The sequence below is a fragment of the Gallinula chloropus genome (assembly GCF_964237585.1).
Source record: "Gallinula chloropus genome assembly, chromosome: 19".
Taxonomy (NCBI): domain Eukaryota; kingdom Metazoa; phylum Chordata; class Aves; order Gruiformes; family Rallidae; genus Gallinula; species Gallinula chloropus.
Genome location: NC_140104.1, coordinates 1,443,977 through 1,495,119, shown reverse-complemented (window position 1 = coordinate 1,495,119; position 51,143 = coordinate 1,443,977). Strand labels below are relative to the sequence as shown.

Sequence of the window (51,143 nt, the reverse complement as noted above, 5' to 3'; positions counted from 1 at the left end):
ACAGGAGGACTCAACCTTTCCACCTCCCCAGCGTAGCTATGGGTTGGAGAGATGCTCTCTTCCCCTCACTGGCATAACTGGATGAAGAATCAGTTTTCTTGGAACAAACCATAGACATAGCACAGCAAATTTTGGTGGCTTAAGCTTGTAGGCTGTTAATTAGAGACAGTCTGGGAAGGCAGGAGGAACGATGAATCACTCACATATCTGCTATCATGTGAAATAATGCAGCTGCATATATAATTGTCTATCAATACAGGTAGAAATTATCATATGTTAATACAAAGAGAATTCGATAATCTGGAGGACATCAAAGTGATGAAGTCAACAAGATGACAGGCTTAATAAGCTTTACCCCCTTCATTCAATAAAACAAGGGGCAGGTGCTCACCTTTGGAAAGCCACAGAGCAAAATTCCAGGGTTGATAATAAACGATTCACAGATTCTTTTCCCTCAGTGATACAGAACATATTGAACAGCAATGCTGGAATTTTAGAACAATTCTCACTCCCAAAGAACCAAGAATAACAGAGGGCAGGTTATTTTGAAAGGGCAGAGTCACTTCTTAACCAGACAATTCCTGTATGGATCTAATTCCCACAGACCCAAGAAAATTCCCCAGTTTTGTTCACAGAATGGAATCTCACTGTCATGAAAATTTGCAAATACTTGTTTAATTCAGCAGTTTCACAGGGAGACAACGTATCGTTTCTAAGATCTCATGGCAAAGCTGCTCCTAAGGCTATCACAGAGATGATTTAGTTGGCGCCAACCAGCACAAAATTATAATACATGGCTGGAACTGCCATGCAATCCTTGCAAGCAGAAGTAATCTCTCCTTACATCATCAGCTCTACCAAGCAGGAGGTCATGTGATGGGCGCCCCAGACAACATGGGGGAGGACAGAACTAGGGAGGATGTTTTTCATTTATGCACTTACCATACCTGTAATGGGCACCTGAGAACTGAAGCCACAGCATAACCTTTCCACAGCCTCTGGGAAAAGCTCTTTGGGGAGTTGGCTGGCAGAGGGGATGCAGAGGAAAGAAACAGGGCACCTATCACAGGAAACCTATCACAGCCACCCACGAACACTGGGTTGATAATTTTTAATATCCCCAGAGCATGCAGAAAAACATCTCACTGGGAGGAACTCACCCATGGCCACTTTACTCATCACTCAAGATTTGGTCATGTTCTCCCACCACTCCAGCATCCCAAACACCTAGGAAATAATGAGCACTGTCCCTGCAAACCCCTGCGTGGCAGGGAAGCACAGGCTGTTCCTGCTGTGCAGAGTGGGACACAGGGTGCACAGGCTAAGCATCTTCCCTCAGATTTCCCCAGTAGGAGTGTGGCAGCCTTCCAGCACGTAGCGCTTTCACAGCAGGATCAGCTTTCCATGCTGAAGATCTGGAGTGGGGAACTCCATGGGCTGTACGTCAAAGCTTCCTCCTAGGGCTTTCCCACAAGCAGATGGCAAACTGACTCCCAGTTAGCAACTCATCACAAAATGAGAAACAGCTTCCCCTTCCCTTCTCATTCAGGGCAGGCTCATGTGTTAACTGTTTAGCTTTGTTCACAGGCTTCTTGGGGTCGGGCCTTTGGTTTTTTGCAGATTCTTGTGCTCATACAATAGCAGACACCAAGAAAAAAGAATAATAATGATATAAACTCATCAGTCCAACACTGAAATTCATGAACATCACTTGGGTTTTCAGAAACCCAAGTGTTTTGGCTTTGTTGGGATTCCTCAGTAATTCACAGCTGCTTCTTCCCTCTCCCTGTGCTGCCCCAGGATCCCGGGCACTCAGCCTCACCACAGCTTAAGGACGTAACAGACCAGGAGGGGTCCTGTGCCTCACAGCAGCAAGACCCTCCAAGAAGTGGTTTCCTCAGAAGTATGAGATTAAAACCTAAGGGGGGGAGGGTCATTAGCATTTATTTGAAAGGGAGAAAAACAGCCAGGGTAGCAAATCTAACAACTTTGTCCCAGAGTTAAACCCCAAGTTGCTCCATAGCAAGAGCAAATGGTTGCTTCTTCCTTCCAAGGCTGGGGAACACCATTACTGTCCTGCTCCATCTGCCCCATGTCAACACAAACCCAATCCAGCCACCAGACTCATTCTTTTCTCCTCCTACTCAGTAGCACATTTCAAGGCCACTAAATTGAAAGGAATGTTCTTTAATTCTTCAGCTTTCAACGCTCCCCTTCCCAAGCACTGCTGCTTTATAGATTCCAAACCAGTCTGACAATGTATGGTTATTTGGTCTACGTGTGGATTTTGGAGAGACATTTAGCAACTAAATTAGATGTGTGTGTAAAATATACACAAGAGTGGCTCGATATTAGGTGGGGTGTTATTACATAAAGGCAAGAACAAAGACCACATCTATTACAGGATACAGATTTGCGCACGGGCGTGCTTGCTGTAAGTGAACTAACAGCTCAGGCATTTTATGCAGCATTATTCATGACTTTCATATTAAGCCATCCATATTCTTCTAAATTCCACTTTATGTTACCTATATTCTTTTTAATCCAGGCCCTTTACGAGGCCTTAGTGGAACAGGTCTGCTGTTAGGCTGTGGTGAAGCCTCTGCAGCGTGGCCACAGCCGCATGTGGCGCAGGGCTGCTCCGTTCTGCTGAGCACTCAGCCGTGAGCGGATGCTCCACCAACGAGATCATCATTGCTTCAGACAAAGCACACTGTAGCCTTAGCTCAGTGTCCTCATTGTTTGTCTGTGTTCCTTGCAAGTAAGAAGTAGCTCACTGGCCAGAGGCCAGCACTCTTCAAACCAATCTGCAAATGGCCTAATCAGAGCTGTGATCTGTTCTGTATACTCAATTTGTTGAGTCACATCAATTTGTTGAGTTTCCTCTCCCATTAGAAATACATGCAAGTGCCATTTTCTAAACATATTAACTCTCTTCAGGCTATTTTGTTGTGTAAACAGAGAGACAAGTGACTGGGCGCCGCAGTGAGAAACTGATGTTCACAGTGGCCTATATTCTTCTTTGTTACACTAATTTTATGTATCTCCCGTTTCGCGATACCGTTTGGAGAATTATGCTGTGCCCTGTTTCCCAGAGAACTCCAGCTTAATTGCAGTCAGAAAATAAGACAATACACTCTGCAGGGAAAGGCCACTCTGCAGGTAAACAGAAACAGTCGCACATTTTCCAGCCGTGCTCAAACACCCCCTCAATACCCAGAACACCAACGCGATTAACCTGCAGGTTGCCAAAGCTACACTTTACCAGCGGTCCCACCACAATCCTGGGACCTTTTGCTCAATTACAGATCAGAGATCTTCCCACCACTGCCAGTCCTCCAACCCTGTGCTCTCCTGAACCATGTCTGGAGCCAGCACAGGCTCTGGGCACAGAAGCCAACCCACAACAATCCCACCATTCCCACTTCTCACGACTCTTCCCCAGCTCTGCTTCTCTCTACTGCCCATGGGGAAAGGTAAGCTGGCCTCAAAACAAGTCCTAGGAGGGCCCAACTTGCAAATTAGGAGGGCAATATAACTGGCTTTGCTGCAGGCTGCCAGAAACAACAGAGACTGGTTAAGGTAACTTCAAGGTCAACATCAAGTATCACTGTAGACATACCTTTTCTCTTGAATTTTCCACCAGCATCTTGTCAGCCTCTCCCCATCACTTCTGTGAAGTCCAGTCATCATCTTGATTGCTGTTGTCTATCCCAGAATGGCTCGTTTTGGACAGGGCTCTGTACACTGTGAAGCAAGCCATAAAACAGGATTATTCATAGACTGCTGCTTCACAGGAGGTTTTCCATGCCACCATGCACGGCTTGTACAAAGGCAAAGATTTTCAGCTTTCTTCCCTCTGTACAGTAAAAACTTAAGACCAATATTTGTTCCTTTTTGTGTTACAAGATCACAACCGAGCTGCCAATCATCTGGCCAAGAGGGTTACGCAAGAGTCAGGTTTACAGTAAAGTTGTACAAATTTTATAGCACCACAAACACTTTAACTACCACGATGCTTAAAACTCAAGAGCATTTGGAGAACAAGGAGAGTTATTCAAGCTCCACACCATTTTGGCTGCATGTTTTCCAGGTGTATGATTTCACCACATGGAAAAACACAGCCATTGCCAAAGTGAACTCATAAAAACCTTTGATGAGTAAAGTTTGGATAAGCACAAATCATTTGAACCGACAGTTGGTCCAATTCTCAAAGGGGTTTGGCAGACATAATATAATTCGTGGTTTCACACACAGGCCATTTTTCCCCTCCCTCCCTTCTCCCCTAGCCCCCCCCAGCCTTCACAGATTCGGAAGATGTTGTTCTAGAAGGTGCACTGGGTTGGGTTTGCTGTGTTTTTCTTTTCCCCTGAAGGGTTAGGCACCACACTATTGCAACTCAAAGCCATTTGGGGCTGTGAGTAAGCTAGCAAACAGGTTTTCCAGAGCTGTGTTTAGATAGTTGCATGATCTGCCTAATAGACATTTCAAAAAAAAAAAAAAAAAAGAGAAGAAAAAAATTAAACTCCAGGTCTCTCACCACCCATTTGCTAGCAGGCAGGTAACATAAGGCAAACGCTTTAACAAGCTCTTCCTCTGACACATTTGGACATGTTATTTCAAGATGTGTGGCGTCATTTAAGGCTGTGCCATGAGATAACACAGTATTTACATCTCTGGGCTGGGAGCAATATTGCTACAGCTTTTAGACATTATTGACATAATATTTTCTTTGATAAACCATCTATCAGGAAACTGTCAAAATCACAACTGAGGTAATGCCAGGGACTAAGCCATCCTACACAGACCAGGAGGCAACTAGAAATAACATTGGAGAGCACAAGCACAATGAAGACTACTCCTGTCCCAAAGGGCTTTTGATAAGCTCTGCTAAAGAGAAAAAGGTTCATTTACAGCTCACAGGGTCTCCCCTCTCTCTCTCCAAGACTGGACAGACAGTGAAGGTATTCCCAGTTAACCTCTCCACAAGCAAGAGCAAAACTTGCTTGGTCCTCCAGAACTGGAGTGAAACTCTCGTCCCTTTCAACAGAAGATTTGGCATTTACCAGGAATTAGTAAGTGTTGGATATTCAGATGTATTTGAGCAGTAAGAATTCTGCGTTTTGCATTCCACAATGCAAATGAGGAGCAGGTAGAGATCAGACATTTAAATTCTATATCGTTAATTACAGTTCTCAGCAGACTTTATGCACCTCATATTCAACAAGTCGCTGTGTCATCTGACACCTATGTGAACAGACTTACACAAGCAAGTAGGGCTTTCCCCCCAGTTTTAATTTGATTAATTTTTCCACAGCTTCATTTCAGAATGATTGGCAAACTGGTACTTGCCATTCGTAACTTCCCAACACACACACCAACTCTAAAATAGTCAAACTAAGAAAAAACATTGAGTGGTCACATGAGGTGCCACTGTCCCACTGCTCAGACACAGCAATGAGAATCAGCTGCAGCACCACAGCCCATGTTTCTGAAATTCAGTCGCCTTGCAAGCTTTTCTGTGTTTACTTATGAGCTTTTCCAGTGAATACTCCTGAAAATTCATGCCTGGACATTCACTGGATGGAATAATCAGGGTCAGTGCATGCAAAGTGAGGAGCAAACTGAATCAGCAAACTGAATCACCTTTCTGTTTTGCTTTCTTTGTATTTTTTTGTATTTGCACAATTTGTCATGATCCTCCCCTTTACCCTCATAAATAAATAGCGTTTCCTCCTTCAGGAGCTCCATGGATGTAATAGAAGTTGCCCTCATGCAAGTCAAAGGCAAAGAAAGGAACCAGGAGTATGTTCAATCTCACATCACCATCTCCTACAGCAACATCCAGCTTTCCAAAGCGACCACGTGTAACAATCGCCCTTCTATTTCCAAACCTCCACGTTGCTTGGACAGTTTGGGGCTTCAAATGTGCCTCTTCATTGTGTACATTAACCTCCAGGCCACAACTGGTGAGATGGGAAACGACCTGGGCCTTCCACTCCTTTCCACAGGACCCAAGACTGACATACCCCCCTTGACTTCAGTCAAGCCCCTAAGTCGTAACCCGCTTCCATGTTCAGCTTCTTGGTGTGTTTTGAAGTGATCAAGCTCACACAAGCCTAACGATTCCCTTCAGTTTTACAAGCATATTCATGTTTGCTGTCAAACGCATGAGTTAGTTTTCTGCAGGCTATTGCAAGAGAGCAACCATTAATTACTGCAACAGCCCAAAATGCCTTTTATTTAGAAATGGATTTCAAAATGCTTTTGGTGATTATACCACCACTCTCCCAAACTAGATAGTCAGTCATAAACAGTTTACCTACTCTGAATTTTTAGAAGGTTGGAGTATTTTGCCTTCCAACAGAGGAATATTTCCTCTGCCCTCCCCTTTCCCTTGTGTGTGAACTCATTTTTACCCTTTTTTCTTTAATAATTATTATTCTTTGCCTTTAGGGGCTCCACAGAAGACTTCCAAACACAAGGAAGTGTCTTAAAGGGTAACAGAAATGCACATTTACCTCACAAGCTTTACACCACAATTTATTTCAGTGGAAAGAAGCTCAAAAATATGGCTTCTTGCACCAAGAGCCCTTGGGAAAGGCGCTTCCTTTCACGTACTCAGGATGGCACCAGAGCCGATAGCTCAGGAGGTTAGTTTGCAGTCTGATATCTCACAACTGCAGCTTCATTATGAAACGCTGCTTAGCATGATGCCTGGTTTGGATAACCCAGTATTTATTTAGCTGAGGCCTGAACTCCTTCCAAAGAAAAAGTTCTACCTCTTCTGAGAGAGACCCCAAACTTCCAGCTTCCTAACTAAATGGGTCAGGAAAGAGAAATGCAAGTTTTGGTTCATTTGTTTCCTTTACGATGTTAAACATATATCATTATACGTAGTATTTATATTCTTGCATTCAAATATATTAATATACTATACATTTTATATAAATATACTAGAGGCACTGTATACATTTTGAATATCTATTGGAAATAAATTGAGCAGCCCACCAGTAAGTTATCCTTTCCAATGAGACCCATGTTTGCACTCATCCCAGTTACTTCTTTGGACCTCAGTGAGAACTACCAATGTGACTTTCCCAACATGGTAAGTCATCACAGGCTCCATCCCTGAGTGACACCAGATTTCACAGATTTAGAAACTACACAAAAATCACATTTCTCTAATTAGCTATTAATCAAGCACCAGAGAGCAAACATTTAAACAGCTGAGACCAGATCCCCCTTTTAGAAAATTGCTTCCATTGACAATTAGCACTGTAAACTTTTCCTACTGTCCTTTCACAAGAAGAAAATACTGTTGTTGTTGACAACAACTGAAGAAAACTTCACCTTTGCATCCCTGGTTCTACACAGGCAATAAAGGACTCTTTGTTTTAGCAAAAAGATGAGGCTCAAAGCTCTTCTGTTTCAAGTTTGAAGACTGGTTACTGGGCAACTGAGACATCATTCTCACTGATGCTTAGAAGGTGAAAGAGGAAGCCAAAGTGGAAAAGGTTGGTGTTGAGATGTCAGGTCTCCTCTTTGCTCTGCTGCCCCATGCACATGATTTTATTTATACAAATCTCTAGCTCAGGTAACTAGATCACCACTTTTACTGACACTTCAGAGATGTAAGAGTCATGGTAACACCTTACACAGCAACAGGCTAAGGAAAACAGCAAACTGTCCAACACATAATGACTTCTAACAAAACAAATCCTGTGCTTCGGGCTGGCCAAAAGGTTCTCAGCAACACCACACTGTCCCTGTTGCTTTCAATTTCACTTTTTGTTGGTTTGCCTGAAATGCTCAACCCTGACAGTGTGTGCAGCTTCCCAGGTTTCATTTCCACCCAGTTATTTGTCTTTTTATTTATGAATGAAAGTATCCTTGGGCAGAAGGTGTTGTCCAGATTAGAAGCAGGCAGAGTTTCTCAGCTGAAGCTTTCATCCCTGCCCAAAGAAAACAGGCATATTTGGGTCAACAAAAACATTGCAAATTTATGTTGGATTTGTCACTTCAGCTGCAAAAATAAGAGCCATCAGCCTGGAAGCACTTACACGTTTTCAAACTGAAATTAATAAATTCATTTCAATTAACAAGAAAATATTACAGGCTCTTTAATGAAAGGAAGCATTATGTATCAAATGAAACAAAATCATTTTATTCAACCTGAACTCATTCCCTCTTTGGGTCCTTTCACTAGTATCACCACCTTCTCCTGAACCTGGGGAGCTTTTCTGTCTTTCAAGAAACCTTTTCCCCACAGCCTTTTTGAGCAAACGGCTCAGGTTGTTCTGTTCCCTGCAGCATTCCAACTCCTTCCAGCCCCTGCCAGGACACCTCATACCTACCAGTATCCAGACTACTGTTACTGAGAAACCAGAGGAATTCTTGCTGGAAAGAAAACCCTTCCTTTTTCTGTTGAGATCAGGGACAATCCAACAGGTTATAAGTCAGGGGAACCCAACGCTGTTCTGGAAGGCAGTTTTTGCCCATGCCCAGCCTGCCAGGACAGGAGCCTGTGAACACACACCCTCCTTAGCCAGGAACTTTTTGACTCATTCCACCCAAGCAAATGTTCCTCACCATTATAAAAATAAAAAAGGGTCAGAACCCCTTTGGCCAGCGTCACCCCAGGGGCAGAAACTACTTAAAAATATATAGATGGATCTGAAGGAGCTTAATGGTCTGTAATGACAGATCCAGAGACCCTCCAGCTGGATGTCACAAAAATTAGAGGGAGCACTTTACAAGGAGATGTGGGATCCCTTCACCAATTCTTCAACTAGAGATCCAGCTAATTACCCACCAGATGAATGCTCACATGCTCAGAGGGGCTGTTGCACTGAGAGAGGGTATTTGACACATACTCCCCACATACCCAGGACTCATTAGTTGCTGTCCCCTGCTAGTGCTTCACCTCTGATTTCACATGAATGCTTAAAGATGCCCATCTCCCAGCTGGGACACAATGTGGATCCATTAGCCATTTCAGCAATGCTCAGGGACATTTCTACTCAATGATTTGCTGGCTTAGCAGCAAGGAACTGGCCAGTGTGCTCAGCTAGGCTACCTGGCTTCATCAGGGCATCCTCACAACTGCAGTCCTTGAATACTGAACTTTCCCTTAGAAGCCCCATTCTTCTGCACAACCACAAAACACAGCTTCTTGTTGTTGGCACAAACTCCAGACTTGGATAGACAACAGAGGGACATGTGTTTGAGGAGCACTGACCCACAATGAGTCAAGAAAGGGGAGGATAGAGTGCTCATGTCCATTCACCATCCTTTTTGGCTTGTAAGCCATGAGAAAAACTCAAGGCATTATTTGCCTTCCAATGCTCCTCAGTACCTGTCCACCCAGCTACAGCCTCTCCAGCAGAACTGGTTGGGATTGCTCTCCTGGAAAGCACCAAGAGATGCATGTCCCCTTTCTGCATAGTGCAGCAGCCCTCACTTCTGAAACACTAAATACAGGGACTGTTATAGATGCTCACACAAGTGGCTGTGTGACACTATAGGAGTATTCCCCAGAAAAGGGGACTACTATAGAGCCTTTGCAGCATGGCAGGTGTGACCAGACCAGCCATGGAGTAACCACCCTGGCAGGAGCACAGAGGAACGTTTGCATGTCAAGCACAGTTCAGCACAAGATTACTTGCAAATCTGATCTGCATAGTCCTACTCATTGCTTCTCATTCTCTTCATCAGAGGGGAAAAACAAGAGAGAGAGACATTCATATACAAGAAATCTCTCTGGTACTCATTCTTCCCACTTCCTTCTCTCCTCCTCATAACCAGCCCGTATCTCACAGCCGCTGCTGTCGTGCAAAGCTGCATCACACCCTGGCTTGTGGGATTACAAGAGACCACGTGTGAGTGTGAAAAAAAACACTCCCAATCTTAATAAGCACCTCACCCTCTCACCAAGGCACGGTTTGAACTGGCAAATTTTGTCCTCTTAAACCAAGCAACATCACAAATTACAGTGTGCAAACATTACTGGGGACCACACCCCGGGGAGAGCGAAGGGAATTGATGTGCAGCAGCATGACAGAGCTGGACAGCGGCAACAACACAACAATTTCTATCACATAAAAGCACCAAATCAGAGTTTAACTTGTCTAACCAGCCCCCCTACATCACATCAAGGACAGAAATCTACTACCACCCTGGAATTTGTGCTCTCAGATCTGCGTTCCTGGGCTGGAGGCATTCACAGAATCACAGAATCACAGAATTTAACGGCAGGTGGAGCCTGAACAAGCCCTTGTGAAGTGGATCCCTGGCCTGCACAGAGACCTAAGGTGGCAATTCCCCTGGGCAGTTTGCAAGTGGGAGGTTGGAGGACTGGCACGGTGGAATGAAGCTAGCTTCATCAGAACCTGCAGGTGATCAGAGTCAGAGCCCTGTGCACAGCCCTGCACAGACCCAAGGGAGATTTGGGATGGAGTTTGAGGACAACAAACAGTATTATTCCTGGGAGCAGCAATTGGAATTCAACAACCTTGCAAACCACTGGTGTGGGACACAGAAGACACAGGAAAAGCAGCATGGAAAAGCTAGGATGAGATCTCTGGTACAGACACAACACCCAGAAACACAGAGGTGTTTAATATCCCTACTACAGGACAAACACTACTCCAGCCACACCTCGTTGCTCACACTGGAGACACTCTCCTTTAGCAAGTACTGCTGACTAAGCCAAGAAGTTCAAACACCAGCTAATCCAGGTAGAGGCCAGTCTGGCTCAATGGCTCCTGATGTACTGTTGACCCAGAGCTAAACTAATTAGCTCGTTTCCTTTTAAAGTGTTCTCAAATGCCACTTGGCCACGTCACTCCACACCAGAGCACTCTGAAGCAGACTAATTACACCAGCAAATGTTTGATTGAAAATTACATTCAAGCTCTGTAGACTCCAAGAGGTTACCTCCCTGCCAATACAAAAGGCTGGATTCAGGACTCTGGGGCAGCTCCTCTTTACAGTCAGAGTAATTCTACAAGCCCAGGAAACGTGGTAATAGAGAAAAAATAAACTTATTTTTGGCACACTGGCCAGATTAATTTTGCTAGCAGTCCCCCTCTGATGCTGATGCAGCCCAACGTGGCTGATGAGCCTGGTACAGCCTTGACTACTCAGATGTGGGCAGGAGGAGGGAAACACCAGTGTTATTCTCCACTGGCAACAACAGCCCAGAGGCACAGCTCAGTGAGAATTTTAAATAGCTAAAATGCTAAGCATCGAAGTGAGATTCTGTCCCAAAACTTCCTGTGGGTTACATTTGCACCTCAGTTTCTCTACCTGTAAAATAATAATTACCCAACACACCAGTTCTTGTAGGACTTAATTAGCACTTGTCAACCTCTTAGAGCTCCTCAAGGGAAGGAGAGCTATGCACCACAAAGTACTAATTAATGGAAGAATCCTTTGGAACAAAGTATATGATTCTGTTGTTGTCAGATCTAATAGAGTCATAAAAAACAGGGCTGGAAGGGATATCAAGAAGTAACCTAGGCTGTTCCCCTGCCCTGAGGCATGATCACGTATATCTAAATCACTCTTGATAGATGAATACCCCTAAATCTTGGGATGCTCAAGCTGCAGATTAAAATAGATAAAGATGGACTCGTGTTACATGTTCGTTGTGCTCTTTGGCTTTTCTGAATGCAGATAAACACTCCCTCACGTGTGGCACATGGGGCCTCTCAAGGGTTCTCTGCACTGGCCCAACAGAGGCTGCTGTGAGATCTAGCAATCTTTCCAACTCATTAGTACTACAGCTCACACAATAGAAAGCCCCATTGTAACATACAGTCCCCAAATCTCAATACTGGAATTAATGAGACACACAGAACGGGGACAAAGAGGGAACGGAGCAGGGAGGTGTTAGATGAGATGTTCATGGTTATGCTGGGCTTCAACGAGAACCAAAAAACTTGGTGCAGATCACCCAAGCCTCACACATGGCTGAACTGCAAGATTTCCTTTCCACAACACCTTAAAACCATTTTTGTAATGTTTCTCTCCCACTTCTCTCCTTCCCAAGCCCAAGGGTCCACCTAAGGCACAATTTGGCCTAACACACAATTCAGATGTGGCTACTGGAGCACAGCACAGTCTGGAGATTAAAATTTCCTTTTTTTTTTAACCTGAAATTAGGCAGGTCAGGCCTAGAACATTAGCTACACAAAGATTTTTAGAGGTTGGGGGGTTTTTTAATGCTTTAATTGTTAAAATGTGTCTGTTCGAGTTGCCTTTCCAAGACATACATGCGAAGTACAGTAGGAGATACCTTTTATTTGATTAACTTCATACAGGAAAGCTTTTGAAACTTATACTTTCTTCGTCAGGCAAGTGGATAAAAGCTAAGCCAGGCAACTGATACAGCACTTCAGAAGTTTATTAAATTAACCAATTAAAACTGAGGCAGTATACAATATACAGAGGCCAAGGCAAACAATAGGAGGTGGAACACACTCCTGGGGCTGAGGCAATAGTGTTGTGTCAGCAGTTCCATTATGAAGCTACTTCAGAGTTATTGTGGGAGGTGTGCAATAAAACAAAACAAAAAAGCTTAAACCACTGAATTCAGTCATTCTGAGGGATTCCCAAACATGCCCAGGCGGAGGGAAGAGCAAGAGGCAAACCAGTTTTTCACTAATTTTGTCACTCGAATTAGAAAGCAGGTTTGGCCTGGAGAAACAGGCTGGCACCTTACACAGGAAACAAAGGCAGGCTGGTTCTCCAGAGCCACACAGTGCCCAGCACACAGGAGCCCTGCTCTTGGCTACTTGAAAATACAACCATAATGAGCGTGATTAATCAAGCACAGCGTGTTTGCACGTTTGTGTGGGCTGGGACACGGAGGTTACTCAGTAACAGAAGGGTTTTGTGGTAAGGCTGGCATCTTGCATAGCATAGAATCACAGAATCACAGGGGTTGGAAGGGACCTCCAGAGCTCATCAGGTCCAACCCCTGCCAAAGCAGGGTCCCTGGGACAGGTCACACAGGTCAGTGTCCAGACAGGGCTGGAATCTCTCCAGAGATGGAGACTCCACAGCCCCTGGGCAGCCTGTCCCAGGGCTCCCTCACCCTCACTGGGGAAAAGTTCTTCCTCTGCTCCAACTTGCAGCCATTGCCCCTTGTCCTGTCCCCACAGACACTGAGAAGGGGCTGCCCATTCCCCCTGCATCCCATCCTTCAGATATTGATAAACACTAATCAGGTCCCCCCTTAGTCTTCTGTTCACTAGCATCTTCCCCTCAATCACTGCGTCCCTACATGACAGTGGATTGCAAACTCTAACACAGGACAAATCACAAACACAGCAAAGCTGTTTCTATGGGCAGAGCTGAACTACAGAAGTGCAGCCGACTTGATTTGTCATCTCTTCAGTGCTAAACAGGAGCCAAAGTAAATGCTTATCACTATAGGGAGAACTGAGTCTGAGCCCAACTCCCCACAAGCTTTGGGTACTCACCAACAGGTCCAAATCCCAGTTTGATTGATCCTTCCCAGTACAAACCACACGGATTCTTTGGGTAACAGAGAATCAGTGATTCCACATGACATTTTGCAGCACATGAAAATGTTTTCACGAGGTGCAAACCATTTCACACAGCCCCAGAACAACTTGTTGAAGGGAAAAAGGAAGAGAAAAAAAAGAGACTAATAATGGAAACACTGACACAACATTTACTGTAACAGCATGATCAGCAGCAACTATAATTCTTCTTCAGAAAGTTACACCCACGCTGCTTTCTTTGGCCCTATACCTTGTATAATGCCCAGATCTAACTGGTTAATTTAACAAGCTTCAGAAATATTTAGTCGCCTGGCTTAAGAAGTTGGACAAGATTTCAAACTGGGTAGCCTGGTTTGTGACCACAAGTTGTTCTTGGGATGGCACATCAACAGTTCAGTACAGCACCCCAGCTCTCCTCCAAGGGCAGTTCTGCTGCGCTCTGCTTCCCCCCTGGAAACCTCACAAATCCATCTCGGTTCCCAGCAACCCAGAGCGGCCACATGGCTCTGCATAGGAAAGCAGCTCCACAAACGAAGGTTAAATTGAATTAGCTGAACCCACTTAGCATTCCAGCTCTGTGACAGAGTTTAAGAGAGGCTGGGGAGCACTGGGAAAGCACACGGGTGTTTTCAGAGAGACTGGATGCCATGGTGGGTAAGGACCAGCCTGGGACCCAGGAGACCCACTGCTATTCCTGCCTTTGCCAGTGACCTACTGCATGACCCTGAAGAAACCACTCCACTTCATGTGTTTTTCTTTCCCCTTTGCCCTTTTTCTGCTTAGATTATAAACTTTTCCAAGCAATTGCATCATTCTGTTTGTACAAAATATGCATTTGCATAACATCTCACACAAGGCCCCCATCACAGCTGGGGCCTCTAGACACAAGAGCTATAAAGAAAAAACATGAGCAAATTCTCTCAGTTTAAATGCCCACCTGTATGAAGGTCCCATATGGAGGTGTTAGGTGATGCTGTTCCTTGCAGGTAGAACCTGAGTGGCACTTGGAGATGAAAAAGGCTAACAGCAAAAATCTAGAGCAGCTGCATAGCCCTGAACCTGGCAAAGACTTTTCTCTATCCTGAACTCCAGTTTCATTCAATCTCTTCACAGGGTGTTGGTGCCTTCAAACTCAAATTCATTTGCTCAGCCTCATGTGGACACACAACTCAGTCCCATTCTAATGAAAGACTGCAATTGCAAAAAAACCCCTTCTGGAGCATTCCCAGACTTAACATTGCTTCCACCCAGTGTGTCTCCCTTTATACTCATCTCCAAAATGATGAATAGCAAATGCAGAAAAAGAGAAAAAAAGAAATTAAGGTGAGTAGTCACCAAGCTTCCACACCACAAGTTTGCAGCTAACAACTAACCAGAAAGCTGCAAAAGAGGCATCTGAGCCAGCAATAGCATCAGCAGGAGCTGAGCTGGAGCCTCAAGTTCTGGCAGTAGCAGTGGCAGTGCCCCAAGAACAATACTCAGAAAGAGTAAGGTGGGTGGCAGCAGCCCCTCAGCTGTCCAACAGCTAGAGCCCCCATCTCTCTAACTGGGGAAACTGCAGGATTCCTGGGTGCACCCAGAAGTCTGGCTTTACAACCTGGATGAGGGAGCAGAACCAGCCGTAACCTTGATGCTTTTCAGAAGCACCACAGGTCTCCTAAAAACACAGGCAGGAGAGGAAGGAGAGGAAGACCGGCGGTACACCGAGACCGGCGGCACACCGAGGCAGTACGTGCTGCCTAACAGCAGCAAAGAAACAGCATCAGCACAGATGCTGCTGTTCTACACCCACTGACACAGCCTGGATGTCTGACTTTTGTCCTGTGACTTTCACATGCAAACAGGGGTTGAACAAGGTGATTCCGCACAGCCCGAGAAGCCACAGTGGATGTCCAAGTTCTCCTCATCTACCTCGTAACTCCTGTGCACCTCTAAGACTTCTTCTGCAAAGCACCCACTCGAAGGGTGCCCAGAACCCTAAGAAAGTGCCAGGACTAATCTGCAGAGGATGAGATGGACAAGTGCAAAGCCACCAGCTCAAGAGTTCATTAACCCAGTAAGAGACCTTTCCTTTCTTAACCTTCACCAGGTCTCCTGCACTCCCACCCTGACTCCTGCACACACTGCCAGACAGCACGATTCAGCTAGAACTGGTGCTGAGCAGCTCCCACAGAGCTCAGTGGAAGTTCTGCCACAGCTTCTGTGAACCTTGTGATTTAGGTTGTTGCCAGCCAAATCTGTCACCTTTTCTACACCAGTGTCATAGTACAACTACTGGATTAACACAGGTCAAGAATTGCAACACATGATGCTGCCTGGAATAAACCCTTTCATGTTGAACATTCCTTCTGTACATGCTCCAGCTGAAGTTGGATGTTCTTTTCTTGATCTCAGGACCTGGGTTTGTTTTCCCTTTTTTTCCCCTCCCTACTTTGATATTTTTGAAATGAAGATGCAAGAGTTTGCTCTTTTAAAGGGGAAGAGAGGCTGGAACAAGTGAGACACCCTTTCCCTTTAAGGATCTGCTGCACAGTGGGCTGGGACAAAGTTGGATGGCTATGATGTCAAATTCCTGGGCTGTTTCCCCAAAGTATTTCTCTAACTAAGCGGAGCTCAAAGGTTTCCCTCTCCAGCAAACACCTGAACAGCAATGACTCACCCACCATGTTGGCAACTGGCACAGACCTCTCAGCCCTAGTGCCAAACATACTTTTATTGTTGAAATACCAAGAGGGAAATTTTCCTCCTGTGACTTCCAGAAAGCTTTGTCCACCTCTGTTTTCCATAAAAAGGAGCCTTATGCCTGTTTGGGGGGCAAAGCACATTTGTAAGACTAGCCATACAGCAGAGTCAGGTTTTTTCAAGCTCATGAACCATAATGCATCCAACTCTAATCAAATCACTTTTTATTTTTTCTGCCTGAATTCCTTCCAAAATAATGCATATATGGCCATGGTGTGCGTGAGCACACATCCCTAATCACTTTTGAATGAGTTGGGTGCTTTCAGCTCAATTTGATAGTGAGACAGGAGCTTCAGAGCTGTCGCCTTGCTACAAGTTTCATGAAAACAGGCAACTGGATAGAAAAGACAGATTCAGAGGCTGGAAAGCTGCACTGTGAGTTCACCCAGTGTGGGGCACCAGAAAATGACTGTAAAGGCAGTGACACATGGAATAGCCTCAATGGAAGGTTACAGTGGGCCAAGAAAGATACAGTGCACAAAGCACTACCTGAGTATTTATTTTTAAGGACATTGTAACAAAAGTGACCAGTAAAAAAAATAAATAAACGAATGGCCTTCAAGATACAGAACTCAAGAGAGCAGATGAGACAGCTAAATACTTCAAAGGAAGCCTACAAGCTAAAGTACTATTAATTTTAACTAAACCCTGGGCTGGACACTCCTCCTACAGCCATATAATCATTAATTTCAGAAGAGTGACTTCTGATATACCCCACGGTAAGCCCCAGATCATACAAATCCACTCTTTATTGCCTGAGTAGTGCTGTTTAAAATCAATAGGATTACTCATAGTGGTAAAGTTAAGCACCTGTGAAAGTGCAAGATTGAAGCCTAAGGCCTGGTCTAGGCACAGCCTTTGTACTTGAAGAACTGGTTCACTTAAAGGTTTGCTTTGTTTTTGGTTTTATTTTTAAAGAAAACAACAGAATAATTAAAGCCATACAGCCACTTTAAAGTGGACACGTTTTTATGACTATAACGGGAACTTCCAACAGCACAGCGGCTCCCAGGGCAGCCCCAGCTCCACTGCTGCAGGGGGTTGTGTCCAGGCTGTAACCCAACCAAGCTGCCAGCCTACTCTGTCTACTCAAAGCTCTCCAGGTCACTCAGCCACAGAAAACACCTGATGGAACAAGCTACATAGACAAAAACATGGTTGACGAGCATCTGATTTGGTCTGGAGTGTGTCTTAAAGTAGAAAGCTGATCCTCCTGCCCCGTTTTCTCCCCAGACTCTGCACATGCACCCAAAGGGGGGAAAAACCAAACCCTGAGAAACTTCAAAGCTCAGAATTCCATGAGTTCAGAATTAAGGAAGTTGAAAGCCAGCAAGCTCGCCTCACAAGCCATGGACCAAAAGGTGTGAGCATTCCAAGGAACCACCCCAGACTTTAGGAGATGCTGGGGGAAGAGGGGGTGCAACAGGGAACTAACATTTCTGGATTACTAAGAGGTTAAAAAGAGTTGTCACACTTTCAAAGAAGAAAAAGACAAAAGACATTAAGAGTAAACAGGAAATTTGGGAAATCTATTTCACTCAAAGTAGTAAACATCTGGAATAAATTGTCAGGAACTTAAGACCATCAAAGCAAAGTATTAATGAGGTTAAGAGGCAGCTAGACTGGAGGAGGAGACCGAAGAATGCAGCGACAAAGAGAGAGGTGGAGCTGAGATAAACCTAGAGGCAACAGGCTCATTAGCCTAAAGGGCTTTTTTTCCCTTCTCTCAACCCAATACTTCCTTGTCTTCTCACTGCTCCAGGGTTAAAGTGCTGGGCTTTTTCTGCTGCTTTTTGGGTTCTGTAAAGGCAACAGAACCCCCACCCTGGGATTCCTCTCTGGGATCTGTGATATGGCACTTTATTGTTGAGCCTCCAAATTTCTATGTTTAGCTCAGAAAAGTACAAGAAAACTGAATACATGTTACTCCTTCCACCAAGCAGAGCTTTCTGAAGTCTGGAGCCCTCATTCTTCCTTTTCACACTTCAAATTAAGAATAATCCTTATTTTTGTTACAGAATATTTCTTAAAGAAGAAAAAACTCATCCCTTTAATCAAAAGGGTTTAGTAAACATCTTCATGGATTCAAGAGCTGGTTTTATAAGAGACGCATTTGTTTTAAAGTAATTCAAACCAGGCTAAACAACACCTTTAAAGATGACAAAAAACAGTAGGCATAAACGAAGAAGGAGTCTGAGAAGGAAATACTTAGCATGACTTATCCCTTAATATCCAAATCCCTTTCTAGAAGGGATAATCAAAAAGCTATGTTGGCCCTTAGTCAAGAGAAAGGAACGGTCTTCCATCTCTGCCTGGACTGTTATTAACTATATTGGTTACATTCATGGTCATTAACATCCTTTAAAAGATGATCTTGGGATTTCATTTTCCACCTCCCATTATTGAGCAATGGAATATTCATAAAACAGTAGAGGGAAACAACACAGAAGGAAAAGAAAAGAAAAAGCCTCCAAGTTCCCATCTCTGCCAGTTGAATTAAACTGAACTGAGGGTTCAAGGTGAAATTGATTGAGCAGCAGTGGTACATATACACACACACTGGGGGGAGATAGAATAATAAAACATGCACTTGCCTGTCCTCTGCTCTAATAACCACAGGCAAACTCCAGCCAAGCCTGACAGAGTGGGAGAGGTTTCAAAGATAAGAAGTTCCTGTGGGTTTCACAGTACAGGCAGCTGGGTAAAGGATGGAGATTCGCTGAAGAGCCCCACCAAAGTAAAGTGCTTATTAGACGTAAGAGAATCCACACCAGCCCTCAGTACTTGTCTAATAGCACAGGGCCAGCTCATGCTGTTTGTTATCAGCCAAGACCCACATCTGAGAGTCACAGGTTTTATTGGGAACACCTGCTCTTGTCTTTGCAAAGGCAGCTGAAGCACCACTTAGACCTCAACTGCTCCTCCATTAGCTGATCCCAAATCCTACCTGCACCTTCCTGGCCCAAGAGGAGCCAACAAGGCTGCTGCAGAGCTCCCCCCATGCTGGTGGGGGCACAGGGAGGGCTGGCTGACACTCACAGAGAGCCCAAGCTGCCCACAACACTGGGCTCTGTTTGTAACCCAAGGCAAGAGAAATACACCCTCATACTTACAAGGAATAATGAATCAGATGAGCAGAGTTTTGAATGCCTGCATGCATTCAGGTTACCCAAATCTGTGGGTGAATTTAGTTATCAAATAACACATTGCTCATGTGGGGGGGGGGGGGGGGGGGGGGTCTCCTTCAGGAGCCTGGTCAGACCTCTTTCTTTCCTCACTTCAGAGATCTGAAGTGTCCTCTGAGCCATTCCTCACTAAACTGGCTATCAACAAAGCACCAAACCCCCCTCTTCCTCACTTCAGTTAGACACCACAAATACCCACAGCAGTTAAACCAGCCAAGACCTTTAGTTTCTCTCCCAGTTCTGACATGGAGAATCAGCAACAGGAGAACTTAGAGACTCTCTACTCCATTTTTCTCCACTGTTTTTCTCCATTGCCTTTATAACATGACTAGAGGGAGCCATCTAGAAAAAACAGGACTAAAGTTTGCTCATCATCCAGGCATGTGGACAGACAGCCTGGCCTGACCCTGACCGTGAGAGCACAGTGCCCAGCACCTCAGTCCCCTGGGCTTAACTAATACCAGCCCTATACATGCAGGCACAAAACACGGGAGATCTTTAATAGTAAAAGCAGGCTGTTGTTTTTTCAGTGACTGAAGGGTGCTTTAATGAGCACACTGTTGTAGTGGCTGGAAAAAGGTGATAAGCTTTCTATGTTATATGAAAAGCCAGGGGGTTACTTTATATAATCAGACACAGCTGACTAAACAGGGCACTGAAAGTCATTCACAGCCAAGGTAAGACAAAACAAAACAACAAAACCCCCACAACCTTCCTGTCCCACCTCCCCCAAAGAGCCAGTTCCCCAGGCACAGACCTGAGCCGAGTCCTCAAACACCCAAATTAACAGGCTGCCTGGAAAAAACCACTGGCTTACCTTGGCACAGAGACCTCACCTCCACACCGACAGAGCAGGAACTGGGGATCCAGACTGTGCAAGACAACCCCCACAACTGAACCCAACAACCCCTCCCCACCTCCTGCCCCTCATCTGGCAGCACTTCCTAGGGCAGAGAGCCCCTTCGCACTAATGCCCCACACCTGTGGGGCCAGGAGGGAGGCTCAGCTCCCAGCCCCACACAGCTGTGGGGAGGCTCCAGGTGCAGCCGTGCGGGGGGAGGGCCCTGAGCAGCAGACCCCAGCGTGGGGCCACAGTGCTGCATGGCAAACATAGGATTCCCTGAGCTGGAAGGGACCCACATAAGGATCATGGAGTCCAACTCCTGGCTCCACACAGGCCCAGCCAAGCCAGGGCATGGCACTGAGGGCATCGTCCAGATGCTTCTTGACCTCAGCCCAGCTTGGTGCTGTTAGAGTTGGGGAAAAAGCCTGAGGAGCCTTTTCTAGTGCCTGACCCCCCTCTCAGTACAGAACCTCTTCCTAACATCCAGCCTAAATCTCCCCTGCTGCAGCTTCACACTGTTCCCTCAGGTTCTATCCCTGGTGCCCAAAAAGAGGAGATCAGCACCTGCCCCTTCACTCCCCCTCCTCAGGAAGCCACAGACCCCATGAGGTCTCCCCTCAGCCTCCTCTTCTCCAGGCTGAACAAACACAGGGACTTCAGCCTTTCCTCATAAGACTTCCCCTTCAGACCATTCCCCATCCTCCCTGCCTCCTCTGGACACTCTCCAAGAGTTTTGTATCCCTCTTGCCCTGTGGCACCCAAACCTGCACCCAGGACTGGAGGTGAGGCCTCCCCAGAGCAGGGCAGAGCGGGACAATCCCTCCCTGGTCTGGCTGGCACCCCAGATGCATCAAGACCAGAGAGAGCAGGGTTCAGAGCTTCCTCCAATAGGCCAGAAGGACAGAAATCTCCATTAATTTACTGGTGAGCTACTGTCTTTAAACCATCACATATAAAAAGGATGCAGCTTAAATAGAAGCCAGGAAGTTATTCGTAGAGCAGGAATTAGCTAGTTTCAGCAAGGATCTCTGCCCTTCCACCCAGGCCAAGGGTGTAAAGGCTGTGACAGAATTTAATGCTTGGAAAAATAATGCTGATGTGAATCGAGTGCTGAAGCAGTACAAGCATCCATATTTTGTCTGGAATTGTGAAAAGCCTTAAGTAAGTATCAGTGATTTCTTTCCAAATCGGTGTTAGAGTTATAACTGACGTTTGTACAAACAGCAGCACTCAGGTAATGCTGGAATTCTGTGTGCTGCCCTCTTTTTCCTGGAAAAGATGGGAAAGTTTAGTTTTGTTCCTGGGCTGAACATACACATCCAAGGGTGCTGGCTGGAGCGGGGCAAACTCCCAAGCCTCTTGCAGCCGGGCTGCTGGCGGTGCACAGCAGGGCACAGGACCTGAGCGTTCCTCAGCTATGGCCGTGGTGGTGGGTGGTGATGGCCGTGCCAGCCCTGCTCTGCCAGCACCAGCACAGCTGCATCTTCCCAGCAGAGCACAGGACCTTCTGCCAGCCCTGTCCTGGGTGCATCGAGCACAGCATGGCCAGCAGGTCCAGGAAGGGGATTCAACTTTTTAAAAGGGCAGACAATGGCAGGACAAGGGGGATGCATTAAAGCTAAAGGAAGGAAGGTTTAAATTGGATATTAGGGGGAAGATTTTTACAGAGAGAGTGGTGAGGGGCTGGAACAGGCTGCCCAGAGAGGGGGTGGGTGCCCCATCCCTGGGGGTGTTCAGGGCCGGGTTGGATGCGGCCCTGGGTAACTTTGTGTAGCTCCAGGCCTGGAGTTCGTGGCCCTGCCTGTGGCAGGGGGTTGGAGCTCTGTGACCCTTGGGGTCCCTTCCAACCCAGACTAGTCTGTGATTCTATGACTGCCCCACTCTACACTGCACTGGTGCAGCCTCACCTTGAGTCCTGGGTGCAGTTTTGGGTACACACCACAATACAAGAGGGACACAAAAATGTTGGAGAAGATATGTGGTTATTTGGATAGCTTTGAAAGCCACTCACCAAGCTCAAGCTGGTTTATATATCCCTACAGCACAGAGAAACCACATCCCACTGCACACTCAGGAAGGGGGGAAGTTGCTCCTCCTTTACCTGACTTGCACAGCATTACTGAAAGCCTTTTGACTCCTCTGTTGGTGGGGTTTGACCTTCTGCATGAGCATACCCCCACTGCACTGAAAACAGACTCATGTTGTTCAAAAAGATGTTGTTTTGCAGCAAGCTGGAGAGGATGGCAGGTAACCTTACTTCTACCTTTTCCCTTCCAGCTTTTGAAGCTGCAAGTACTGCAACAGCTGAGAGGAGCAGAAAGCTTTCATGATCATAGAACCTCCTGAGTTGGGAAGGACCTTTCTGATGCTCTCAAGCAGTAAACAAAAACAAAACAAAACCAAAAAACGCTGTAACACCTGCAGCAAACACTTGAGCCTACCAGGATTTGTTGGGAGTCATCTCACATCTACAGCTTTGCAGAATCAGCATCTGGGCATCTTGAATGGCAACGTAGCCAACAGCTCCTGGTCAACAGGAGACATGGCTGGCCCTAACTCGTCCTACTTTCTACGTCATCTCAACCAACACAATTCAGACCTTACTCATTCCCTCCAGCCCTCTGGCTGTTTGGATCTCCTTTCACTTGTGTACATAACTTCTGTTACTGAGCTGCTGTCTGATCATTACAACAGACTCCTCCTGGCCCAGCATCTGAGCTCCCTATTCCCAAACCCAGACTTACTAAAGAAACTTACTGAGAAAACCCCAGACGTTCCTCAGGTCAAAAGGCATAATAAGCAATCATTTAAACTGAAAGGCCAGTAACAAATGGCAACATTTCCCCAGATAAGGACTTCAGAAGGTATTGCCATGCTCGACCTTAAATACCTGAGTTACCATTCCTGAGGCCCTGCTTTATAATCCCGGAGTGCGACTGCTTCAGCAGAGGATGAATCAGAGAAGAGGTGAGCTTAAGTGCCATGAAATGCCTAGTCAAGGACCTCTCTCCCTTCAGTGACTGAAGAGAAGTCCTGCAGAGATAAGCCTCCTTGAATATACACTAGATTTAAGTGGCCAAAGTTAAGTCAATACACATGAGAATCCCCCAAGTTTTATTTAACTCTAACAAAAATTTCCCAGCTTTCCTGTCAGAAAGGTATTACTTCAAATCCTGTGCCCACCTGCGCTTGAAGGGTTGAATGTCTCACTCTCACAATGTGAGACCCCTCTTATGTCTTCCAAAGCCCTGAAGTTTGGAAAAGGGCATAGTAGTGTTTGGGAAGACAAGGGACTGCAGATGCTGCAGCCCTACAGAGAGTTAGGGTGTAGTTCCTCAGGAAAGGATCTGAGGTTCAGAGGGCAGCACAGATTGAAATGTCAGCTGAGTAAAAGGCTTGTGTCACCTGGGCTGTATGAACAGCACTGACATATGAAACATCACAGATTTACTGAAGCTGGAAGGCACCTCTAAGAGACAGCCTAAACCAAACCTCCTGCACAGCACAGCACTGGCTACAGCAAGTTTTCCAGAACCATATCCAGGTGGGTTTTGGAGGTCTCCAGCAATGGAAACTCTATTTCCTATCTGGGCAACCTATTCCAATATTTGACCACCGTCACAATGAAAGAAGCTTAAATGCAATTGCCTGTGTTTCAGTTTGTGCTCATTGTCTCTCATCCAGTCAGTGGACACCCCTGGGAAGAGTATGGACTTGTTGTGTCCAGTCCCATCAGCCAGGTCATTAATAAAAGTGTTAAGCAGTATATGGCATTACATTTCCATATAGAAAACTCTTACTTCAGCCAGTCTGCACCTTTCTAACATCAGTGAAAACTGAAGGTACGTCCTTAGATAACCCATGCTGGCACATTACCAAGGTAACAGAGGCAGAGGGGAATCAGATCCAAGGACATTTCTGGGATGGATAGAATAGGCTACAGGGAGATCAGAAGCAAGCAGTTACTAAGAAAGAGTGGTCTGGAATGAACTTTTCCCCACATTCCCAAGAAACATACACAACCTTCACTGACACTGAACCACGGGGTGGGTGTGTGCACGTTTGTTTTTTTACAGATAACCAACCCCTGAAATAATTATTCTGTCTGGCTGGTACTGGATGCTTGTGTCCAAGTTGGCATAACATGTTTTAAGAAAAATATGCACAAATTTAAGGCAATCCTAAAGAGAGCAAGAAGAATCTGACATGTAGAAAAGATTGCTGAGAAGAAAAGTTGGGGAAAGAATGTTGAAAATAAGAAAACTAAACAGTCTTGTGGTGTGCTAACATTCATTATAAAGAGGATGCAAAGGATGAAATCAGCTTAATTTGCAGACAGAAAGCTTTAGGTTTGATGCTTGGGGGGTGGAAATACATAAATATAAGACTAACTTTGGACTTGAGGCTACCTAGAAAGTTTAGACAGGTCAGAAAAACATTTCTAACAACAATCCTGCCTTCAAGCAGAACACGAGCTGGGGGAAACTCATGAGAACCTTTTGCTGCCTCTTACGAACATTCACTTAAGAGATTGCTCTGCCCATTCACAATATTTCAGAAAGGTTTACAAGATTAAACCTTTAAGAGTTCATAAAACACATTATCAGTTCTACACTTCCCCCCCCATCCAAATAGTAATTGTTTGGAAAGGGCTGACACTGAAGAGCAACTGCCAGGGTTCATGCAAGTTCAATTCCCATCCGATCATTTAACGATGCTTTGTGAGAATCTGTTTTTGTGGAATTAACCTCAGCTCTTTGTTCCCTTTAGTTATTTGAATCTGCATGCAAAACACATAAGCACAGCTCTGTGACCCCAAATGAAAGTGGAGATTGAAGCAAAATTAGGATTGATAAAAAGTCTTAGAACAATCCTGTAATATTTTTATTATATTTGTCTGCACATCAGCCCTTCCCCCTTATAGAAGGGGAGAGCACGCTCCAAATTTCCTTGCATGATGGTCCAAGAGCCCAAGGTGCAGAAATCCAAATGTCCACCACCACAATGGCCTTACCAATATCCAAGCAAGGCAAGCCCAACAATGGTAATCATGTTCCAGACCATCTGGTAAGTCTACGATGATGAGGCAGGTCCAAAATCAAGCTGAAAAGTCAAGCTGCAGATCAGGATTACATCCAGTGACAGTTACTGGAGTCACACACTGTTCAGTGATTACTGGGCAAATCCACAATGCTGTAGAAGACCCAAGAAATAAAGCACACTCAAAAAAGGTCTGAGTGTCCTGGGCTGAGTTTAAATAGAGCTCCTGGGCCCACAGACAGCAGGTGTTGTGATGGTTCCAGGTGAGACCTGTCAAGGTCATTAAGGCCTGTTAGTACAAACAAGATCCTGGCAGCTGCAGACAGGCACAAAAATTTAGGGAACTAGGGTGACTGAAAAGGCAAAGAGGTTTTTTTCTCAGCTGATACCTGGGGGGAGCGTGGGGATGTGTGTGTATACTCATGCTCCAGTCCTGACTTGAGGAAGGGGTGCAGCCAGGGGAAGGAGAGAAGGTGGAACTGCTCAGACCAGACTTCCATCAGCCTAAGATGCCACAGAGCTGCCTGGGAAGAAGTCATGGAAGTAGGCAGTAACAGGTGAAAAGGAGCCATCAAAATGTGTGCATTGTTTGGTGCAAAAGTATGACCTCATCTTTCACAGGCACTCTCCTCAATGTGCTTTTACTGATTTGTGTGAGGAAAAAGAAACATCTCTAGATCAAAGGCCAAAAGTGAGCATGCCATTTTATCTGACCTTCAGTTTCATTCTGAAATCTTTAAACAGGGCAAAAACCATAAGCACCATCTGACAAGTGATGCCTGAGTGACTTCAGCTCATATTAGTGGAACAGTCACTACTCATTTGGTTGGGTACAGGGTTTTGTGGAGCTCATATAAGGTAGTATGAGACTTTGCACATGTGTTTGTGCCATATAAAAGCATTTTCCAGCCCCATCATTCAAGCAGTTTCCAAATGAAGTCTGTAAATGAAACATCCACTTTGAGGCCCTCTGATAAGCAGCTCCTTCCTTTGCAGTCACTTGTTTGGGTCTGCAATAAATCACATTTTCTACTGTGCCACCAAAAATTCTCTGCCTTTGTGACCACCTGTTGCCTATCTACAGTTCCATCCCATTAGCAGTGGGCATCCACCTATGAAAAGAACACATTCTGGGGAGAAAAGAGCCATCATGTGAAACAGAGGTAAGAAAGGAAGCTCAGCTTCTGGTGAATAAGCCGTGAGGTGGAAAAAGAGGTCCTGTAGATTCTTTCCTGAAGTTTTACTGGTCCCCAGAGCCCAGCCACCTAGGTGGGAGGGACAGGTGTGGGTGACCGTGTAATTCTTCAGGGGACACCGAGCATGAAATGCTAAGGCCCTCTCTAAATCTTCAGCAAAATTCATGCAAGAAAGGGCTGAATTTTGCTTCAAGCTGTGTGCACTGATGTTTTCAAGAGTGGCAATTGCTGGTAGATACAATTGAGAATCACCTACTTACACTAGAAAAGAGATTGCTGACACAAGAATATGCTTAGTGCTTCTGGACAGAGGGGCAAGATTTATGATATCAACTTTGTGTCTGTGAAGACCCTTCTCATTCCAGTTGTTCTGTATTGCTGAAGTGCACTGACTGAAGGGTTTTACTTGAAGAGAAAATGCAGGTGGGGGTGAATGTCAAGTCCCAGAGTTATGCAGATACTAAAGCTTTCTTGGCATTCCTGCCCCTCCTGATGAGGGCAGAATGTGACACCTTGCCCTCAAGTTCACTTTCTACAAATATTAAGTCGGAAGCAGAAAACAAGAGGCTTGTTACTTCCTCTCAGTGTCTGTGGGACTGTGGTGCCAGCAACACTGATGCAAAAGGAAACCATTTTCATTAGCTGTTAAAACAGCAGAAGCTTGTTTTACTTTGGCTGCAACATCCTCCTGACTCCCACGCAGGAAGTATTCATGCAATATTCCACAGAGGCAGAATATGTCCAGTTCCTAGAAGTCCAAATACAAGAAACTGTAGCCCATTTTAGAAACTAGGCTGATTTTGGATTATGAAAGTGAGAGGTAGTCTGCTTTCATGTGTAACCCTGGGCTACAGTTCCTGAGTTCTTTTCTTGTCTTTGTCCCTAGACTTTGGATGATCTTTGGCAAAACAGATCCTTCCAGTGAGTGTCTCACCCAAAACACAAGGCTAGTGACCACTGGGTGCAAGACCAGGCATTATTGTTACTGCATGGACAAGCTCCTACACATAATAAAGGTGCCTCTGAAGGGGGGAATTCATTATTACTGGTTTCTGAGTGTGCCTAGGTACATTTTACTATGAGAAAAATAGCCACTGTTCCACTATTTCTGTTCTTTTGCACCAAAGCAAACGGGCCAAGTGGCTTATGAAACTGCCCACAGAGAGGGCATATTGCATATTCACCAAAGCTTCAGAGTGTTTTATTTACACATTCATTGCTAGGGGCTGTGCAAAAGGAACAGAATTGTACTTGCCAAATACTCTTCCTGGTGCATTAAGTTAGAGGATTTCTCAATTAATACATGGAGCTTATGGATAAAATACAAGAGGTTAAGCAACACTGCAGTGCCCGATGGACCATCTGGGGAACATTAGGATTGTCAATAAATCACGAAAGCACCAGTTCATCAAGAAAATTCCATTTCAAACCACTGACAAAAAAAAAGAAAGGATGGGAAAAAAACCTCACAAAATTGGTATTTTCATCTTTTATAAAAACAGGAGCATTGAATAACTTTAATCTAATTTCAATTTTTTATTGGTTCTCTTCTGATGACCACATGGCTTCACAAATTGAATGCTTAGCTCTTTGTCTTGCACACAAAAGTGTTATGAAATAACTTGGTGCATCATCACAGGAGAAGCTTGTCTCTTTGCTCTTAGTCTTTCTCCTCACCATGGGTGATAACATAACAGAGGTTCTTATAGTCAAGATTACCAGAGACATCTGGAGGGAAAGCAGCAAACATCTGGTTGATCTGCCAAGCAAACAGGAGAGAAGTGTTACAAAAGTAGGACTGTGGGACAGCAACATGGATGGCTTCTCGTTCTCAACCCAGTCCAGCTGCCTTCTGCCTTGCTATGTTAACCACTCTGGAAAATTTTTCCTTAGGTTCAGTAAAATTGAAATATGAATTAGGACACAACTAGGTAATATAGTCCTGCTATAATCCCCAGCAGTTCCCTGTCAAAAGGAGCTCTCTGAAATCCATGTAAGCCTTGCCCAAATAATGTACTTCAATCTGCACTCCAGTCTGTTCTTGCCACGAACTGACTCCACTCAACCTCCTCTTCTGAAATAAAGTCCCTCTAAATTCCTCCCAGCCAGCAGAGTCCATGTTCAGTCTCACACAAACCACAAAGTCAGTACCTCATTTCAGAACTCATTTCAGATTTCAAACAAAATAACTCTCACAGAAATGGAAACCAGATCACAGTCCCCACCCAAAGCCACTTAAACTCTAGTAAATCCATTGCCCAGCTCACCATAGGAAGGAACAGCAAGAGATAGGCCACGGTTACACTTGGATGGAAGTCCAAAGAATCTGTTTGACTTTGAGTTAGCCATGGAGCTATTCAGAAGAGATGCTTTGAATTGTTGCTAATTGCTAGAGCTGGCATCAAACTTCTCTCAGTCTGGATTTCAGCTGTATTCAGGCATTTAAAGAGGGGCAAATACTTATTGCTGAATAGTAGCTGAGGATAGATTCCTAATTTGAATAAAGAAGAAGGTCCTTACCTCTTCTTGACTGAACCGGTCTGCCTGTGTCATAAGCATTTCTTTGATGCTGTTCAAATAAAATGCAATAACCTGATTAAAGGGTGATAATGGCACATGACAATTCAGATGGCAAGATCCCTCCTGAAGTTGCATGAAAGGAAATCTGTGTGACTGCATAAATTAGAGCTGTTAATCCTTACATGATATTGTAAGAGATTTTCTGTGGGCACCCATCAGTGTCAATGCCTCGCTCTGCCAACTTATTTTGCTTTTGTGACATTTTATAGAGGTTTAAAATTGTTTAAGGTTATTACTCTAATTGAAATACAGCAATTTTGTATGCTTATCTTAACCTAAAATGGTAGGTTTTTCTCACTCGCTGCTTAAAGTTTGGATCACTTAACAAAACCAAAAGAGAGAATATTTTCTGTAAAATCTGAGGATGAAAGGAACAGAGCATGAAATGAGAAAGAGGACTTGAAAGAGAACTCCAACAGCTATTCCGAATCATCATCTGAGAATCCCTTTATTTGCATGCAGTCATTCCCAGAGGAGACTGTGAAACTGCATGAGACCTGTTGTATTTCACGGTACAAAGTCTTGATCTGGAGTTACAGCACTGTAACAAGGAGCTTATCCCACACACAATCTGCATCCCATGCAATTACATCAAAGGGGATATTTTTGGGACAGACTCTCAGCTGATTTACCCTCTGTTTTCAAACCCATTGTAGGAAGTCAGTCGAGCATGTAATTTTTTTACCTAAGTTTATAGGTAAGGTAAAAACCCAGGAAGAATGATTAGTGTTTCTAGTCTCACTCCTTTAGATAAAATGTCTTTATATCTCACCCAGTTACTCATGTGCTGAGGGCTGTACGTGCACAATGTGCTAGAACATCCACCTGTTATAGCACATCACTCAGTTATATCACAATAAACATCCCTTTCACTTGCACCAATAATTTCCCCTTCCTGCAGAAGAATTTCTACATTAATATCAAAGATTTTGCATTCACACTGAGGAGGCAGAGTTGTCTCCTTTTGTTACTGTCAATGGTGTTTATACATTATTAGGATTTTTTCTAGATCACTAAAACACAGATGAGCAGTCTGTTGTACAAAACCAAAAGCTGAAATGAGTATAGGAATCTGGTGTGGATTGTAGATTTGAAGAGAAGCCTCCTTTTTTGAAGGAGTTGTTGTGGGGAGAGCAGTAGCTCTTCCAGAAACAGCCCTTTCTGCCTTTTAAAGTGAGTATTTAAAACTGTTTCTAATAGAAGTCATGCCTCCACAGGAACACTTCTGTATGAGCAAAATTCACCTACTGTGGATGCAGATGTTCAGGGGAAATGCATCATGCATCTCGAATGAAGAACAATCACACAGATAAAAGTGTAGTTTTGATGGCAAAGCTGCAACTGTATTTCCTGATATCTCTGACATACATATTTTTTTCCAGTAAAAGGCTACAACAAAGACATATCCCAATTTGCATAAGAGGCATACACACTTCTGAATCTTTCTTATTGATGTGAAGTGCTGGTTTTGAAGGACAGAAAGAGAAAACTGAGAAAAGTGGTTTCTGGATAACAAATAAGGTTCTTACCCAGAAGGATGAGAGTGAAAATATCCATGTCATTTTTGGGAAATACTCTGGAGTCACAGACAGAACTTAAGCTATTGTATATATTTTCCTGAATTACTTCACCATTCCCTTTATTTAGCAAAGTCTTTCTTCCAGACTTCCTCTCATATTGCTGTTTCTGCTTTGTTATCCTGGCTATTTGTTATGTGACTGCATGTTTTTCAAGTGGAATTCTCAAATGATCAGTGGGTGCAAGAGTAGGGACATTGTTCTCATCAGCATAGATTGATTATTGGATATATGTGCAGTTGGGCAAACAGCATTTGCAAATGTAAATCAGACTTGTGATGTGGGAAGGAGCTTGGGGAATAGAAGGAAACACTTACAGCAATTTTGTCAGAAGTCACCAACTTCATCACAAATAGGACTGAATTAAAAAGAGATCTGGGTACTATGTGTTTTCTATTCACATGCTTAAGGTATTTAGGGTAAAAGAAAAGATCACACATCTAATTATAATGTTCTGATGCACAGCCCAGTAGCCTCTGGCACACTCATAAGGAAGGAGGACTGAGTTAAGGATCTATGCACATTTTCCATTATTTATTTTATAGGGAAATGAACACTCACAATTTCCAAAGTTAGAGATTATGCACTTATTTCTTTGTGTGTCTTGTTTTGTTTTTTAAAGACTATTTGCTTCTCTAAAAAAACCCCAAAACCAAACAACAAAAAACAGCCAAAGTCTTCTGGGCAAAAAAAGAGTATTTCCCTCAATGTAGGAGTCTAAATCTTACCTCTTGTCCTGGTTGGCATCAGTTCCTGCTGCAGTTACAGATACTTTTTTGCATTCTTATATATTCAAAACTTTTTTGCTTTTTAAGTATCTGTGAAATCTCAGGGACATTCTGGTTGTCTGCTGGGTTTGACCTTACTACAGGGCTCCTTAGGAGAAAATCAGGTGAGTTGACATGAGAGGTGCTACACACCTGTGACAGGACACATCACTAGCTCAGTGAAACTGATCTCCAAAGGTCCAGAATGCCTGTAAACTCCCTGGGTCCTTTTTCATCTGCTACAAATCTGAAAAGTTTTGTTGGCATCAGCATTAAACACAGTTGATGTTGGCCTGACTCACTTTGGCCATCGAATGGCAGTTAAAACTGAATCATTTGACCTTTCCAAGCACTGTGCCAGTTTACACCAGCTGAGAATGTGACCTAAAGCATTTTCTGGTTTTGACATCATGCTATAGGAGGGATTTTATGCATCGTATAATGATGCAGACAAACAAAGTCTGTCACTGAATTTGGAAGTAAGTTATAAACTCCTGGAACTTCTGGAAAGGTTAGAAGACTCAATCCCAGCTACCATCAGATGGATTAAGTGAGTCATTTCCAGAGTAGAGGTGAAAACATGCAGAGGGAAGAGACATAAAAATCCCCAGAAGGATGTTAACTCCACGAACATAAAAAGAAATTCTGATTAAAAGGTCACCATGGATGGTTTTGGAGAGAAGCATTCCAGGATTTTTTTTAATATGGAGAAATATTATTTATTAACATTAACTGTCATATTGAAATGTCTGTATGAGCCAACATAAAAATTATTTCAAAACCTTCAAATGTCTAAATTTTGGAAGCATATGAATAGAAGTTAAACCTCAAAGACATTCACAGAATTGATTTAATGGTTTGTTCTGTAATGATCAACATTACCCTCGGGTCTAATAAGTAAACATTATGCTCTGTTGTGGTGATGAACTAAAACAATTGTCTAATGTTAGCAGTGCAGTGGGGGTGGGGACAAGGTTGACCTTAAGCATCAAGGGAAAATAAAAGTATTTCTCTCTCATCTTCACGTTGGAGTCTGATACTGCATTCCTAATTTGCCCCAAACTCCAACTGGTTTCCAGCATCCAAGGAATGTAGAACTGGACAGAGGGTGGCAAGCTGCAGATTTTGTAGGCAGCATATTGTTACAGATAGCGGTGGGAAATGCAACATTTCATGGGGTTTGTATTATCAGAAGGTTGTATTTCATGGTTGTGATTTCACTACCGTGTCATCTGCCCTATTTGGCAACAGGCTACATTTTATTCTCCTTATTTGAGTCACTTCTGATGGATCCTTCAGGCTTCTTCCCCAGCTGTTTGGATAGTGTTAACACAAGAACAATCAGGATGACTGTTACCTCCCTGCTCCTTCTGACTGACCACTACATCCGCTTGTTGGGTTTTAATTAGTTTGGAAGTTCTTTAGTGAAAAGACTGTCTCTTTGTTTTAAATTTGCATATTGCTTACCATAACAGGACTATCACAGCCACTGGGGTACTGTCATAGAAAAGCCTATTGGTAATGGAAGGAAATACTGTGGATTTTGTGTTTTCAGCTGATTTTCACGAGACATCAGTAACTGCAGATGATGTCATGGACAACTCTACCCTAGAGGTTCTCATAAGAGATGTGGTTTTCATTTACCTTATCACAACATAAGCAGAATTAATGGATGCAAATACAATTTAGTAACTCATTGTTCCCTAATAAATTTCCTATACATATTATGCTGTATAAAATCTATCTGAAATGTCTGCTGCAGTAAAAGCATAGACACCAAATGCACCATGGAATTTCAGCATGTGCATAAATCTAGGCACATAAAGCATTTCAGTGGAGCAATAGGTCAGACCTCATCCACTGCCCTGATTTGATATCATTTATCTCATTTACCTGAAGGCCTGCTTATACCATTCTGGCAATGCAGTGAGGTTACACATTTGTGCAATTAGCACTTAAAACCTTTTTACTTTGCTTTGTTGGTGTAACAGGTCATGAATGCAAATTAGGTCCTGCCTCTTTATTTAAAAAATAGTCATATTGACAATAATTACCATATTATTAATAATAGTATTTATTTTGGCTCCCACCATATCTAGTGGAATCTTACAGCATATTATTATCTGGAAGCAGAAGGCTCAAATGGTAAACATGTAAGAAGGAAACTGTCCTCACTAAAACCCTGTCCCAGAGTTAATCAAACTGATCACTTTTTTTTTAAGGGGACTAGCTCTCCCAGTTTAGTCAAGCACTGTGACTGAGAGTTAGGCATGAGACATTTGTTTTAATTTTACATATGGAGTTAATCCACAAAGAGTCATGTGTTGATTTGTATCCAGCCCTTCAAAAAAGGCTATCTAATGGCCTACATGTGATTATATTTCCGTTGCCTCTTGCAATGTCTGAAGACAATAACATCTCTTTTTGGTATACAGACGCATTCATACAATAGTCCAGCCTTTTAACTCTGTCTTACAAAGCTAAATGTCACTCTGCCTGACAGTCCCTCTGTCTCTTAAAATAGTCTGAAAAATAAATCTTTTAAACAGATCTTTAAATGGGTGGTATTATTATTATTATTATTATCATTATTATATTGAAATAAACTTACTAGTCTGCCTTTATGTGGCCTTTTCCTTCTGGGTCGAAAATCTTAAAAGCATTCAGGATGGTTTCTTCTGGGTCCGTGCCTAAAATTAATGAAATATAATTTAGAAGCCTGGATGTATTTCTGTAGCTGCCCAACACTTGCTAAGTAATTGCATTCACTTGAAAACAGTGCAAAATGGAGAATTCTGCAGTTGGAGGTTTGAAGACAAAGGTTCCTTAAGTCGGCAGCATTTGTCATGTCAGATAAACAATAGAGGTGAATAGTTCAGTGCTCAGAAGCTTAAAAATAATAACTCATATCTATTCTATGTCTGCAGGAGAGAAAACTTCCAGGAACTGGTCTCCAATATCAGTACCCAGAGGATTAGTGGCTTTCAGAAATGAAAATATAACAAACTGTTTCCCTCACTGGCTTCCTTTAATCTTGTGCTGTACGTTCCTTGCAAAAACACTTTTTGATGTTACTTGTTCTTCACTCTATAGAGGAGAGGTTATTTCCCTCACTAAAAGAAATGGAGCTGATCATAAAACCAGAATGCCAATGGAATGTGATGGCAACAGGATGATCGATGTAAAATGGTGATTTTCACTTAGGTTCTGTAGTGCTCTTCCACTTAAGTGTCTCTTCATTACGTGTTACTTACAGAAACAGGATGGTTTAAAGCACAAGATTTTGCTTCTGCTGTTAGCTGGGCCACAGACTTTTGGTATGAATTTAATTTCCCTGCTTGTCTGTTCCCAGCAGTAAAATGATAGTAATAGTGTTCCTTTCCTTCCATTCTTTATCTGTCCCATCTATTTAGACTGGAAAAAATTTGGGTCAGGGACTAGCTTTCCCAATGCCTTAATCTTGGCTGGGGCTTCTGATTATTCTGTAATACTGCAAATTCTAAGTATATCCAAAGTCAGTTTCAGCCTGCACCAAAGGGTATTTCAAAATATTATGGTAGCATATATAATGTGAGTCATGATTTATAGCTGTAGGAAACCAAATTTGCAAGCAGGTAGACTGATCCATGGACAAATGAAGCTACGTGGGATGCTGAGCTGTTGAAAGCATGATTTAAAAAATATAATAACATGAAGAATTGCAGTTTCAAAGTTTGGCAGAGAGAGATTGAGAATAGAACCCAGACAAGGTTCCCTGCTGGAATGACTACATACACTCCTGATGCCTTCTTAGTTTTCTTTGTTTAAATGGTTTCACAAGGAGTAGCAGTAGTTATCATAGTGGATATAATGGCAAATAAACCTAAGGCTATATGGCCACCTTCTTGTCAGGCACCAGCCATGTATCTTATTTGGCAAGCTGTAGGCAATGTATTCAAACTGCAATGAATATATGATCAATACAAAGAGCATTGATATTTAATGAGTGTTTTGATTGTCCCATGAAGAGAAACTTCTTCCAGCTCTGAGGAGAGGTCTGCATTTTAAGTAGCCACCACTGCGTGGGGGATCTTTTTTTTCCTTACTGTGTTTTACATTTTCTACTCTGTCATATCCTTGGACTTTGGCTTTGAAGAGAAGCAATGCAGCAGGCATTCTTTATTGATTAGCTGGTAAATAAAGTGGTTTCTTTGATGTGCGGCATCTCTGTTTTCTGTACAAATTGTATTATTCTGACTCCCTGTAGAAACAGCTCCATGTGGTTGGCATTAACATAAACCCAGTTTTGTTAGCTGTTCATCTGGCATCATAATCTCACTCTACAAAGCTAAAGCTCGTCCTGAAAATCCCAGTTTCCCCTTTATGACAGAAATCAATTATAGCACAACAAATTTTACTTAGAAAGCACCTTTCACCAAATTCTCTGAGTGGTACTTAGCTAATAAAGAGTGTTGCAAAATTGCCATATCCACTTCCTCTAGCCCTTTCTCCCTTTCTAATTGCACTACAAAGGCTCTTCATCCCAATTAGTTTTGATTGGGAATGTGCAGTCTTTTGGCTCTGCTTCCTTTGCATGACAAACCCAACCAGAAGGGCATGACAAGCACAGCTGTGATTTTCCCTTCACCAAATGGAAATTATAAAAGCCCTCCTCCTCTGCTAGTAGCCAACAGGAAACCTGCAGACAAGAGGGGTATGCTTTACCATTCACCTTCTTCTGCTGGCTCTGGTTTTAGGCCACACAATTGGCAGGGCCACACTCTGCCAGCTTTAGCAATCATAAAACAGAAGAGGAAAGAGGGGAAAGGAAGAACTCATTTCCATGCTCTGTGGATCTACACAAGGTTGCCCAGGGCCCATCCAACCTGGCCTTGAACACCCCCAGGGATGGGGCATCCACCTCCTCTCTGGGCAGCCTGTTCCAGCCCCTCACCACTCTCTCTGTAAAGAGCTTCCCTCTAATATCCAATCTAACCCTTCCCTCCTTCAGCTTCACTCCATCCCCCTTGTCCTGCCAGTCTCTGCCCTTTAACAAGCTGATTCCCTCCTGTTCCTGGAGTCCCTTCAGGGACTGGAAGGCTGCAGTGAGGTCCCCCCACAGCCTTCTCTTCTCCAGGCTGAACCAGCCCAGCTCCCTCAGTCTCTCTCCATAGGGGAGCTGCCCAGCCCTCTGAGCATCTCCGTGGCTCCTCTGACCCCTCTCCAACAGCCCCACATCTTTCTTAGGAGCCCCAGCTCTGGACACAGGACTCCAGATGGGGCCTCACGAGGGTAAAACAGAGAGGGACAATCTCCTTCCTGTCCCTGCTGCCACCCCTCTTCTGATGAGGTAAGGTCACTGTCCTTCATGCCCTGTAACTGCAAGCATGATGCAGAGGTCATGTTTGCATAACAAGCCACAGGAGTGCAGCAAGTTTTTTTGTAGAAATTCTGAAAATACTTTTACACCAGCAAACACTGAGAGTGATACAACTATAGCAACAGACTTCTGCCAAGGAGCCTACTGACGGTAGATAACTCATCTGCACTGTGCTCCAGGCTGCTGTGATTTCATTGCTTTCTGGACCTCATCTTACCACTTTCTTGTTAGCTTATGTAAGCTGAAATCACACCTTTGAATTGTCCTCTGGACCGTCCCTCTGCCTTTTCATACTTCAGCTCTGTCTGCAAAACTGGAGATCACTCCTTGCCTTTAAGCATTGTTCTGTGGATACGTTATTATAATTTGCAAGGGGCTGAGATATTTCAGTGCTGAGGATCTTTGACAGATACCTCTCCAACCCCCCAAAGGTACTTACCTTTCAGCTTTTCCCCAAACATCGTAAGGAAGACAGTGAAGTTAATAGGACCTGGCGCCTCCTTCACCATGTCTTCAAGCTCTTCATTCTTGACATTCAGACGACCTGCAGCAGAGATCATTTTTCATAATAAATCACAAATTGTGTTTCAAAAAACGATCCCCATTCATCTCCTCCCACTGGGGAGCTCAGGGCTCTGTGCAACTTTACTAATAACATGGTAGAACACAACTCCAGAATACCCCAGTGTAAAACAAATTGGCAGAGCTGGCTCTAAGATCAAAGGGTGACTGAAGGAGTAAGAAGGATAAATAACATGGACATGGCCAGCAGTGGACAAAAGTGCACTTCCAAATAAACTGTTTTTCTTTTTTGTTTAGTTTTTGTAGTTTTGTTGGGTTTCTTTTTTTTTTTACCTCAGGTGAAATACAGGCCTCACTGATACTAATATAGCAGAGTACAAAGTGACTGAAGTGAACCCAAGGTCTCAGTCTTTGCCCTCCTGTATATTGAGATGCCTTTCTGAGTAGAGGGCAGATAGATGAGTTGAGTAGTCATATCCCTTCTCCATCCTTGTGCAGTCCTGTTCCTTTCTCCATCCTTATGCAGCCCCATTGATGAGAATTTAGACCTGGCAACCCTCCCCAAATTATGTGGTAATTTGCTGTGACTGTACTTTATAGGCATTGAAGGGTTTTACTGAACAGGAAAGATACCAGAACTTGGCCTTAAGAAATAAATATTTCAGGGTAACAGTAGCTACAGGCCAAAGTTTGCAAACCTCATTGTCACAATAAAGAGTTCAGGAGCTTCTGCTCTTTGCACTGACTCTGCTGGCGTCTGATTCCACCCCAGGGAGCACTAAAGATTCTTATCAAACTCTTTTTAATAAGATCCAGATGGCAAAAGCCCAAATGCCTACATCACTGTTCAAGCTTCAAATGTTGCAACAAGGATACAACTCCAGGTTTGGGATAATGAACATTTTGATTTTTCCTTTCCTTGGGAAGATTTTCTTTAATCTGCTTGATATTATCAGGATTGTGATGCGTGTGGAATGGACAATACCTCATCTCATGGCATGCACATTCTACCCCACATAAATGCACAACAGGACAGAGCCCCACATGAAGCCTTCCTACCAGTGTGTGGGCAGAGGGGCAGCTCGACCATGACAACAATGTTAATTGGTAGATATTGCATGGCTTCTAGATGAAAAAGGTGCAGCCTGTGAAGCCTGGATTCAGAGGCAAATCAGAAATGCCTGGCATGGACTCCTGCTTGGGTGGGCTTTTGATGAAATAGTTGCAGGGGAGGGATCCCTGCCTTTGGAGAGCTGCCAGCTGCACAGCTCTGTTGCACCCGCCAGTGAGTCCCAGAGAGACCTTCATTTTGCTTCTGAAAGAGGCTGCTCAGGAGCCTTTCCAGCTGGAGCTATGTAGTAGGACAGCAACTAGCATGAAGGAGGAAGAGCACAATGAACAGGTTTCCTTCTGCCTCCTGCCCATCTCATTACTTTCCCCACTGTAACGCCAATGCAAACTTTTCTTATGCACTTGAAATTTAAACTGCCTCTCTTTTCAGTTTTTAATCAGTACTACCAGTTTACCTAGTGCAGCAAATGTGTCTCTCAAGTCTGCTTTGTCAATGAAGCCGTCCCTGTTCTGATCCATGATGGTAAAAGCCTGTTGGAAGAAAAAGGGAAATCTATTGCCATTGCCATGTTGCCCTGGATGGTGCAACAATCAGAGATATCAGTCCAGGGGGGCATTATGGTCATGCTGTAAAAAAGAGTGTTTAACTTCCTTTGATTCATCCACACCATACCCCATCATTGCACTTTCCTCACTTTCAACACATTATCTTGGCAAGGGGCTTAATTAAACCCACCCAAACTTCTTCTTACTAAATTAATGCTCAGTGCAGCGTGTAGCTGGGCTGCAGCCAACGCTGGCAGATCCAGCAATCCAGGCCTTAACCCATATAAATTTGTATTAGGGAGGCTTTAGTCAGGGAACATTCAGCCAGTGGTTTGTACCTTTCCCATAGCTCGTTCCTTTCTGCAGCTATCATGTTCTGTAAAACATTACTGTGCATGTCTCTCTACTATCAAGATAAAGGCACAGTCTTCTGGGTCTCAAAATGATCTATCATACAGAGACAGCTGAATTTTCAAAAGTAAAGAGAAATGTAGATTTCATAGTATTATTTATGCAAAGTTTTTTCCTCCTCCAATAAATTGTATCCTTCAGACTGTACTCTGTGCTCTGACTGACCTTGATGTGTTGACCTTAAATGCTTCTTGTCAGGCAAAATGTAACTTTTGATAGAAAAACCCAGTCATTTTTCTATTTTCAGCCAACTCAGATTTTATGTAGTCTAACTATTATTTACCAAGCCAGCTAACTGCCTATCTGTCTATTTACCTATTTGCATGTGTGTCTGTTCGCTGCCATCACACTTGTAATGTTTCATTGATTTTGAAATATTTTAATGACCATATTTCCCCTGGTCATTCTATGGGGAATATTAGTAGAACCAGGCATGTCTCTGAAGCTGGTTATCTGTCTGACATGCACATCAATATGAAAGTGTATCTTTACAGTGACCAGGAATTATTCTTAGCTCAGTATTATTATGAAAGATGCTCTCCTGAGAATAGAGCTAGTCCACTGCAGCTACAGCAACTTGCAGGTTTTAAAGCCTACTGCTCTACAGGGTGCACTTTTTTTCCATTATTGTATTATATCAACATATCTTCATGTAGTTTTACCTCCAGTTTCTTACAAAGCCCCACTGCTTGCATTCCAGTTTGCCCGTGTGATTACTTGCAGCATGCACGTTCAGAACCCTTCATTTACCTGCCAAACCATCACCTTATAAAAAATTAAGCCCAACTCTTTAGAGTTGCCTTCCCTCCTTTGTGTGTGTGTGGGGAGGGAGAAGGGGGGGAGGGAGACTTGCTTTAAATGTTGATCCCCACAATTTGGAAACAAAACAAAAGAAAATATGAAGAGATAAACAGAGCCCAGCAAATTCACAGGCACAGCACCAGTGTTAGGTGTGTATGGTAACGAGTGAACATAACACAATAACATAATAACAGCAATGCTGAAATGTTCTATGTTGTCCTGGTTGAAATCTCTAGACAGAAATGTTCTGATCAAAACCAGCTTTTCAGAAATACTTGTCCCAAGTATGCAGTTTTTAGACACAACATGGTCTTGGTTTTCACTGGACTACTCCACTGCCTCATGCTTTTGCCATTATTCTGCCACCAGCCCCCCAGAATCACTCATAGCTTTTTATTTAGAGTAGACCAAATATACCATTCTGTCCAGTTCTTCTTTGTGTTGGTACATCTTCAAACAGAAGTTCTTGGAGAAAGTAAAACTGCAAGTTCATAGGGTACAGAGAAGAGGTGGGAGAAGAGTCTTAACCATGTTTCCATTAACCGTGGGGAAAAGGCTAGTGGGTTTGATTCATTTACCTGTGCCATATTCACAGTCCTTTGCAGGGGGTTTTAGACTCATTCACCACTGAGCTTTATCAGCAGGAATCCTCATGAAAAGTAAAGTTTAAAGTCTTGTGCACAAAATGAAGCAGGAGCTATTTATCACATTGGGATATACTTTGGGGATGTGAATTAGAAAAGAATGGGGGAAAAATTAATAATTTAAAATTACAAAGCAGAGCAAAATGTGATGGCCTCAAAAACATTCCTGAATGTCCACTCAGAAAAAGAGCATAAAATCATCAAATTGTCTATCTTTAATATGCTTCAGCTTTTATGCCAGCCCATTAGCTTTGTTCCTCACACGCAACTGAGCAAAGAATCTACAATACATGATAATACCAAACTCTTTGGGAGCTAAAAGCTGCTTGCTTAGGTAATCTCAGCATGTTGTTTTGTTGAATTGGCATTTATGGAGAAAGTTAGCTAAGGGCTTCTTGGTGTTTTTGGTTCTAGTTTGTGGGCAGTATTAGAAGGGCACAAGAAAGTATTTTCTCTTGCTGTTGTGGGACTGTCCGCTAATTAACACACTGGTTCAGTAAGGCATCTCTGCTGAGGGTAATACTTGAGCACATAAGACTATTCTTATTTAACATACTACTTAAACCTAACATCAAACATGTGTTCCAGTGTTTTCCTGAAACAGGGCTACAGTGGATCAGATGATAATTTTCCTTTATTTTAAAGAGGGGGCTTGGGGGCTTTTCAAATAGGTCTAGAGCTTGAAACAGGAGAGTGAGAGAGGGGTAGAAAGAAGGAAAGAAAACATGAAGAGAAGAAAAAACAAATGCACAAGGAAAATGATATACCAGCCAAAACCACAGAGATGATTCAGAAAACAACTGTGTGTTCTATTAAAGCAGATGGAGAATTGAAAAGGGATTACAAACAAAACCTATGTTATTCATTAGCAATGACAGGAGACTAGAGAGAACAGCAGACCAGTGACCAACCTCTTTGAACTCCTGGATCTGGGTTTGTTCAAACATAGAGAATACATTGGAACCACCTTCTATCTTCTTCTTTGCCTTTTTTGGAGCCTGTAATACAAATAAGAAGATCAAATAATATTGCTTTGTGTTAAGCACACATGAAAACAAATTCTGTCTTTAACAGAAGGTAAAACATGTACAGTCGACAGGAGGATTGTGTTTTGTTATGACAAGGATTTTATTTCAATCCTTTATATACATATATATAATGGGATAAAAGTGCTGCTTTAGTAACAGATGAAGCTCTCACTGAGGCTTTTGCCATTGCCTTGCTCTGGCCTGGAACCTGACAGGTCAGATAAATGAGGCTAGCTTGTTGCCGTGCTGCCTTAAACAAGGTGAGACACCCAAAGTGTGACTGAAGATCATAGCTGGCCCCCTCTTGTAGAGTCACCTATGCCAGACCATTTGATGCAGAAAATTAGCCCCCCCTTTTGCACTGTTTTTTCAGAGCTCTGTACTACAGGAGGAGTGATGTAAGCTTATAGTCTCACTTGGAGACAAGCTAAAATTCCCAACCTGATGTTCTCAAGAAATACAAGTGACTCAGGTAGGTGGCTCCAGGTACTCCTTCTTCCCAGTTCACATGCAGGGACAGGCAAACAGGTCTCGGTTCAGGAACTCTGATGGGAAATTATATCCCTTCCTACTTACATAGAAATGTTCACAAGTCTGTTCTGTCCTGACCAACACTGACTGAACAGACTCTTTATGTAGGAAGACCTTCTACACTTGGAGCACAGTCTAGTCTTGCACCAACCTATGACACTACACTACCTTGCCTTACTAGCCCATATAATTTGAATACTCAAGATAGTCATCTTGAATAAAAGGGTGAGCCTACTTTTATCACTATTCTGAAAACTGAGGCAGAGAAAGATTGGGCAAAGAGCTACAATGATATCTGAGAATCTAACGCTCGCTCAAAATCAGTCAGAACTAGTCATCATTCTATGCCTTTGAATAAGGGCCCAACCAGCTTGCCTAAGACAATACAGCTCTTGTTCTGCAGTAAAGAATAAACCCTGTGATTCCTAAGGATTATAGAAGTGTTTTAACCAAAGCATTACTCTTATTTGGGGCAAGATAATGAGCTACACCACCTTTTGAATTCCCTTCCAGACAGATTCTTTTTTTTTTTCCTCTCATTTTTACCTTTAAACTTCATCATTGTAGTCCCACCTGGTTCTCATGTCATGGAAAATTAGTCTTACTTAGTTTGGGCTATTCTACATGAAACAGAAGGCAACTTCTACTGTCTCCTTTCATCAAAATAAAAAAGGCTGTGAAAGTTCAGATTCAATCCTGATTTCAAATATCCTGAGGAGCAGAGCAGCTCAAGGAAATATTCCCACTTGACTCTGTTTGAAGTATACATTGTCTGATCAGTTTAATTTGCCAGGCAGATTTCTGCACTCAGCTACCCTGGTTTAGATCCCAAGTTGAAAATTAGGGCTACGGTAGACACTCACCCACATACCCACATTCCAGACCTGTCAAGTCCCAATCAGCTAATGCAAAGCACTAAAATCTGGAAACAGGAATGGAAATTAAAAGGAAACTGCATTTGTAGTCAGGATAAAAATAAGGATAGAATGCCACCACAGGCACACACACACAAAAGTGAATAAGTGGAATATTTAATGAATGTAGAAAAGTGATTTTGGAATAAACAGATTCCCTCCTCCACATGAAATAAGTGTTTATTTTGAGCAGTAGTGGGCAATTTTCCATGTAACGTGAGGTGCCTTGTGGAGGTTTTCAACACTTCAGATCGAATGGAAATATTAAGAACAATCCAATGTATTTACATGTATTTATTCCCCGAGGTAAAGAGAAAGCAGATGTTACCCAGCAGAATGTATTGCAAGCTGTCTGGGGGAACTGACCACAAGGCACAAGGCTGGCCTCGGGAGTTTCGGGTGGGGTAGCAGAACTGGTGCTCCTGGGCTCATGTCTTTTTGAAGACAAAACATGATTTAGCATTCTTGTGCTCCACTCTGCTGTGACCCAATACAGCATCCATATTCAGCATGGTATATATTCCCCAGGCTATCAAGCAATCTGCAGTTTTTTCAGCTAGCACCACAGTGAAGGACAGTGGGCTCCAGCTCCAGGTTTTATTAACTTTAAATGCCAAACGTTGGCATTTTTTCCATTGTTCCTCAGTTTAATGGGTTCTCTGTGCTGTAAATCTTTAAGCAAGGATTGTAGCTATAAGAAAGGATCAGATAACCCCAAAAGCTGCAGTTTAGTATCTATTAGAAACAGATTAGCAACACAAAAAACACCCAAGAGTTTCTTTACATTAGTGAAGTCCTATTCAAGGCAAAAAAGACTGAAGACTAGTTACCCAGAAAATGATCACTATACTAGGAGAAATTCATCCTAGCATGATACTGGTTCAGAGTTACCCTCTGGTTAGTCATCTTCAGGGATGATAAAGGCAATCAGTGCCCATGTCACTTAATCTATCTTTAGTTTTTCTGCTGAAGTGGGTGTTAGTTTTTCTGCTGGGTGTGGATTCTATTTATGATCTGCTCACTTGTGGAATGGTGCTGAGACCACCAATACATTTCACAGGGGCCAATGAACAGCTGTTGGATGGGAATGGCTTTCCATCACCAGTCTCAAGCTAAGTCTTTTGGCATTAAACATATAGAGCCTTTTGGATTACCAGTCTGTGTATGCAGTATTGGGAATGGAATTTATCTGCTCTGAAAGGCTAGGAAATTCATGATCACCAAAGGAAGCTGCATCTTGATTTTGTGTGACTGGTGGGCAGGTGCTACATGGAGGAAGGCTGAGAGATAAGTAGGTGGAGCAGGAACAGAATACAGTACATTGTCATTGCCTTCTTGTGGGCAAGTTGAATTAAAATGCAGACCTAGAACAATAGAAATTGGTCTGTGCTGCTGCCTGACAACTGCAAACACTCCAGAACTTTTTACTTAATAGAATCAGGATTCTTAATCTGGAGTATCTCTCTGAAAGAACAGCACAGTGAAAAAAGCAACACAGGACTGAGCAAACATGGTTTCTAAACCATCTAGGATGTAGTAAGTGACCTACAGAGGAGCAAGTGGGTGAGTGACACATCACTTCTGTCTGCCTCGATTTCCCCATTTGTAAAATGCTGTACCTGGTGAAGATAGGTGCTCTATCTGTGCAATGTCACTTGAGACTGACATACAGAACGTGCCAGATGAGAAACTGAAGAGCTGAGGGTCCCCTGGGCTTGGATTCCGAGGCCTCAATAGCACAGCAGTGGGAAGAATGTTGCAACAACTGAACAAGCCTATTAATATTCCTGCCTGAGTGTATTAATCATCCCATTGTGAAGAAAAAAACACTTCACTTTAGAAGAGAAACCACAGGCTTGTCGCATATCACTCATTTGTCTTACTAGTGTTAGCACTCTTTCAATCAGCCTGGGTTTTAAAAGGTTGGGTTTGGTTTGTGTTTGGTTTTTTAGGGGGTTTTTAGGGTGATTTTTTTGTGTTTGGTTTGGTTTAGAAGCTTTAAATGCAGCGACATCAAAACCTGGTCCCAAGAAAACACTGTTGAACCAGGGATTTGTTTCAAGCTGAGTTTCCCTCATTAAGGTTCTTTCTATTTCCTTTCTCTGGCAGTGTTGTGGAGCAAGAGAGAACAAGGATAGTGCAATGACACTGGCAGACAAACAATGAGTGTGCACTGCCTTTGCTCTGTATATATAAGACTAGGAGTTCTTTTCTAATCTGCTGTAGAGAGGGGTTTATATTCATGTGAATCAGAGTGACGAGATCTCTGATTTCAGGGTCACCTAAGAGAAAAGGGGGCAGGGAATCAGTTTATATCTCTACATGCAAAGGAGGAAGGAGCTGAAAATACTTGGTTCTTGCTTCAGACCACGAGGCATTGTTTACCCTGATAAATTCATAAAAGGCTGGTGCTAGAGTAGGTTCATGACACCAGAGATACAAAAGAAGTGACACTGGATTATTGCAGAACTTTATCATCTCAGCCACTTCAACGAATTCCTCAGACAGTCTGGGAAAGTATGGTAAACCAGGCAAGCTGCTGCAAGGGAAAGAAAGGTAGAGCTCCATAACTGGGGCTGCTCTGCACTGGCTGCCTGGGTGCAGGCTTCCACCCCTCAGAAAGTATAAAGTAACCAACCTCTACTGAAGCGTTTGCTGCAGAGCAAGAATGTCTCCACAGTCAGGCAAATAGGGCAACACTGCCAGAAGCCACCTTTTTGGTTTGGTCTGGAGTTCCCTGTTTGGTCCACCATGCCTTACATCACTCAGAAAATAAACAACTAAAGATGACTTGGTTTCATATTCCTGACAGTCAGAGTTAAAACACAAGCAGAAGCATTTCCCCACTCAGCAACTTAATGTGCCTTCTTCTAATTTTTCTACTAAAGATGACACCAGTGGGTAAGCCTGTCTCCTGGGAGTCCTTCAGAGAAAAACAGTAGTGTACACTATTAAGAGCCTGATTCTGTTGTCTCGTACCCTTATGTGTTCATTCAGCCCAAGGCAAACTAGACATAAGATACTACCAGCTTTAAATTGCACTGTTTCACATTTTATACTTCCTTCCTCTGTAACTATGTCCGTGACTACAGAAAAGACAGAATCATCCATCATCTTGCTCAGATTCTGTCCCCTACTGTGATCCACAGTATGATGTTAACTCTGAGTTACTATTACTTTTTCATCCATCACACTCTCTCCTTGTTTCTCATCCACTCTGGGATCTCAGTCCTGACATTTCCTGTCTTTGAATTTTTGTTGTCATTGAATCCAGCTTCTGAATCCAAAGTTACATCTCAGGCCCATCCAAGGGATTTTTGCAGCACCGGGCAGGATTTTTGTTGATTTTTGTCTCACAAGTTGGCTCTGCTGGGATAATTTGCACACATCTGCACCTAAGATCCCAGCTATGGACCAGCTGCTCTTTTTTAGCATGGTTTAGGTCCTTTTCATGGCAGGTGAGCAGCATAAGGCCAACCCAAGTGCACCCCTTTGAGGAAAACAGTCTAGAGGAGTAAGCAACATAAACTGCTCTGAGGGCACGATTTGCATTTCAAACAGGCAACAGCCTCAGATCATTCAAATAAAACCCCACGTTATCAGAACTGAGAAACGGAGGATCTTTTTATTACCTGCTCTGCACTCACAAACAGATCCCTCCCTTCTCATCCTCACTGCATTTGTGTAGTCCCAGCCTCCCACACACCCACACAGACACACACACCTTTGATCCCTGCTAGATACAAAAATCTCTTGGACCGCATCCTCCCCGCTCCACACTCCCGTACACCAAAGCATTCTCCTTTGCCCTACATAACATCCCTTCCCAATCGCTGTCTCCTTTTTTCTCTTGCACAGATATACAGAGAGAATGCATTATCTCCCCAAATTTATCTCAGAACAGCAAATAACCTCTCCAACCGCAGACTGCTCAACCTCTACGACCCGAAATTCGCCAGCTGCTTTCCCCACCCAACAAATTTTCTTCTCTGGCATATACATGTCCTCCTCTTTCATGTAGACAGCTGAACAATCCCTCTCTACCTCCACAGTCCTGCACAGTGCAGATGCACATGCAAACACTTCAACAGTTAAGCAACCGGCCACATTTTCAGCTAGTGAAATCAGCATTGTTCCACTGAGGTCAGTTCTTGTTTCAGTACAGGTGGTACATTCCAGGCAGTTAAGCAGGCTGCAAAAGAGATTTGATCAGAATGCCATCTATTTTTGGGTACACAGTCCCTTCAGCACACAGAATTTGCTGTCACTCGAACTGAATAAACACAGGAATGTTTTGGGAGCAAGAAAACGACTTTCCTTCCTTCCACCTCTCTTCTTCCCTCCCTTCACTCCATCAGCACAGAGCATGTGGGGAGACATCACAAACCCAACTTCACTAAATTCCCTGGAATTAACAGAGAGCCATAGACAGTTCTCAGAACTCCATTCCACAGCACTTGTGTGGTCTGCTCTTGTTAGAAAAATTATCTCCCTGAACCCTGCCTCTCTCACTCTCATCAGCCCTGTATGTCAGAGCCTAGTAGCACTGGCTGACTTGTAATTATTTTTTACTATGCTGCTTTGTCTGCACTAATCCTTTGAAAGTAGCTTTACTGCACCTCTGAAATATTATGATGCTATAAAACCTCTGTAATATTTATAAATCCCTTAAGACATCATAAAGAGAGAAAAAAACCTCCCCACAGAGTTCATCTAGCATAATTACATATACATTTCCCTCTGATTAATAAAAAATGATCACTTCCTTATGTAAAGATATTCTTCAGCTTTCTTTCATTAAGGCTATTTTTTTCTTTCCATTTTAAATCTGTTTCATGTGTCCCTGTATAGTAAGGTACCTCAGAAGATATTTTCCCAAAACAAAAGGCACAATGAAAAGAACTACCGCAGAGAATCGTCAGTTGAACTGGGATTGAGGAGACAGAATCGTCTCTCACAATATTTTCACATTCCTAACTTAAGCAGTTTCTCCACAGAATGTCCTGAAATATCTTCAAACGTCAAGCAGTGTGGTGTGTGTCACTGAACTAAATAGGAAGGGAGAAAACTGGTAAATAAAAAGGAAGGGAAAAAGAAAACCTAAGACCCCTTCACGTCCCCCACCACCACCCCAAAGGGCTGGCTTAGACTTTAGTGAAGCTGATTAAAGGGGAAAAGGGAAACCTGCAAATCCACAACTGAGGAGGCACAAGCAGCACAAATCACTGCTCACTTCTAAAACAGTGGTGAGGAACATGGTTAGTGGCTTGCGTGCTCAGTGTGAAACCACTGGCACTGGGTTTGCACTGACTGAAACTGGAACCTAGTGTGGATTTTAGCAATGGCTTTGAATGTGGTTTTATCCTGCTCAGAACAGTGCTTGGATCACATTCATCACCTGCTTAAATGAGATCAGGTTTGAACTAGGCTTTGAGAAAGCTTTTCATATACAACTCCCTCTCCGGTGCTCTCCAGAATCAAATATTCCATAGCTCCAGGGAGCCACTGGGCAGCATTACTTTAAGACAGCCTGAAAATGACCTGTAAAAAGGAGAAAAATAAGGAAAGAGAACATCACCAGCTTTTGGGTTTAATTTTGTTGTAGTTATTCCTCTGAATTTGCAGAAGACAAAGACAGTGTTCCATCTGCTCCTTAGACAGGAGTCTCCCTTGCTCCTTGGAATCACATCAATTGCAGCCTTGGTGTAGAGGTGGCTGTAGGAGTCCCAGAGCTAAAAGCCCACAGTGAGCAGGGCAAGGACAAGACACAGCAATCTCTGCAGTACTTCCTATGTCTCCCTGTGGTCTCAAGAGCAACACAGTTATGACTATATAGATACCCCTTTCCCTCACTCCCCATCACAACATAGCAGACCTTAGCACTAATTAACACCAGCCATGCCAGCCATTGCTGCACTAGTGCATTAGTCTTGGAAAGAGATGTGTGAGCTCTTCCCTTTAGCAAGTGCATCTCCGTTCCCATACTCATTTGTTAAGCACATGCAGAAAAGTCCTTGGAAGTTCACAGCTATGGGATGTATCTTCATTCTGGATGTGATAGTAAGTATGAGATTTCATGGGGTCCACTGTGATGGTTACTGCTCTGTTTGAATCATTAGAGTCAGAAAGAAATACAGAGATAAAAACACCAACATGGGAAAGAATAAAACCTACCATACTGCTGCTGCTTCTTCCACCCCTTCTGTGCCAACTGGTCAGCCAGCAAACACAATGACAGTTGTGTCTTTATATAGTGTCACCAAGGAGTAAAAATATGCCTGCTCCAAGTTTAGACAATAGATGTAAGGTTGGAAAAGTGCAGTAATTGGATCCCAATACCATTCCAAGCATCTGTTCCATGCACAGCTCCTGCTTTCACAGAAATAATGCAGTAGATAAGCAGAGTAGGCAGTTGGGATACAGTTGTACAGCACTCACAGTAAGCTAGAAGGGGCTTTCCATGTACTTCTAAATAAGGAACACAGAGCACACACTAAAAAGATTTTAAGTGGACATGGCATCCTGAAACACACTCCTTGAGAAAATGCAGAGGAGCCTAGCATTAAATACAGGCCACTGAGATGTCTGTTTGCTTCAGAGTCTGGTGCGTGCATTCAGTGCTCCAGAAAAATGACTGAGGTTCTGCACTGCAACATCTTTAAGTGGGAGGTTTGCTGGAAAAGCCCTGCTCTGCAGGTGGCAATACAGTGACTCAGAGCAGGTCTCTTTTCCCTGAATCTGTCACACATGCCTTAACTCCATGGGCCAGGTCTTAAACTACTGCAAATTGATGGAGAGTCATGGATTTCAAAGCATGAAAAAAGAGATAATGCAGTAATGAATATACTGTTGAGAGCAGGAGAAAACAGAAGGCAGCACAGGAACCACAGGTGCTGCGTGTCCTGTGGAATGTGAGTGGACATTTAATGCACACACATTCCATCCGATTCATTATCACACTGGGTCAAAACATGTGCCAGTACCAAATGGGGTAATTCCACAGACATGAGATCCTATTTCCTAAAGGTCTAATTTGTGTCTGTGAGAGTATCTGTACAGGAACACTGGTGTGTTGAGAATAGCAGCAACAATAGGGTTTTCAGGAGCATACACTAGCATCTGAAATACTGCAACAGTCACACTAACCTTGAACCACAAACTTAGAGACAGATGTACATTTAAGTATCTAGTTGAACAAGGACCTTGCTCTTTCTCCAGGTCCAGCCCCTTGCAATGCTGTCATCTCTAATCTTAGATTTGATGGCATGCTCTTCAGGGCAAGGACTGTTTTAGCTGTTATGAAGTACCTGAAACACCTACAGGGATAATTAAGTAACAAATAAGCATAATACAATTCATCTGGCTTTAGCAAAACTGTCGTGGATACAAGTTGGAAGTTAGCCCAGTGTCCATCGTTCCGACTTCAGTGGCATTACACCAATACCTAACACAGCATAAAAATAACCCCCTCGGTCCATTCACATGCAACAGCCTGCTGGATAGCAGAGCCAGGCTTGTTTACTAGATTGTCTTTGGGAATCTGAAAAACTCCAAGCAAGGTTTTTGAGGAAAATCTTACATCATTTCAAAGGTTCATTGTGTCTGACTTCTAGTGTTCACTGGGTGAGATCCTGAATTAGCAACGCTGTTCAGCATCCACTTGACTTTAAGGAAGGAATAGTCCCACTGAAACCAGCAGAACAGCTCCCATACTTACACTGAAGAACAAGGTTAGTTGCTTTGCAGGATCAATGCTCTGATCCCAACAAGACAAGCAGCAGCTTAGTTGCTGATTTCACTGGGACCAGGATTCCATCCTGTGGATTTTGTGTTCTTTTCTGGGAGGAGAC

General features: G+C 43.4%; 1 protein-coding gene across 1 annotated transcript; it reads right to left on the bottom strand.

Moving 5' to 3' along the window:
• Positions 1-28,063: 28,063 nt before the first annotated feature.
• On the bottom strand, positions 28,064-49,504 carry MYL10 (myosin light chain 10). The gene is made up of 7 exons (XM_084272972.1): positions 49,468-49,504; positions 41,732-41,818; positions 38,874-38,949; positions 37,265-37,369; positions 34,078-34,156; positions 29,063-29,111; positions 28,064-28,301 (listed from the first exon to the last, which is right to left on the bottom strand). Exons 1-7 carry the CDS (start codon positions 49,468-49,470, stop codon positions 28,203-28,205), a joined length of 498 nt encoding a protein of 165 aa, XP_084129098.1. The 5' UTR covers positions 49,471-49,504; the 3' UTR covers positions 28,064-28,202.
• Between the last annotated feature and the right edge of the window lie 1,639 nt (positions 49,505-51,143).

Excerpts from the sequence above, each read along its gene's own strand:
- MYL10 (XM_084272972.1), bottom strand. Across the intron at positions 38,950-41,731 it reads AGATCCAGGAGTTCAAAGAG|GCTTTTACCATCATGGATCA; the intron begins GTTGGTCACTGG and ends TTCTTCCAACAG. Across the intron at positions 28,302-29,062 it reads ACCGGTTCAGTCAAGAAGAG|ATCAACCAGATGTTTGCTGC; the intron begins GTAAGGACCTTC and ends TTTGCTTGGCAG.